Consider the following 71,224-nt stretch of genomic DNA (forward strand, 5'->3'; position numbering starts at 1 on the left):
TCTGCTGCCAAGTCCCCGTTGCAAGCCTTCTGAAAAGCATGATTCGTGTCAGACTTTCTAATAAAACTGAGGCACTTTGGAAACTCTCATTTAAAACCTATCCCCTGCTCTGAGCAAATGCAGTGGTATAGACTTAATGCTTTTTCTACAGACTCACTGATTCATATCTGAGTGGCACTCAAGCATAACTAGTTATACATACAATCACTGATGCATATATATCTCCACACTGCCCTTGCTAATATGTATCCTGTTCTCAAAGACATGACACAAATGCATTTGGGCACCAGAGCTGCTGGCACGATCCATTTGCACTGTACCTTGCAATCACTTTTTATTTTAAACCCATTTTCTTTAAGAAACAGCCTTCACACTAATCCACCAGGGAAATATTTTGAGCCCAGGCTTTCTTCCTCAAAGTAGGACACTTTTTGTAGGAATCAGAAACAAGCTACACGCCCAGTACCTGTAAGCTTGGATATGGTGCAAAGATGAGAAAGACTAAATATAAGAACAGGCAGATGCTACTTCACCTGTCCCATAGAGCCTTATGTCTTTATAGGTAAGCATTCTGGCTTACAGAGTACAGGCATAAGCCTGAGCTAATGTTTAAATTAAAGACAAAGACTATTACAGAGAGAGAAAGGATAAAGAAAAGTGGGTTTGATATTTTGTTTGAGAGTATGACTGTTTTTAATGAAGGTTAATTGTGTTTGAAAAGAGATGCTGGAGTGTTGCTGATATCCAGAGAGACACATAGTCCCCAAGACTGGTTGTAAATGAGTTTTCAGATATTGTCCCAAAAAATTCTTATGCAAAATTTGTTCTTGTCTTAGGCACTAAGAGCTGACCTTACAAGTTTTTTGGTAAGAGAGAGAAATCTTAGCAAAGTTAAGTTTATTAGCCAGTTTGCAGGCCATGCATAGCCTGGTATTGCTATGGACAGCTGCAGAAACAGGAGTGGTGAGACCACACCCACAAAATCCTCTTTGCAGAGAAAGTAATTTCACTTCCACCTTATCATTCCTCTTCTGCAGCACCTGCATTTGAATCACCCCTCCCCAGCTGAGCCCTCATGCCAGCTGATGCATCTGCAGTTACCTGCTGGTGGCACAGAGGAGGACATGGAGCCCAGGGTGCTGGATGCAACGTGTGTGGCACTCAGCAAGTGACACCTGCTCTCCAGGTATAGCCTCCTTCCATGGTCTCTCCTGCCTCATGCTATCCAACATCCATGAAAGAGGACTTGTTATGTGGCCTGTCTTCACCCACTGCATGACCTCATGCTCATCCTGACAACAAAAGTAAGATGTTTGCAGGATAATATACAAGCTAGTGGGAAGGCTTTTGAGTGTCATGGCTGAAAAAGGGAAAAATTATATGTTTAATTCTGGTACCAAGGATTGGGATCTGCAGGGAAAGGTTTGGACTGGATGGAACTCCAAATGCAAGAAGTCAAGTAGACACAATGAATAAAGCACAGACTAGAAAAGGACCTTTTAAAATCTTTTCTTTAAAGCCTGGTGGCATAGTAAGGAATCAGCCTGCAGGCACAGAAAAATGACTGAGAGAGACTCCCTTGTAAGGAGAGAGTAAGGTAGTCATTGTACACTTGTCTCAGTAAAAAGGGCAAACTGGTTTTTGCTGCCCCCAGGAACAAGGACTGGGGCCTTGAGCTGCAGGAGTTCTCTGGTCCTCCTCCTGTCAGAACAGAAGCCATGAAAGTGAGGAATGTTGCTCCTCAGAAGGGTGAGGGACATCCTGACCTTCCCCTATTTTAGGATTGGCTTGATGGATTTGTTTTCAGTATCTTTGATATGAGGATTTAAAGACGATCACATTGTTAGTACTGTTAGATTGCATTATCACTTCTATTTTTATTTGTGTTCTGCCAGTAGAGGCAGGGTCCCATTGGGCTAATTATGCCACGTGCCAAGAACAAAGAGCTGTTGGTGTAAGCTCGCTGCCCACTGCACAGAGCTGATACACTGCACAAAACTTGGAAGCCCATGGAAACAATGCAATGACACCGGTCAGCAGAGCAAACAGCAGCCACAGCATGTGAGCACTTCACTATCGTCAGTGCTGGAGGCACTGGGGCAAACAAGAGCTTAACGGGGTTTGGAGGGGGAACAATGCTCAGCTCTGCTGACGTTTACAAGCTTCACTGGGGCAGTGAAATTGCCCGTTGGAAAAATCTTTCGGTGGATCACCAGGCTTGCTTTCACCGGCCAGAGAGCCACAGTGCATCTCTCTCGCAGGATCAGACAAGCTACCTGTGCCCTTAAACTTTAATAGGGGTGGATGTGGGGGTGTTGTGGGTGTGGGTGGGTGTGCACCTACTTGACAAGCCACACAGGGAGAGGTGGTTAACACGGTAAGAGCAGCGAGGCGGGGCAAAGGGCCCCAGTGCAGAGCTTGGTCACCTGCCTGAGCGGAGCAAGGTGACTTGGCCACAGCGGGAGAGGAGGAGGCAGCGGCCAAGGCCTCACAGGTGGGCAGTGGAAAACGTGTCACTCGCTCTGAGGAGCGAGCACAAAGGGACCCGCAGCGGGCAGTGCCCCCAGCAGGAGGGCGGGCGGAGAAGCACCGCGCAGCACCGCACGGCCGTGGGCGCAGCAGCTCCGCCGGGAGAGGCGCTGGCTCCCCGCAGCCCCTCTGCGGGGGCAGGGCGGGGGCGGCGGCCCGCCCCGGGGCCGGCTCAGTGCAGCGCCGGCTCCGCCCCGCGGGGCCACATCGGCGGTGGGAAGGAGCGCAGCGGTGCCGAGCGGAGCCGAGCCGGGGAGGTAGGTGAGCTGTAGCCGCCCGCCCTGAGGAGTCGGGGAACGGGGCGGCACCGGAGGAGAGGGCGTGTGCCGGGACTCCCTCTACTGTGGCCGGAGACCCCGCTAGCCTCGACTCGGGGGTCTCGGCGTGGAGGATCGGGAGCTGTGCCCGGCGGGGACTTCCCGGGGGTTTTCGGCGGGACTTTCTTTTTGGGCCGGGCGCGGGCCTCCGCTGTGTCCGTGCAGTCCCGCTCGGGGGGCGGCAGCCGGTCGGGCGGCCCCCCCTGCGCTCCGGGCAGCCCCGCTCCCCCTCCCCGGGCGGTGATTCCGCACCAGGGCCGGCGGAGCCTCTCAAGGCGCCGGTCCCCGCTGCTCGCCGCTGTCGGGCGTGTCCCTCCAAACTTGAGTCGGTGGGCGAGCTGTGATCCTCTGGCGCAGCTGGTGTGTGGCCTGAAAGAAACCATCGCCAGGTGCAGCGGCCCCGGTGTCTTGTGGGCCCGGCCGGTTGCTGCTGTGAAGGGATTTCGGCCGAGTCCTTCCGCTGCCTGCTGATGAGACCGGGCGTGCGGGGGCTTCAGTCGGCTCTGTCTTGTTTGATTTCTAGGATGCGGGTTAGGTGCCTCTTTAGCGATTTTACTCTGTTACGACTACAGAAATCTGGTGCTGGCCCAGCTTAATGTGTTCCTTTCCCCCCCCCCCCCCCCCTTCCTTTTAAGATCCCAGTGAGAAGTTCAGTGTAGTTCAGCTTGAGGTTCAGTAGCTGAGTAGATGTTGGCTGTGAATTGCCTTTGCAGTGTGACTGTTAACAAATCTGTTGATACGAGGATAGTGGCATGTTACAACCCAGGCATGCTGTTTCAGCCCCAGAGCATAAAAGCTCTGCTGTGTATGCTTTAGTGTAAAATGGAGCACTTGGTACCAAAAAAAAAAAAAAAAGATGGGGGGGAAATAAAACCAGACAACCAGACCTAACCATTCTGGAATCTAAATGTTGGCTTCAGTAAACTGTAGAGCTGGTTTAGAATGAAGTGTTCCTATGTCTTGGACAAAGTCTAGTCTTGTGTATGAGATGAGAGCTTGAAACTTTCCTAGCTGTGCAAGAGAGGGACAGTGTCCTATTGCAGTGCTCTCAGAGGTAGTGGCTGGTGAGGAGAGCAGCTCTTGGAGATGTTTGAGCTTCTGTTGACAGTAGAGGATCACAGGGATGTAACCCATCCCAATGCTAGTGAGGCCTCTTGATGTGTGACTTCTGCCAACTCCTATGCAAGCAAGGGTGTACAGCTGGAGAGTGCTGTCTCGAAATCTGCCATCAGTGATACTTCCTCTCCACGGAAGACTTTTTTTTTTTGGTTACTTTCTCAGATACCATGGGCTTGAGAAAAATCCTCATCAAAGCCTGAGATGTGAGCTTGCTGCTGTGAAGCTTGCTCGCTGCATGAGAACCATCAAGCAGAAGCCTGTGACTGGAATCCTTTTTGTGGACCACAAGGTCCAAGTGTAGAAACATGGCTGTGAAAATCTAGAGAGGTGTCTAGTGAGAGGAGCAGTCTCAGGAGTGTACTGCTGTATGCTGATGTCAAGATAAGCATATGACAAGCTGTAAAAATGACAAGTTACTCAGATCTTACTGGATACTTCATGAGCACTAAGTGGGAAGAAAGTGTTAAGGAGGCAGAAGGTCACTGGTGGGGTGTGGTCAGTGACCTGTTCTGCAGTGTCACTGCATGGGTGGGGAAAGACCTGCTGGTGTCCCATAGCAGAACCTCATGTAACAGTGGGGTGGCTTTTAACATTCACACTTGTTTCTGGTCCTTTTGCTGGAGCAAGAACTCCCACAGCTACAGTTGTACTTAAAAAAAAAAAAAAGAGAAAAAAATCCATGGGTGCTTGCTCATGTTGGACTGCCATACAGGTGAAAAGAACCTTTGCCAACTGCTCTGCAAGCTGATGTGTGGATTTCGAGTGGCTCAGGGAAATGAGTAGCCTCACTTCTATCATCCTTTCATTTAACATCTTTCGTAGAGGGATCTTGCTTCCAAAACAGCTTCAGTATGTGGAGCCTCTGTGAATCTGAATCCCTCTTGGCCTGGGCTTCTCCATCATTGCTAAGGGCTGTGGGGACTGCTAAGATGACATCCTCAAACCCTGTGCTGCAGGGCAGGCGTGGTTGGTGAAGTCTTGCAGTGTTTGTTCAGCTTCTTACCTGTGTGCGACAGAAATAGAGCAGGATGCAAGCTGAGTGCCTGGAGAAAGCCCTCCCTGTGGGCTGCATGGAAGCTCCTCCCTTAAGAGGATTTAGCTTTAATGATGCAGCTCATCTGGACTCTCTTCATTACTGTTATTGTCTCTATTTTAGTTCTTGGAGGACAGGCAGGTGTTGTGTGACCTACAACTGTAAGCTGGTACAGTCCTCTAACAAGGCCTTCCCACAGCTCCATGAGGGTTTCCTGCCCCTGCTACTCAAACCACTCTGCTTCCAGCTCTGTGAAGTGCGAGCTGGGGGTTTGTATGAAATTCTTCATCTGACTGTAGCCGAGGAAAGGTTTTATCCCTCTCCTGTTACTCCGTGTCCTACTGCTGTAAGTCAGGAGAGGACCATCCAGGACTGCAGGTGTTCATCCAGTAGATGTTTAAATCAGAGAAGTGCAGGCGGGAGTTTTGCAGACCTCTGGTAATCACAGGCCCCGAGACACTTTCCAGCTCAAACCATGGCTGTGGTTCTTGGTGCCTGCTGGCATTGTTACAGCAGGAAGCACACAGCACAGCAAAAGGCGTTGCTACAAGGACCTTGGACACCAAAGGCATAGAGTCTGTCACAGGAATGCCAGGGTGATGTTGGGAGTTGGACCGTGCCCATGCTATCTAAAGTAGTAATTATTGGTCCACTTTAATGGTATCTGAAAGTGGTGTGCTAACCACTTTCTTCCTGGTCTCTTTTCTGTTTCTGTTCACCGGTGAGTGGAGGTGCTAGAGGGGGTCTGTCAGGGCTCAGGCTATGGCTGAGTGGCTTTGAAGGCTGGAGGAGGTAGCAATGTTTTCAGTGGTTCTGTGCAACAAGGATGATCAGAGCGTCAGTTCTTGCACTTCTTCCTCAGTTTCCTGTGTAGAAAAACTTTTTTGCATCAAAACTAACTTCTTACTGCCAGGAATTATGGCTCATGCTAGAGTTCCTTAACTTCACCTCTCTAAAATAGGAACATGACATCTGCATCCCCTTATTCTCCTTCCCTGCCTTCATTTGCCTCTGAATGTGGATCACGGTGTCCTGAGATCTGAAGTCCTTTTGTACAGCAGAGGGGGAGCTGGGCCCAGCAGCCTTGCTTTCACCGTGTGCTTGTCAGCCTTGATGAGTAAAGAAATAAACTGTACTCTTACACTGATGTATCTCTTGGAGGAATGTGAGATTGGAGCTTTCTGCAGGCAAATGATTAATGACAGTGTGTGAAGGGATGGCTGGGTGAGCCACCTTTCCTTTAGGAACTGTGTAATAAGACTCAATCCATTACCTAACCACCTCTGCCTTTTCTTGGCTGCTCTGTGTTTTTAGATGGAATGAAATGGAGGAAAGGCTAAAAATTACAGGCTCTCTTGGCATGGTGAAAGGAATAATACAGGAGGCACAGCCAGTGCCAGCAGTTCCTTGAGGGCTGGTTGGCTGTGGCGGAGCCTGTTTGCTGAAACCTCTCTGGGCTGTCAGGGCTTGGAAACACTGAAACAGTTAACTGCTGACTCGAACCTAGACAGGGTGATAAGTGAAGCACAAGGAACTGTGTACTGGAGATTACTTAAATCATTGCTTGTGAGCACTGACAGATTCAGAGTTAGCTAATTTTCTGGGAGAAAGATGAGGCGTTACCGTGGGCAACTCTGTGAAAGGGACTGCCTTGTAGATGACAGCAGAAAAAGGGAATAAAACAGTAGCCTGTTGGGATGAGGACAAGGATTGGAGACTGTTGGCTCAGTACCCAAGTGTGTGTCCTCTCTAACACCACAGAGCCAGGGAAGCTGGGTGGTTTGTGGCTCATCCAAAGTAAATACAGGGGAGAAAGGGAAGGAGACTAAGTTGAGGGCAAGCTTTCTCCTGTGTGTAGAGGCACGTGCACCAGCTGTCTGGCTGACTGCTCTAGTTCTTTGTCTCCTTGATGAAGCTTCAGAACTGGGACACCACCATTTAAAAGCAAGTCAAACCAAAGACTGGTGCACGTACTTAATTGCTGAAAATTGCTGCTGAGGTAAGTGGCTTGTCTGTTTTTAAGGAGCTCAGGAGCAGAAAAGGGCCAGAAGAAGGGCCTTGCACATAGGCAAAGGACTGGGGGCATTTGTTAAGAATTTTGCTAGGCTGATGATTTAGTTTCTTTGCAGCGCAGACTTGAACAAACAGGTGCATCTCAAAAGCGCTTTACCCTTTATTGCAAAATTGTTGCTGAGCTGTAAGCAGATTGCTGATCTCTTCTAGTATGATGATAATCCCATGGCCATGTGTACTGGACAAATACTGATCTGGGAGAAGCTATATACATTAGGATATCCAGCAGCCTGAAGATTTGAAGTTACGTAATGGAGAGTTCCCTTTGTAGGCAAAACAATTCTGCTTTAGTCAGAGGGAGGTCTCTCATACACAAGCAAAGGAATGGATGAGCTGTCAGAGCTGCAGCATGTACTTTGAGCCAAGCTAACCTTCCCACAACTGGAGATGCGAACTGCCCTTTGTCCCTGCTGCTGCTGCTGCTCTCCATCGATTGCCATGGAGGTGGTTTGGGAAGGGGGCAGAAGAGGAACTAGCTTACAGGGATTGGCATAGAGGGGACTGAACATGCTGTAAAGTAGCTTTACCTGTTGGGAATGAAGGGAGCTGTTTCCCAGAAGTGCCTTGGAGAAAGGGTTACATCACTGGATCAGACCATGTCCTCCACCAGCACCTCGTTTTGGTCACTGCCTCTGTGATCCATGAGGTTTCTGTGCCCTCCCCAAAATAGGTTTGAGGGGGCTACATGGGAACTTGCTGCCCTCAGGAGAGGCTTCATGCAGCACCTTGTCTGTCTAGTTTTAAAAGCAACCTGCTCTAGGACCTTGATTTTCCTTGAGCGGGTGTACCAGACTGGCACAGGTTCGGGTGAGCTGTCTCTAGGGGTTTGGTGCATTGGGGTGCTGTGGGACCACAACTTATGCCCTGTTGGTGCAGGGCTTCTGGAACAGCATGCAAGGCAGGTGTGGAAGTGGCATCTTGGCACTTGACTAGGACTTCAAGGGCTGCTGCTGTCATCCCATACTATAAGAATATGTAAATACTAAACGTCCAGAGCCAGCATCATGTCTCCTGTGATAGATGGCTAGCAGTTTTGTTGGGAATCAGTTGTGAAATCTAAATTAACTAGACTGTCTCTACTGTTGCACAAAATGCTTCAGTGCTCTAGTGAGACCTTTCCAGGGAAGTTTCTGTACCTTCATAGCATTTTGGTTTCTAGGTGTTCTGGGCAGAGAGAAAAAAATATCTGTGTTGGGAATGTCTTATTCCTTTCCTACTTGATTTTTTTTTTCCTGATTTCTCCTTGATCCTGCAAATGGCTTAGTTAACATTACTTGGGATATGTGTGAACAGAAATTTAAAAGAGGTTCTGTATTCAGTGGTGGCAGTATAGAGGAAGTTTTGGACTTTGGTCCCCAGAGCTAATATGCCTGCTTTCAAAAATCACTGTGCAGACTGCTCTGCTCCTCTCCTTTCTGCTTGTAGTCAAAGAATTTGTAGAGTAGTTTTTGCATAAAAGGGTGACAGGCTGGCTTTTGTGGTGATAGGACACTATCTCTAGTACTGTAGTTATAATGATGCATTGGTTCTGGGGCTTCTTTCATGCTGATGGCATGGCACAAAGTATCCTCTTGCCTGCTGTGGAGCCAGTCATGTGTCTGCCATGTGTGTCAACGTGGATTGAAGCTGCTGGTGATGAGTCAATCTTGAGTGGCTTTGCTGGAATGTCCTCAACTTCCCAGAGAGGTTCACTATGTAAACTTGATCTCCTGTCCCCTCACTCCCATTCTTCTGTGTCTTCTGATCATGGAGCTAGGCTCCCTGTTAAGAGAGTGGGACCTGGATTAAGGAGACTGCTCACCTGCAGGTTAGCAAGGCTATTTGCCCCTGCTGTTACCTTGAATTTTTTACCACCCAGATAGAGATGGGAACTATTATGCAGCATCTGTTCTGCATGCTTGAAGAAACTGAAGCTTAAAAAGCAGGCAGGAGTTCTAATTATGCTCATCTCTGCAGTCTTTTCAGAGTGAGAGGAACCCCACTCAGACAAAACCCAGCTGTCTGGATGTACTTTCCCAACAGTCTAAGAAGCTGCTGGACTCTTCTTTGCATTCAGGTCCCTTTCTAATGCAGGCTTACAGATACACTGCACATGGAATAACTAAAGAGCCCTCTCAATTGTGCAGTAAATCTGCCTATTCCCAAAGGAAGCTCTTTTAATTAGAAAAGACTTCTGCTCGGCAGCTGCTGTGTGGAACAGTGCTAGACCACAGCTGTGTGGAGAAGCCCTGGTGAGCCTTGTGAAACAAGGTAAAGCCACAACCCTCTCCTGATTCTTGAGGGGTCTGTTGCACCTCTCTGGGAACACTGCACAGGAGTGGGGGGAGAGGCTGCAGGAACAATGGAGGTTACTGGAGGCTGGAGAAGTGGAGCCCTGTCCTGTGTGACAGGTCAGCTTTGCGAGCGAGCTGCATGGGGTGGCTGCTTCTTGTGCGCAGGGCTCAGCAGCTCCTCTGCACCAGATCCCTCCAAGGATGATGACACTGTGCCAGTTCAACTAAAGTGGGGGTGGTTGTGGCTGCTCCTGAGGGTTAGGCAGTGATGCCTACAGCTGCTGGTACTTCTCCGGCCTGATGTGAGGGGACCTGAAACGTCAGTGTTTCCTCTCGCATGTGCTCTCTGGGGAAGGGTTGTGACTAGCGGCTTCCTGGAACAAAACTGAGGTGACCAAAATGTAGTTGCCGAAACTGCGTGGGAATTTCTTAATGCCAAAATCTGCGTCAAATTGTCTACTGCCTTGGCAGAAGAGGCTATTTCAAGGGAGGGCTATTTTGAGGAATGGCAAGCTGCTTTAATGCCCAAGTCCAAGACCTCAAAGGCTCTTTTATTTGATGCTACAGTCTGGCTGGTGGTCTCAGAGCCTGGATCTTTCTGCATTTGTTCCCAGTCCATCATACTGCAGCTGTGGAGACTGTTGTGGCGGTGGTTTAGACTTGATCCTGTAATAAAACATGAAGTTGCTGGTTTGCCTAGCTTCTGGCAGATGGGAAACCTCTTCCTAGCCCAGCTGTCAGCTACAAGCAAGACCTACCACTGTGTGTACAAGTGGATGGCCAGTGCTGTCCCTTGGGAACCTAAACAGTTGCTCCTTTTTTGCCTGGAAGAGAAACAGCCTTCATGACAGGGTGTTTGCTGTCAGGAATAACAGCCTGTATAAGCAGCATGTGAGCTGGGTCAGGTCAGCAGCTGTGTTACCGTGGTGCTGTCTAATGATTATTCCTGTGCCCAGGATCTCAGTGGAGAGCGCTGGTGACCTGCAGTGGGTGGTTCTCCTGCTGACAGCCTCCCATCAGAGAAGGACCAGGCAATGGGGTTTTACTGGGCTGGGTTTCAAGCTGCTGCACTAGTGAGAGGTGGGCATGTATCCTGAAAGCAGAGGGAGCCTAGTATCACAGCCATAACCTGCCCAGGTAGCATACATGAGACTCCTTGCTGTAATTTTATGTCATTGGTAGGTTTGGCTTGATTTAAAGTTGTAGAGCTGATGTGACATAAAAATGGGTGGGCTGGGGGGGGAAAGAGCACAATGTGGTTGGACAGAAGCAAGTAAGAAAAAAATGTGTCTGCAGACCTGTTTAAAAAGTAGTCTTGTCCTCAATCATGATTTACTGATTAAAGATGAAACAGCCCTGCTTTTTTTTCCCCCTTTGAAATGGGATCATTTATGTCTGCATTGAGGCTCAGCTGATTATCTCTAAATAAGTTATTCTGTATAAAAGTTCTTTATTTTTAAAATAAATACCTCTGAACTGCTCTTTTCTATCTCATTCTTCTAACGTTCCTCCATCAAATAGTCTTCTGAAATATTTGTGCTCTAAGTATAGAAAAGGAGACCCTTTCCTGAAAGTAGAAAAGGCCACCCAGCCTCTCTTGGTTCAGGTTCAGCTGAACCCGTTTTACAGACTGTGCATAGGTCTGCAGACTCAAAGGAGGCCCCTCTTTTTCCCAAAATAGATTCAGCTTTTCGAAGTCTTGCTGTCTATTTTAACTGCCAAATTCCTGGGGAACTTATCCCATATGTCTGTTCCTCTTGGCTTGAAATAACCCTGTCCAGAACCTACCCATTGTATTGCTTTGAAGCTTTGATTGATTATTTTCTTTTTTTGAGATGGTGTTGGTGGAAGAGTGATCTTAACTGCAGGTGGCAGGTCTATGATTGAGCAATGTTCTTGTGTTAACTCTGCTGGGATTACCTGCATGGTAATGTAACAGTCATCAGGGCAGCAAAACACCTGTGTCTATTGAATCCTGCCCTGGCCTCTAGGACCATCTTCGTAGATGGGCCACCAAAAGTTCTTGAGTACCTCTTCCACCTGGCAAAGTGTTTCCTGGAGACCCCCTTTGTTTTCCAGCTTTGTCTACTAAGATTTCTTATTGTGGCATTTCACTTCCTAAAATGCTTAGACTGGGAACAAAGCAGCTTTGCTGCAGCTTCTATAACAGCTCATGCTGTGTTATTCTTGCTCCTCACAGTGCTGCGTTTTACTGCTGTACAATGCAGCTTTCTTTTCCACTTTCTTTCTCCTGTATAAAGAGCTTGGCATGCGGAGACTGTTCTGTGAAGGTGAAAGGAAAAAGTGCTAGACAATGCTGCTGTACATCTTGGAGACTGTACAGCAGCTACTGCTGGGACTGACTCTTCCAGAGCAAAGCGTGGAATAACTTCTGAATTGCATCCTCAGAGGGATCAGGCCAGCAAGGGGTTTGGCCGGGTGCTGCCAGTTACAAGTGCAAAACTGTTTATATTATTCACCTTGATGTTGGAGGGGGAAAATGTGGTTGCAGGTCAGTATTTTTGAATAGCAGGGAATGACTCAAAACATCTGTACTCTGAACTCTTGTACTTTAGGGCTTTTCTTGCCCTTCTGCCCTTTCTAAGTCATTTCTTGAAACAGAGGCTGCTTGAGACAGAATCCCTTCCTCAGAAGCTTTTTATAGTTCTGGTTTTCTCTTTTCATTCATGCCCACTGGTAGGGTCAAGTGGTATCCATGGTGTGAAACTCAGGATGTTGTGAAATCCTCAGACTGTCTGTGACAGTGCTCATCTTGCCAGCAGGCAGGGAGACCATGCTGCTGCGGGGCACAAGATCTCTTGCGACCCTGGGATGGTTTGATGGGAAGTACAGCTTCTCTTAGGGTAGAGGGCAGTGGGTGCAGAGGCTGGGCCCAGCAGTAACCTTTCATGGCTGTGGCACTGCTGCCATGGCATGAGTGGTTCTGCATCACTGAGTCCACTGAGTTTGGAGACGTCAGGCTCAGCTGGCCCTGTCTACTTTAACAAATGGGTTTGCTGAATTCCTTTCCTTGTCCTCCCTGATATGCAAGTGTGGGAGACATCCTGAGATCCTGTATGTGAGAATCTTGCAGGAATCCTGTGCTTCTGGCTCCTGTACTTTACTCCTGTATTGTCAGCCTGAAGTGGGGTCCTTCAGATTGGAGACTTTGCTGAAGAGGGATAATTGTTACAGCTGCTGATCAGTGGTCTTCTGCTCTAGAATCGCATGTAGCAGTGCAAACATACTAGCAGGGGAACAGGAGTGGTTCAGTCACCGGTGGCATACTGGACTGGTAAATGATCTGCAATTAACAAGTGATCTATTTGGCAAAAACAAAAATTCCTGAGATTACAAATAATAAAGGGACTGTTTTTGGTAACAAGCCAAAAGATGCATTCCCTGTGGCCTGAGGCACTTTCGTGTGCCAGTAGGACTTATGGTGACTTTCCAGTCATGATGGGTTTGCAGTAGTCTTTGAGCTCTACTTGATCTGTGGGACTAAATGGTTAAAGCCTCTGCTTCTTGAGATCACTGCCTTGCTATCAGCAAACGATCTGATACAAAGCATGTGATATGAGTAAAGTAGACTAATAGCCTGTCTCTTCTGTTGCTTGAAGAAGCTGACAATCCTAAAGCTTCACAATCATTTGGAATAACAAGGCAGAGATCTGCTCTGTTTGCTTTGTGGTGGGCTCTGGGTTTTTGGATTTTTTTTTTTTCTTCTGCCACTTGAGATCATGTGGATATACTCTAGAGGGAGAAGTCTTGGGAAGAATCCTGGTGACAGAAGATGCTTCCATTCTCCTGTGGGCTGGTCTGTCAGCTGCAAGGGACTTCATTGCTCTGGTGAGCACTCTGATAGCTTGGCAGGGTGTTCGAGCTTCTCCAGAGGCTTAGTCTGAGAAGGACAAGGGAGTGCTCATCACCCTATGCTCTTCTGAATGGTCTCTACTGCTTTGGCTTCTCAAAGTGTCTGGCTTCAGCTATGGAGTGAACTACAGGAGAACTGGGAATGGTGCTGGGTAAGCTCAGCTTTGTTCCCACGCTAGGTGCTGGTGCCTAGGCTCTGCTCAGCCCAATCCACCTGTCTGTGGAGGCATGTGGTTTGAAGGCTCAATGAGCAGAGGGGAGGTGGAGAAGAGAGGTTGTTTGTTTTATTGCTGTGCAAGTTGCCAAGCTGAGGAAAACTTCCTGCCCTTGAAGTAAAACTACTCTCTCTGCTAATTCCCGGAAAGAACCAAAAGAGTAGGAAACCTCATTTCCCAGCTCAGGCAGATGCTGTAACTTCTCAGAAACATGTTTGGCATGGGTGTACTGAATCTAAACACCCACTAGTTATCTGCCCTGGCATCTGAGAAAATGGAAGTAACTGAAAGCCAGTTTGTTTTGAAAGGGAACTTTACAGTAGAAAGTCCTTGACCTTGACTTCTTGCGTTTTATGGGAGGAGGAGGTGGAAAAGATAAAAATCAGTTATACTACCTGGCTCCTTCATAAATCTCACAATCTCCGGTGCTGTCTTGTAAGGTAGAAAAAAGCTTGTATTAAGGTTTTCTTCCTACCTGGATTGTGGTAACCTTTGGGTGCTCTGGCAGGGTGGGAAAGTTGCTGGGTCTTATGAAGGTATCTACAACCCAATCTCCTTGGAGGAGATTTGTTGGCCTCCAAGGCATTGCTTGGATAAGAATGGAAGCATGGGATCCTGTCCTGTGCAAGTACTTGCACTGGGGATTTCCAGGCTGATGACTGGTGGCAATGGCAAACACTTAGAAGCATCCTCTTCGTGCTGCAGAGCCACACTGGGGAGAAGCTTACCTGAGCGCAAGCAAAGTGCTGCTTGTCTGTGCTGGCCACCCCACCTGCAGTTTGGGGTGCAGGTCCTGCTCACGGGCTTTGCCCCTCTGTGGGGAGGTGTGGGGCAGGCGATAGTGGGGGACTGCTTTTGACACACTGGTGCCACTCACAGACACGGGAGCTGGTGGGCGCATCCATTTCAGTTTGCACCCTGACAGTTCCAAGTGCAGAAAACAAAGCTGAGCTGGTCTTGTTGTTGAAGCCATTAAAGAGCCAATATAGTCAAGTGACAGAGTTGCCCAACCAGTTTTGTGAAAGCTGTGCATTTTTACTGCATTGTGTGCTGGCTTTAGTCAGTGTAGTGACCTCTTTCTTAACCTGACCTGCAGCGTTTGTGGCACAACTAACATTCTAATACGTGGCAATAAAAAAGAGAAAGTCCACTAAACTGTACTTTCAACTATTTCTTCTGTCTGTGATTTTTGGTAAGTTGATTAATTTTTGTTTGGTTGGTTTGGGTTGGCTTTTTTTTTTTTTTTTTTTTTTAGGGGGAGAGGAGAACCAAATGACTTCTGGGGCAGTTTGTGGGGTTTTGGGTTGGTTTGTTGGTTTTTTTCCTCCCACTTTTTTGGCAGAGTTGTATCTCTGGTCTTGCTGAATGGAAAGATTTGCTTAAATCGGAGTAATGCTGCATTGCAAATACTGTCATGCTGGGCAAGCATGAGTGTACAGGCTGAAAATAGCAAAGAACTTTCTCAATTTGCCAGTTGTAGGGACTGAAGACGTAATTAAATGTTGGCTTTCAAACTGAAGTGTGAAGACCAGATGTTCTCAAACCTATTAATGCCACTTGCAAATATAGAGATGAAAACGTGCTTCTAAAACCTGTGCTGCTTTTTTGATACTGAACTGTGAGATCGGTTTCTTTTTAACAATATGATAGTGGTTTATAAATATCTAATCACTTCCCCTCGAGCATCAGAAGTACATTTCTAAAAATGCATTTCCTTTTTAGAAAATACGCAACATACTTGCTATGACAAAACATGGTGAAAAAACTCTGCCATTGTAGGTACCCCTATGAGTGCTTTCTAATGTAGGGTCTTACTGGAGGACACTGTTGCCAGTCAAATTATTCACACAACAGTGTACTAGCTACAGATCTTAACAGATGCACCAGGAACAAATCTACCTTTGCAGTGTGAGCTGATGCATTATTTCAGAAACTATTCCTGAGAAATCTTGTGGTATTTCTTGCAGCTAACCATTCCAGTGGTATTTCTTGCAGCTAACTGCAGCTAACTTGCCTACTTGGTTCTAGGCTTTTGCTCTGATCTGCTCCCCTTAGTCCAGGGATAGCAAATGTGGGACTGCATGCAGGCTTGAATCTCTGTCCTGCAGATGTCTTGCAGACAATGTTAGGGTCTTGCTGTACATGCCTGTACTGCGAAGTGCTAGTTCAAAATTTGTGGACAATTAAGTGTGGTACTGCAGTTTGCAGCCTGATATAGCTGTGCTCCTTTCTCTTTGCCTAGCCCTCAGACCACCTGCTCCAGCTTGAAAGCAATTGCTTCTACTTAAGATAAACAGCAACTGTCTCTAGAGCACATGGGATAGGAGTCTATTCCAAGTACCTTCTTTTTTCTGTTTCTGACATTTGTATTATTCAGAAATAGTTTTCTGCCTTGCCCTGATACTTTCCTTCAAAAAGGAACTATACCTGGATCAGTGAGATATACACACACACACACATAAATATATATATGTGTGTGTAAAAATAATCTCTGCAACTGCAAGTTTGGCCTGTTTGAGCAGGTAACCCTAATAAGCAGCCTTCATTTTTAGGATACAGCTTCTCCCTCAATCCTTCCTTTGTAACTTTTGAAGAGATGCTGTTTGGAAAATCTCCACAACAAATATGATCTTGTTTATGTTTTCAGGGTCATTACACAGCTGGTATTATCTCAGTGAAGCTTAAAGAAAAGTTCAGTGAATTCAGACTTGAGTCATTCATTGGCTTTGCGGTTATTTGCTTGCCAGAGACAAGATGTACTTCCCAGGTGTACTGAAAGTCCAAGGCCTCTGAATATTAACGTCAATGAGATGAACTCCTTAGGATATTCTTTGTATGTTAATGTGGCTGTAACTTGCAGTCTCTGCCCTGAGGGCAGTGGTGTACCTGGTTAACAGGAGACTTAGTAACTCTGTCATTGTTCATTAACTGGTACTGTTGTGTGAAGCTGTCCTGTCTCATCACTGGTGATTGGGAGGCCTTGTTGCCAAATGCCTGTTCGGTATGTGCATGGATAGAGAAGGAGCTGAGCTTCTGGGTGCAAGGGCTCAGAATCCTGCAAAGGATAACCTGTTTCCTTCTGTCCTGTGGCTTTCTGAGCTGCCCCTTCCCCACTCTCTTCTGCAGGGTGTGTCTGGCTTGGAGCTGGAAAAAAAGTGATCAAGGGGAAGTGATTAGATCATTTAGTGACCAACTTCTTTATTAAGCTGGCTTCTTGGGTCGCTAGCCAGGTGTGCGTCTAATCTGGTCCTGGATTCTGGATTGGGATAATACTGCAGAAAGCAACTGGCCTTCAAAATGGCCTCAACCTCATGCAAATTACTGTGCAGATAAACATCTTTATGGAATCAGCAACATGCTGATCCTTTCCTAGGGACAAATGCTAGTTGCTTTGGTCAGAGAGAGCCAGTTCTGCAACCTGAGTACATCAGTGGGAGTTCCTCCTTCTCCAGGGTTTCTTGATCAGTCTGTCTGCAAATGAACCCAATGGTTCATTTGTGGTCAATGGTCAATGTTGTGGCGTGAAGAAAAGGGAGAGAGGTGAGATCAGATCAGGGAGAACTTTAAAAATTTTCAGCGTTCAGCCTGGTAATAAAATCTTGAGGGAGACACCTTGTTGCAATATGTAAGGCTTGGTTGTAGGCATGGGAATGTCATGCTTGCCTGTTGTGTTAAGAAGCACTTGCAGTGCATGAGATTGGCTGAGGTTGCTTCAGTGGACCAGCTGGACTTTGACCCAGAGGTCCCACCTGCCACATCAGATGCAAGATGTGAAGAGTCAGGAGCCTTGAGGTATGCTGCAGAACCTTCGTTCACAGTGCTTGCTGCTGCATCTCTGCATGTGCCAAGTTGGATGTTTCTCCTTGAGCAGGCAGGAGGGATAGCAGAACTGAGCCAGTGTGCCAGCCTTACAGGGCATTTGAGGTGTTTGTGGGGGTAAGGGAAATAGCAACTTGAGAAAACCAAATCTGGTGCTGGCTTGACCTCACCCTAGCCTGGTGGATGCTGGCTGTAGCACATCCCATAGGGTCTGCCTTTGTTTTATGTCCCCTGATGTTAAAGCCTGAGGAGTGGTGGTGAGAAGCAACTGGCCAAAGTACATAGAAACAACCTGCAGCTGCTTTGTAACCAATTATTTCCTTTCCTTAAGTGAGAGGATCTGGGGAAGAGAGGGCAGCATCTTCCAGCTATTTAGATGCATTAAAATGTGCCTTCTTGAGTTGGAGTATTGGGGCTAACTGGCAGAGCTCCTTGCTCTTGGGAGCACGTGTGCTGTCCTTGAGGGTTTGTGTGAACTTTGCACTTGCTTATAAATCTACTGAGACGGTGATTTCCACAGCTGTCGTACTCTGTTTTGTTTTGTGGTTCTTCCTCCTTCTCTTTCACTGCACTCGTAAATGAGCCCCTTATTTGTGCTGTACAGTAACTTGGCAGCTGAGGTGTTTCAGGTGCCAGAGCTCATCAGGAAGAAACCTGCAGGGTGAGCATAAGGGTGGTGCTGCAGAGGAGGGCTGAGCTCTTACCGGCAGAGCTTTGTGGCACAGGCGTGTACAGTGCTAGCCTGAGCCACTTCTCAAACTTCAGTGAACACTAAGCATGCAGTGATTGCTGGGTGGAGGCAATACAGGATCTAATTTGAGAGAGCAGAATTGCAATTAAAAATTAACTTAGCCTCTCTGTCCCTTGACTCATGTGGTTATAATGTCTGTGCGTGAAGTTTCCCCCTCCTGCCTCTCTGGCCAGTGGTGGGTCCAGGAGGCAGAGGTGTTCAACTCTCCCCATATCACCTGTCCTTCTCTGCGGTCACCTTTTACAGGAGGGGGGCTGGGAGTATCACAGATTCCTGCAACAAAAATAAGTTAATTTGACCTCTGATGGGACTCCTGCTGTTGCTAACAAAGCAGGCCTCTGTCTGCCTCTCCACAGGCACATGTCCTGGATTTTGTGCTCCTGCTCTACATACAGGTCTTGCTGTCATTGCTGTTGCTGGGAGAACGACAGGCCTGAGAGCTAGAGGTGAGGGAGGGGGCAGGAAGCCAACCCCGGATGCCAGTCTAGTCTGTGCAGACTTGTTCTGTTCCTCCCCTATGGGAAACCCCAGGGTTCTGGATCAATTGATGCCTTCCTGGACGTAGTTCTCCCTTCAGGTCCTGAGGCTTAAGCTAGGCTAAGAAAGACCCAGAATCAACTACACAACAGCTGACCAGGCTGTGTTGGCAACCAAGTATTTATGGCAGTGGTGCCTCAAAGCAGCAAACTGCATAAATAATCCTGCATGTCTTTATGCAGGATGGGGAATGAGAGGCTGGGACAAATGCCATTCTCCAAGCTGATGGTTTCTTCTGACATCCTCTTCAGAGGTGGCATCAATCTGGAGAATGACAGGGAAAATATGGACATTTATAGGCAGGATTGTTGAATAGAGTGGGTGTTGCTGCTTGGGGAGGAAGATTAAAATAGTCAGAGCAGTTGGGGTGGAAAGGAAAAGAAAGAAACACAATTGTGGACAATCAGTGGAATTTTAAAACTGCAAACTTAATGTATTAAACGTTTGCATGTGTTGCTGCAGGACATTAAGGCTCAAAACTTGACCAATTTCAAAAGGCAAATGGGCAGCTTTGTGGCTGTGGTACTTAACCCATGTTTTTGCTGTTGAATGGCCTGTGGATATGCCTTGTTGTGATAACTCCAAGCTCGTCTGCTTCCAAACCTGACCTATCTCAAATTTTGTTGAGCTGCTGCTTCTAGTGTTGCTAGTTTTGTGGCTGTTTGTGTAATTTCATAAGGGAGGGTTTTGGGGAGTTTCATTAATGCAGTGAACAAAAGCAAGTTACTTTCCGAAGAACAGATGAAGAATTGGAAAATCTGTAATGTTTGAATATGTGGGGCCCTAAAGTATTTAAAAGCTCAAAGCAATAATCTAAAAACCTATTTCTCTTCTGGCTTGAAAACTGTACTTTGAAGTACTTTATGGCTAGGAGCTATGAAAGAGATATATTGCCCTGTGGAAAGAAGAGAATAGTGCATAGTCCTGTAATGCACAGTTGGGGTTTGTTGGGTTTTTGAATAAACATTGAAGATGGTATGCCTTTAACAAATAGCTAGGAGTAGAAGAGCCCTGAAAGCAATATTTTACACTTGTTACCTCAGGCATGTCTTCTTCCACAACAGCTCTTCTCAACTTGTTTGACTACTTAATTAGCTTAAATAACTTATCGATGACTTATCAAAGAAGTGTAGGCAGCTTAAATGACTTATCAAAGTGTGTGCAGAGTTGGAAGTAGGTAGCACAGGGCTATTCCTTAGTGCTAGGAAGCAAGTCAGCAACTACAGGGACTTGCCCCTCCAGTTTGAAAATAAGGAGAATTGGACCTGGAACCAGGCATCTTAAGGTAAGAAGTCCAATGCATTGGGCAGGAGGTTATCTAGCTTAGTTCTTGTCTAGGTTGAAGAGTAGAAAACCATTTGCAACCCCCACAATAGACATTCGTTATCAGCTAGGGTCCTGGCTGCCTCAGTGTTCTGATTAGACTCCCAGGCTCCAGTTTGTGATGCTATTAAGAGGAGATGTGTTCACGGTGAAACCAGTAAGCAAGCCAGGTAGATGGGAAATTTTACATCTTAGTTATCCTCTTCAAGTGCAGTCTTAGGTGTTGGTGCCTTTCAGGATTAAGGGCCTGAGAGAACATTTTTCCTGAAGAGGAAAGGAGTAAATCTGCTAACAGAGAGCCTTCACTCACTTTTCCTAGGTTGGTAGCGATGCAGCTGTTGTATAGTGCATCTGTGCTGGAACAGAACCAGCTCACAAGTGATGGCTGCACCCAAGAACACTAGAAATGGTAATGCTGTGTGTTTGATATTTGGTGCACATATGCACCAGAAACTATTACAGGAGCTTTCCATGGCTTATTTGAAGGACCTACTTTTGGGTGCTGCTGGTTTTATGGACTCTGACCTGAGGGGTTAACTGAATGAAAACTGACAAACGTTGCTAACCTGGCTGTGCAGTAAGAGCTCCTTAGGTGCAGTGACTGCTATATAGATGAGATTTTTGAGATCAGTCTGTAGCACAGCTGGATGAGGTTGTATTTCTGTGCTGCTTTCCCACCTCAGTAGCATCTTGCTAGGTGCTGTGCAGCGATGGGCTTAGCATAGTCTCTAGCTATGGCACCCTTGAAGTTAGAGCTGTAGTGTTATCTTCAGCTGCAGAGTTCAAACTTGTGCTCTCTCCTGGTAGTTAAAGGGTGACCATTGCTTGGTGGGAAGGCTAGCCAGTTATAACAAGGCCCACATACCAGTTTAGCTCCAGAGTTAACCTAAATATTTAATAGGATTAAGCAAAAGCCTTTGATTGAAACAAAAGAACATACTGGGCTCCAGTAATCATTGGTACACCCAGGCTGGCAGAGGGAACCCTGCTGACCTTGCTCTCTGTTGGGGCTATTTCTTCCCAGGCTAGACTGGTGACCCCAGCCTACTATTGCTCTTCCTGTGACTGTTGATTCTTAAAGCAGCATGGTCTGTTTGCAAGCAAGCAAGGAGATGTTTGCACCAAGCAAGGAGCTTGGTAGAGCAAATTTTAAGGAACTTAAAAGTCCTCTGTTGCCTATGCAAGAAACATAACTTGAATATCTCCGGTGAGGGAGATGCCACAATGTCTCTGGGCAATCTGTCCCAGTGAGCAGTCACCCACATTGTAGAGTTCTTCCTCACATTCAGGTGAAACTTCCTGTGCATCAATTTCTGTTGTCTCCTATCCTTTTGCTTAGCAACACCCAGAAGAGCCTTGATCCATCTTCTTGAAACCCTCCTCTCAGATACTTATAGACATTGATAAGGTCACCTTTCAGTTGCCTCTTCTTGAGGCTGAACAGGCCCAACTGTCTCAGTCTATCCTCATAAGAGAGACGCTCCGGTCCCTTAATCATCTTTTTTGCCAGTGAATCCAGTGGACTTACTCCAGGAGCTCTGTGTCTCTCTTGTACTCTCTTGATCTCTGAGATGTTCCCCCACCAGTCCTCATGTGTTGCTCAGCTGTGCTGCTTCCCCAGGAGGAGGCTCATTTCAGCAGTGGGATTGGTTTGTGGGACTTTTTTCGAGCTTCCGAGCCCTTCGGTGTCAATTGAAGTAGCTTGCATCACTTTTTACCACCAGGAGTAGTAGCTAGAGTTGGTGTTTTGGCTGATGCTACTGTTGCAAAGTCTGTATAAATAGTGGTGGAATTAGCTGTGTATTTGTTATTAAATCTCTTCTGGAACTGCTGGTAGCCCTCTTGGCAGCAGTGTCTGTAGTGACAGCAGTGTCCTGTTTTGCTGTCCTGAAAAGGCAACTTGGGTATTCTGTGGAAAACATGCTATCTGTGCATATGCTCTGAGACTCCCTCAGATGATCCAGAGCTCCGCACAGGATAAGGGTGTTGCTCTGAAGTTGCCCAGAGGACCTCTCTGTAGTATAACTGATTGTCTGTCTGCTTTCCCCTTAGGTACCATAAGTGAAAGAAGATGGGGTCTGGCTGCCTAAAAGTCACCAAGTACTTCCTCTTCCTCTTCAATCTCCTGTTCCTTGTAAGTATTGTGGGCATCTGTGGAGTAGAAAGGAAGGCCTGGACCAAAATTAGCTGGAAAGTGTTTTTTGATGGATGTTGGCCCAGCGTATTCACTGAATAAAATGGCCACAGTTTTGGAAGGAGGGAGGGAATCCCTGAAGCTCAGGGATGTCAGAGCTGCTGTGTATGTCTCAGGTGTGCTGAGCAGCTCAGCTCCCAGAACCCACCTGCAGTCTCCAGTGCACACAGCTCCCTTCCTGCACTGGGAAGGGAAAGAGGAGTTATAGGTTCTTTCTGGAAGGAGAGTAGTTGTAACTACTTTCTCTGACACATCTGGAGCAGCAGCTGAACTATCCCTGAGCAGCAAAGCTACAAAACCTGCCAAGTAATGGCAGTGCCCTCCTAAATAGGCCAGGCAGGCTTCAAAGAACAACTCTAATTTTGTTTGAGTCCCAATGGCTGGTTTTGATTTTTAACAAGATGAATTAGTCCAAGTTTGAAATGGAGTTGGGAGGTGGGGCAGACTGGGGCAGGCTTGTCTGGGGAAATGAAGCAGCCCACTGGGTGCAGTTATTTTCAAGTGTGAGGCTTAGCAAAAGATGAACTCCTTTTGGAACAGAATGGGTCTGGGAGGGCCACACACATTCTTGCATGTATCCCTTTTTGAAGCTTAGATATTTTGTGTCATGTGGACGGTGTTGGTGATGATCATACTGTTGGTGATGCCTACTTCCATGGAATTGTGTAGTGGGGATGTACAAGGTTTCAGCTTTCCACATTTCAGCAAGGAATAGCCTGTCTGATATTGTTACACTTGTGCAGTGTGTAAGGAGAAGGAAGAGTCAGGCTGGGAGAGAAGGGAGAGAACTGGAGCATGATAAGGTGAGCACAGCTTTCTGGTCTCTGTCCCTGTACACAGCTTCCCTTTTGCTTCCTTCATGGCTGTACTGTGCTGCTAGCACACAGAATGAACTTGAGGCACATCTGGATCTGGTTTCCCTTGCCTACTGTGCTCGCTCTTTGCTCTTTGCATTTTGCTTCCATCCTAAGAGTAGTTAGGTGTGGTCTATCAGCCCAAAGTCAGGGGTGCTCAGAGCATCCATGGGGAAGGTTCTTGGGAGAGAGGGGAGAGGAGAGTTTTTTCAAGTGCTACTGGGACTTCCAGAGTATGATTCAGTCCACTTTAAAAATAGGAAAAATCCAGCTGAGTCCAGGCCTGTCCCCCTATTAGTGCCAGACTCCTCTGAAGGCATTAATATTCAGGCTATCTCCTCTCTTGAAGAGGTGATAAATTCTAAGCAGCATATAACAACCAGTCTACCCTGGTAAGCAGAGCTGTATTTGTTAAGGCAGTGTTTGAGTCTTGCTGAAACCCAATACCTGGGCACTGGCTAGTTTTTCTTTATGCCTAAACCTAAGTCCAAGTTCTAAGCTAATCTCTGTACAGAGAAAGTTCTCTTCAAGAAAGCCAGCCTAGTGTATGAGGAAAGGGGATGACAGCCTGATATGCTACAGTGCCTTACAATAGTGTCACTGTTTTTGCTGTATGCTGTCAATTGTTATTGTGGTATCTCTATTCCACATTGCCTTTCCCTCCTTTCTTTGCTGAGCCATGGTTGCAGGCAGCCTGTGGGGATAGATGTGCTCTCAGGAGGCAGAGTTGAGCTGCTTTGTTGGGCTGACCCACATCTGCGCTGTATTTTCCTAAATTTTGTGAGACTGGTAGGATGGCAGGCTCTGAATCCTTCTGTGGATGCTGAGGAGGCTTGAGCTCTCCTCACTGGGTGGCAAGTGATGGGAAGCAGATGTTCTTTGTCTTGTGCACACCCTGCTCCAAACCTACTCTGCTGTAGCACCCAGCCCCTCTCCCTCTTGTGGAAAGCTGGTCTGGTGCACTGAGCTGGGCCTGGAGAGTAAGAGCTTTAAGACAGGTTGTGTGTGAGAAGGTCTGTGCTGACTGAAGGGAAGCTGCTTTAAATGAGCTCTTTAAGCCTGCCATGCAGCATGGCACTATCTTCACCTCAGGCTACTCTGTCAACGTGAGTTCTCCAAAGCCATTGTGTTCTGGGGTGGAGCTCGATACTTCTCTAGAGTGAAGATTTTGAGTGTGCTTCTGTCTTGACTGATGGCAAGCTTTTTGCACGTGCCAGATGTTGAGGAAGGTGGCATCCATTACTGTCTCACTATCATAGGAAGTAGTTGACCTGAGAAGTTTTTCCTCTATGGTTGTTCAAAGTCTGAATTGGGGAGGGGAGTGTGGTTGTTCTTGAGCTTATACAATGTGGTAGAGCAATACTAATATAGCAGAGAAACTGCTTGTGTTGAGTTGCTGGGACCTCTCAGCCCAGACAGGTCTTGCATATCTTGGGCTGGTTTCCTGAAGCTGCTGAGCTTTGTTGAGGAACATGCTTCTGCAAATATGAACATTAATGCTGGTGATGAAGCCCTGTGTCTGTTTTGGACCTTGAGGTGAGCCTATGTAATTGCACCCTGTGCAGGCCAACCCTAGCTGTCTGAAGTGCGTTCTTCAGCCTTGCTGACAATTGAAGCCTTTAGAGACATGCTGGTGACTCTTTTTGGACGTTAGTCATTGAAATAGCACTACTCTACAGCTTGAGGTCTGTGAGAAAGTCACTTGCTATAGCCAAAGTAGTTCAGGGACTTGGTGGTATTTTGCAGTCTTGGAGCCTTACTTCAGGGAAGGGTTTGATCTGCTTCGATTAAAGGGAAGAAGGTTACTTGGACTGCTTGCCTGCTTGCTAGAAAAGATACCAAAAACACAAGCTTGGAGTATAATCTTAGTTTCTCTCATCAGAACTTAACATTTCTACCTTCTTGGCTAGCAGACACGTGCTGTAGCACATGCTTCTTCTTAAAGGGAAAGCAGCTCTTTGAGACAAGTTCAACACTCTTTGGAAACTATTTGTTTAGAATATATAACTGTCCTACTTGTAACCTCTCTGTAAGTGCAGCAGAAGGCTATTACCTAAAGCAAAGTCTGGAGTTTAAGAGCCGCCTTCTTGTCCCCTGTGCCAGGCTCAGTGTTACCTCACACAATCTGAGTGTAAAGGAAAGCAGTGCTGGGAAAGGATAGTTGGGAACCCCCAGCTGCTTTTTCCAGAAAGATGAGTCAGCTCCATCACAGCTTGGTTTTTCCAAGCCCCTCTTGACTGGCTCTCTGTGGGAAACTGCTGACCCTGCCTTGAGGGAGCTGTGTCCTTCTGGCTTGGGCATGGAAGGACATTTTGCTGAAATTGGGGATGAAACCTCCCCCTACCCCCCCAGGGAGGAGGGGAGACAAGTTTTCCCCACTTCAGGAATTTACAGCAATGAAGCAGAGGACTTAAAATCCATGCAAAGCAGACATGATTTCTTCCATGGAGGGTCTGAAGCCAAGGCAGTGGCAGAAGCAGCCTTGCTATGAGATGCAAACTTGTGAAGATGCTGAGCAGAGATACTGTCCTGCTATGAGGTAAATATGCCTTTGTTAATAGGACAGTGTTTTCTGCCTGGGGCTGTTGCTTCTCTGCCTTCCCCTTGTGGTGTTTTCCACAGCAGCTCCTGGCAAACATACAAGTTGTGGACTGGAGAAAAGATCAGAGTGAAAACAGGCCTTGGATACTTTGAGCACCTTATAGCAAATAACTTCCCAGAAGTTCTGCTCAGAAGCCCTTCTGTGTTTTGTCTGCAACAGCAAAACTTAGGTGACATTTCAGGGTCAGTGAACCAAAAGAGATGTCCCATATGCCTGGTTTGCATCTTTGTTAAGACAAATATTTATTGAGACTATAGTTTAAATGTGAGACTGCCTCAAACTGTCAGTTCAGCAGTTCTGGGTACTACCAAGTTTGAGAGGAATTTTTTGGTGTCACAGCTGTTGCACATTCAAGAGGCCTTTCTAACTTGATCACCAGATTGCGTGTTGCGGGTGCAGCATGTTGGAGCAAGGGGGAATTCTTTTTTTTCTGGGATACAACAGCTACATTTTTTCTGAATCTGAGTCAGTATGCTCCATCCGTCTTCATAGCTGGGAACTTGCTTGATGACTTCCTAATCCTGTCCTGAGAGCTAACTACGTTGCACCCTCTGCCAAGCCAGTAAAGCTTGCAAGCAGCTTATTTCAGACTGTGGCTTTATCTTTGCTCAGAAAAGCTTCTTTGTATGAGGAGCTGAAGCATAGTGTAAACTTTCAAAATGTGGAACCAATGCCTGTACAAGCCTCTCTGCCAGCTTGCTTTAGGTGGTGGTTTGGCATCCCAAGTATCAGAACATTCTCTAATGAAGTACAGAATTGCAATCTCTCTTCAGCCCTGTTAATTTATTTCACTTCATCCTTTCTTGAAATCTTGCTACTGCTGCTTCTTGCAGTTCATGTCCTCTGGAAGCATCTCACTTGCAATTTTTGTCCTTCCCTTGTCTCTTCAAAGTCTATTTTAGATCTTTGCACAAATGGTTTCCAGTCTCTGCAGACTTCCAGGCTTCTCAGTGTAGTTACTTTATTATGGGCGTAGTGGTGCTCTTACCCTACTTTGGGAACTGGGGTCATCTACACTGAAACACCTCACAGTGTAGTATAAAACATGGTGATACTTGGAAGCTAAAACAGAGCATGCTTCCCCTTACCTTCCAAAGTGAGATGGGAAAATTGTGTGTTGCTTGACTTCTCAATTAGGTTCAGCTGAGTCCTCACAGGGATGTATTGCTCTACTAATCCTTGTCCTAGATAAAACTGTGTAGTGAGCAAGGCAGAGGCCGTTTCATAGAGGAGTTTCATAACTCTTGACTCTCTATTGGGGCTAAGATGTGTTGGCTTGAGGGGCTGTGGTATTCTGGCATAAAGTAGGGGCCAAGGCAAATGCCTAAACTTGGCTTTGGAAGGGACAAAGCACTTTTTTCAAAGGAACCTGCTGCTGGTTTTTTTGTATTTGTGGTTTGAAGCCGTAACATTATAAGAGCCTGACAAGGCAAAGATTTCCCTTCTGGAAGGGTTCCAGCTGCCAGATATCTAATCCTTTGTCAGGCTTCCAGCCTGGGTCCATAGAGTCATGGGTTTCTCTATTCAAAAAATCTTTAAAATCATATGCATTTGTCCTTCTTCAGTTCTTCACAGAAGCAATGCACTTACCTTTTGCTTCTGACAACAATGTTCTAGCAGCAGGGCGTCTCTTCCTCAGACTGTTTTGAATGGTCCTCCTATACAACAACATCATGTACTATTCAAATACTGTGTGAAGGACTGCCAAGCAGATCTTGGGGCTCCTGTGCAGTTGGCTGAGGCATTTTTCCTGGAGTCATGCTAATCCTGTTTACTCTGGGAGGAGTACCATGGGGGAGATGGGCGGGAACAGCAAAGGAATGATTGTTTCTAGTCTGGAAATATGGATAATGGTGACTGCCTCCTCTTATTTGTCTAAGCTAATAAGCCAGCTATGTATGTTTTGTTCTTGCTCTTTCAGATCCTGGGGGCTGTCATCCTGGGGTTTGGAATATGGATTCTGGCCGACAAAACCAGTTTCATTGCGGTTCTACGTAAGCCTGTGTTTCTTCATCTTCATTCTTCTTCTGAATTGACTTTGGTCTGGAGCTGTGTTTCACCTTTATGTAGACTAGGAAAGGCAATACTTTTGTGCATGGTCTGTGGCCTGAGCAGTAACACTGGTCTTTAGCAAGATGGGACTCTTATCAGGGACAGGATGAAAGGGAGCAACCCTGGAGACACAGCATTCCTCCTAGTCTTGTGGATCGCAACACCACGGTCAGACTGAGTGAGACCATTGCCACTTCAACCAACAATCAAAATATTTTATCTTAAACATAGGGAATAGTATTTCATCCTATTTTCACTGCATACTCAGTTTCCACAACAGCTTCCTTATTACCGTCAGGTCCAAAGACTCACAATCCCTTAGTGTAGTTTTGCTGTGTGAGTCCTCCATGCTTCCATTACTTGCTTTCTGTATTAATCTACTTCAATTTGACTGTTTTAAATGCCAAAGAAAATAAGTACCTAGTTTTATTGATGCTTCATCTACATTGACAGTAGACACTATATTTGTTCCTAAGCAGTTGAGGATGTAGATTTGAGGATTTGATGGAAGGGCACTTGAGTTTTAACAAAGAGTCTACTTTCTGCAATAATCAGAAAAGTGAGCTGACTTTGCAGAGTCTGGGCTTCATAGGACCATAAGCGGACTTTCACCAAATAAGTAGCTCAGCTCCGTCTTTCACAGGCTCTACTTCCTTTGCACTTTTTCCTAGAGGAGACTTCAAACAACTTTTCTGTTTGGTGGGTCTGGTTACTTGTTGCCACTACCTCCAGAATTGCTGAGTCTGACACCAGCCTCAGATGCTGCAGTAAGGCTGTGTGCACACTGCTTGCAGCCCCAGAGAATGAACACTAGTGGCATTCATAGTCCCTTTTCCAATTAGACTGATTCTGCAAGGAGCTTTATCTCCCAAGTCCTGCTGAGCACTCTAGCCTGGCTTTGGAAGGTGCTGGGTGGAGAGATACCCCCTGCTAATACCGCACATGTGAATACTGCTGCACTGTTTTTGTGCTGTGGCATCTGGCTTGCTACTGCAGTACTAGAAGGTCAAGAAGCACAACAAGGAGTGTTGGCTAATAAACTGGGGACATGAGCAGAAATGAACTAATACATGCAGCCTAAAAGGAGCTTATCGGGGCCTGGCTGTTTGCAGCACCCGTCGCAGTGTGAGTGAGGTGTGCTTAGTACCAGAGGGCCAGCAGCTGTTCCCTCAGGTTGTTGGGTGTAACAGCCACTTGTGGAGGTAGAAGTCCCTGAGCTTGGCTCAGCTTCTTCCCATTTTACTTGGAATCTCTGCTAACAGAGCATTTAAGGATTTTGTTTCCTTCCTGGAGATTTCCAGAATCAGCTCTTTCTCCCTGCCCCCTCACTTCCTTTCCCATGCCTTGCCCCTCTTTGCCTCTGCTTTAGTGACCTAGGCATCAGGGAGGAAGCTCGGCACAGCAGGGCACTCCAGCTGCTGCCAAAGAAGCCTGTTGTACTTGCTTGGCTGCCTGCCCAGTGCAGAGGAAAACATGGAGCGACAGGAAAAGAGCAGGAGTTGAGTGCCTGCAGAGCCTTCTGTTGCAAGACAGGACTACTGCAGATAAGAAGTGCAAGCATGACTCCTGAACGCTGTCAGTTCACCAAAGGCTTCTGAGTTGGAAATAGCTTTTTCTTTCTTGTAATGGAAAGTTGACTTAGTGCTTTCTAGCACTGTGGAGGTGCTGCAGCCTGGGCACTTGAACACTTAGTGTATGATGGCTGAGCAAATTTTGAGAGAGAATAGTATAGACTTGTGAAGGCCACTCCTGTAAGGCTGCTTCTTCAGTAAATGCTTTGCAGTATCACCACCTAATCTGCACAGCAAGAGTCACAGGACTGGTGAGGAAGTAGGATCCTGGCTTCTGGGGCATATGTCCACCCAGGGAGAGTCTGGCCTGGAAATTAATCAAGGATGAAATGACCTGTGTAGCGAATGGATCTGATTCACTTTTTGATAAGTGAACTTTCCTCTGTTCTAGGGAAAAGGCTTTGGAAGCTGGTGACTTGCACCAGGTATCAGAAGTAGGGGAAGATATGTATGAGGTGGGAGAGTATTAGTCTGGATTTGATTACTCTTTTAATGTATTTCAGAAGAAGCTTGCCTCCTGGGACTTCTGTTCAGGAAACTAAATGCTGAGCTCTAAAAATGTATTTTCATTAATCACATCCAGAATTCCCCTACACTTTGCAGCTTTCAGATTTAAGAATGTCTCTTAATGATAAATGAGGTTTCTAGTTACTATTTCTAGACAGTATCTCTTCAACTTTTATGCTGTCATACTTGCTCTCTCCAATCCTATCCTACAAGAAACAGTCCAGTGACCAACTCAAATGTAAACACTTGTTTCTTCTGTTACTCGCAGTACTAAATGGTGAGGGGAGAGGACTGACAGCACCAGCATGGCTGAAGTAATGCGACCTAACTTAGTTGAAAAACTGTTGAGCATTCAAGATCACAGTCAGTCCAGACAAAAGCAGGAGGATAGCTAGAAGGTTTTGTAAAAGTAGCTAATTTGGGCATGATATCTGTTTTGATCCTAGAATAGCATCTGTTTGCAGGGGGTCATGCACAGGTCCTGCAACAGCCTTCAGTAAGTACCTGGCTTCAAGTCATTCAACACTGACTTGTCAAGTAACCTGTCACATCATCTGTGCTCAACACTAACTGTAGCTCTTGTTTCATGTTTCACTCCACAGAGTTAGTGTGTCCCACTGTTGACCGTAACTGGATAAGTAAAAACAGAATGGCTAGAACAAAGAATAAAGTGAAAAGATGATCCAAAAAGGGGTTTTAGAATTTGGATGAAAGCTTCTGGGAAGATGGCAAAGGGAATTCAAGCAAATAGGTAGTAGTTGTAGAGTAGAACATCCTTTATCTTATTCTCACTCAGAGTGCTTTCACGAGGGAGTAAAATTCCAGTAAGCAGCTAACTTTCTCCAAACAAGGTTCATTTGTTTCAAGTGACCTTGAGTCTTCCAGGCTCTGGAGACCTGCAGGCTGGCTTTGAAAGTCTACCTTCAATCAGAGGACACCCAGAAGCAGCCTTCTGTCACCACATTCAGCACACCTCTGTGCAGTCCCTTTGTTGAAGACAAAATACAGTTACCAGGAGATAGGGACACAGCTCTATAAATGGTGATGGCAGATGAAGTTTTTGTCAGTAGCTAATGTTGTTCCCTCTTGTGGCTCCTACAGAGACATCATCTCCCTCCCTGAAGACTGGTGCATACATTCTCATCGGTGTTGGGGCACTCACCATGCTCATGGGGTTCCTGGGCTGTCTTGGAGCAGTCAATGAAATTCGATGTCTCTTGGGTCTGGTGAGAGTATTCATGCTGTTTAATAACTCTCCTGTGAAATATCTGTTGAATTGTAGCTGGATCTCTGGTCTCCTGGGGATAGTACTTTGCTAGGTCAACTTAGATCTATTTCTTAATTTGCACATGTTAAATTCTCCAGCAGTCAACAGACTGCAGCAGAGCACCTCAGAGACTACTGAGATGATAACTGTGAAATGAGAGAGGATGTCACTGACTCTTTTTGCACATAGTGAGTTCAGGACTGCCAACTGCAAGTGTCTCAAGTGACCCTTTACCCTGTCCCCCTTGCCCTGACTTTGCAGTTGGTATCAAGCACAGTGAAAGAGAACGGGAAGAATGACAGTGTCCTGCCGTGCTACAAAGTTCAGCTTCTGTGGAAAGTGTAAGAGTTGAGAGAGACTCAACTAGGAATGTCCTGTATGTCAGGACTTCTCTTCAAATAGTTCATCTGTAGGAAGTTTCCTGGCTGTGATGGATGAGATGGCACTAGCTTCATACACCTCAGCCTGCTACTTGACTTGGGCTTATTCAGAGCACATGTGTATAGGAACTCAAATATCGCACACATTGTGTGTCCTGGTTCTAGGGGCATCTCCTAGTGTAACGGTAGTAGCTGCCATCGTTTAAAAGTAACCTCAGCAGTTTGCTGGTGAATCTTAAATTTAGATCCTCAAGCAAGTAGAATAGCATTTTTTAAAAAGGTAATTGACTTTAAAAACAGTTTTGAAAAACTAGGTTTGTAAAATTGACTCTGTTTTTCTGTTGAGGTTTCGGATAGGCAGAGTCCAACTGATGGAGGCCAGAGTGGTCTGGGAATGGAGCTGGAGGTGGGAAGGGGAGTCCCAGTTGGAATGACATATGCAGACAGTGCTTGTAAGCCCTCTCCCTCCAGAAGTCTTCCTGTTGACCTGCTGGGAGAAGTGCTGAGGTGCACTGGTCTGATGTGGATGGTTGTATGTAAGCCTTTTCCCAGGAAGAACATTGTTGATAGCAGTTTGTCTGCAAGCACAAAGCTCAATGTTGTGATTTCTCTTGTATATGAAACCTTATTAAACTTGTGCTATTATGTACAGACTTTTCTAAAGGTTTCTTTTTGGTTTCCAGTACTTCACCTGCCTGATGATAATCCTCATTACTCAGGTTGCTGCTGGACTGGTCATCTACTTCCAGAAAGAAACGGTAAGTGTTTCTTACTGTGTATCTTTTCCTTGGTCTTGGTTTGGGAAAACAGGAGACATCTAGAAATTCTTTCTTCCAAACTAGGCTATAACAAACAGGCATAACTGGATTCTCCTTTCCTCTACCCACACTCAGCAGCTTTGCTGGGCAGTTTGCTTTTTCTGTATCTGCCTCAGTAGTGCTGCTTTCTCAAGTAATATGAAGCTCTGTTTGGTATGCAGGCTTTATTTTTGGGTAGTGGGAACAGTAAAAAGAAAATCCTGAAAGGCTGTAGACTGCACCTCCTCTTGATCCTGCTGTAGAAAACTATTGGAGCATGTATTAGCAGTGGTTACTACCATGTTGCCATCACTGGTGCCTTGAGGAGTTACCAGCCTAAGCACTTTTAGGACTGGTCTACCTCCTTGTACCATCTTGTTCTGTGCTTCGGTGTTTCTGCATCTGTACGAAACTCTCCTTGCAAGAGCTCTCCTCTTTCCCCAAGAGCAAAGCCAAATATCTGACGGTTCCTGTTCTACAACTGGAGCTTAAAAACAAGTGGTTTAATATTTTGAAGTGGATCTCTTTGTCAGGAATGCAGTTTCACAGTGTATGCTTCTAGAGCTCCAACAGGCTTGGTAGTGTAAAGGGAATAATTCTTGAGCTACTCAAGTGCATTGCAACAACTCATCCTGGCTAAACTGGGAGCCACAGACATGCAGTCACAAGTTATAACTGTGGGGTCACTACTGGCTTCTGGTACCAGTTGTGGATAACCCGTCCTTTGCTGCATAACTATATCTATAGCACTGTATGGCTGTGCTTGCTTCTCCTAAGCCAGCCCTTCAGCTAGGCAGTTACAGAAAACAGATGGTTGAGGAAGTTATGGATGGGACCTGGTGGAGTAGTTTGGGAGCAGAGGGAAGGTGCCTTCCATGAGCCTAACGGATATGAGCTTTGTATAAGTGGCTGTGGTGACTCTGAGCAGCTGTTGCCTGGGTTCCTTGCCAGATGTGGTGTGAATGTAGCTTGCTCTTTGGGCTGACCGAAGCTGAAGGAGAAAATAAAATGTTGGCTAACAGGTGTGTAAAGATGCAGCTTTAAATGAGCTGCTGATTCTCAACAGCTCTGACTAATACAGGGAGGAGCTGTGGGGATGGGCATTCCCCTGTGATGGGGAAATACGACTTTTTAGACCATGAAATTCTGTACCTCTGTTATTTCTCCTCCACTTGTCACTCTGCTCTAAAATAAACTCTAGCTTTTAAGCTGTAGCTCTTCATTTAAACCTCAGTCAGACCTGGGAGAGATTAAAGTGCTGGGGGTTATTCTGCACAGCCCTGGGAGCTGGTGTGACTGACATCATCACTTGTATAGATCTGACAGAACGGTCAGGGAAGCTGGGCTTTGAACAGATGCTCCTGTTCAGTCCTCAGTGAACAAAATCCACAGAAAAGCTTTTTTCTAGAGCCCTTCTATTTCAGGGGTCCTCCAAAGTGCCAGCCTAAAGTGCTAAGAAAAACTGTTTCAGGAAGGTCTTGGCTGAAACCTCCAGCACACTGGTTTGAGGCTGCGCTTCAGTGCATGTCGCTCTGCTTCGCTTGGTGTGCGTCATCCCAGGGCAGCTCAGAGCACAGTGAAGCACACGGAAACTACACAAGATCCAGTCCCTAGATGTCTATTGTGTTCATTGTGTTTATTTCTTTCTGACTTTGGGAACTTGGTTAGATATGAAACAAGGAATAACAGAGTGAGGGAAAGGATTTTGGATCCAGGATGCAGCAAGTTGGTGCTTGCTCCTCCACTTCTTGTAACTCAAGTATTTATTTCTACAGGTTTGCTTGATGTTATTCGAACATCTGCTCCTTTTTGGTGTCAAAATCCCCTCCACCCTGACATGTGACAGTATATTGAAATAAAGTTGGCATAACTAAAAGGCCGAGCCTCTGACAGGAAGGCTGCTGCTTTGCCTCTGCCATGAGCATTGTTAGAGGAATGCCCCTTCAAACTGGAATTGCCCAGTACTACTGGGAGGATGTTGAGGCAACATTCATTTCCCTACGTCTGCTGGTGGCTGAAACTGTGGAGAGGGTTTTTTTAATGGACAATGAAATAGTAACTTCACAAATGTTACAAATGGCATTCTGCTTTGTGAGCCTAATGTCGCTATTCACCTACATCTAGTAGATGACAAGCCCCTAAACGTGAGAGCCTGGGCAAAGTCTCTCTTGGCCTAGTCCACACAGTGCTCTGCAGCTTGTCTCTAAATGCTTGGAGTGAAGGAGAGCAGTGATGTTTTGGGAATAGTCCTGTTGTTTGCAGCAAACAGGCTTGGGTGATTTTGTGCAATGACTTGTCTGGGGCTATGGACTATGCATTAGTTTACGAATCTGAAGTGACTAGCTGTGGAGAGCTCCCTCCAGGTTTTTTGAGCCTATTTTTGTGTGCAGGCTAGATGCTAATAAATGCTGGAGGAAGAGTCTAGCTTGAGTCTGACAGAGGGAACAGGATAGATGACTGACAGTGGAAGAAGCCTGCACAATTCATTCTATGATCAAGACTGGGATTGAAGACCCAGGCTCTTGCCTCTGGCATTCAGCTTTCTCTATCTCCCTCTTCAGTAAGCCCATGCGAAGGGGAGACTGACAGCCTTGCTGCTTTCTGGCAGTGGTCTGTGGCTTTTCCTGAAGCATTGTATGTCTCACAAAGCACTGAGTCCTGACAGGCCTTAAATGGGTGAAGATGGTGGAGATGTTGAAAACCTGTCTAAGGGTTCCATAATCCCTTCTAGCTTGTTGCTCTTTGTTTTACTCTGCCAGGTACCTAAGGGTGAACAGCTGCAGGTGCCTGTTGGGCTGCTCTGCTGGTTAAACTCATGAGCAAGCTGGCTGTGTGTGTGCTCTCCAGAGCTGTGCTATTGTTTGCGTAATATTCTCCCTTTCTCAGATTACTTTTTGAAACATGTAGGAATGCCTGAGTTTTTCTCTAGCTGAAATGCCTCACTTTTTGAAACCAGCACTGTTTGCAAGACCTCTTGCCTGTTCTTGTATAAGAGTAGGGGAATAACAGACATACAGCTTCCCTATGCAGCTGTGATTGGGGTCACCAGGTTCAGGTCTTGTCTTTGCTTGTTGTGGGGTCCTGGGATGGAGAACAGAAGCACTGCCTGGGATTCTTGCAGAAGTGACACTTGGTTCCATCTGACCTAATAGCTAAGGGACTAGATGGGCCCAGGGGAGGAAAACAAATCCAGCTCTCCTTGCCTCCCTCTGCATGTGGAGCAGCAGTGTGCGGGAGGGGTGAGGGTGGGAACTTAGAGGTTCAGTAACTGATAAGGCTTATGGCAGAAGCCAAGGCCAATCTCATTAGTGAGAACCAGGTCAGGTTGCCTCAATTTGAAGGGAAGGAAAAGGGGAAGTGAAGTAATTAAAAGGGGAAGAGCTAGACATCATGAGAAGAAAGATCATGCAGCTCCCATCTGTCTGGCCTGACATAGCTGGTCCTAGTGAACTGAGCTCCAATTTTCCTAGGAAGAAGAGTTGGTGATGTAGAAAAGCTTTTCTTAACAGTAGGAAGTGTTTCCTCTGGCTGAGTGTCCTGGGGTTTGCTGTGGTCATTTACCATGCTTAATAGTAGAAGAAAAGGGAAAAACCATTTCCACTGATTTGAAATATGCTGTGGTACCACAGTCAAACAGGATATATATATAATATATAGGATGGGAACATCCTAGTCCTTAGTCTGATGTAACTCTATCCCATCCCTCAGGCAGTCTAATGACACTTTTTTCCAACTTCTTGTTATCTGGGTCTGTCCTTAGCAGTAAGAGCTGTCATCATGTACGGGCTGGTGAAGAAGAGCTTCAGAATGAGGTGGGAGGAAGAAGGTGAAGGAGTCTGCCAGGTGTAGCTTGCACCTCTTATCGAACTGAAAGGTGTTGTAAATGTCTCTGGATAAGGAATGGGGTTGTAGGGATGATTTGATACACCTGAGCTTTGTGATAAGACTGTTAATGAGCAGTTTAGATAGTTGTAATACTTCCTGTCTTAATACAGAAACAGAAGTTGTAGGAGTCTGAGGAGAGGTAGTTCAAGGCCTTATGAAAAAGGCAAGTTTCCACCAGCTGTTTGTCAGTAAACCCAGCTGCATACAGGAGCAGGAGAGTGACTCATACCTTCCCTGAGCAGTGGAGATGAACTGCAGTGACTGAGATTCTTGACCAGAGTTTTGCTGGCAGTACACAGACTCACATTTTTTGTGAGTCCTTAAGACAATGTTGTCCTTCAGCTTACACTTATCTTGCACATCTCTCTTGTCTGGGGCAGGTAGTTCAGTCTGTGTCTTAGCAGGATAACTATACCCGGTTCTGTTTCCTTACGGCTCATCAGGCTTGAAGCCCTTCCCTGTGCCTGGGCAAGGACTTGCTGGGAAGTACTGGTGCTTTGGCTGCTGCAGCGGCAAAGCTGCTGTCCTTAATTTATTGCAGTTAGCTTTTTAGAGTGACTGAAGCTTCATATATGTATTCTAAGTCCCACAGAAAAGGCTACAAGGAATTGACTAATGTAACTCTCCTGCCTCTTTTTTTCTTGACAGCTGAAAGAAGAGTTGTCCCACGTAGTTAAAGATCTGATTGAAAAGTACAACCCTTTGAATGAAGATAAGAAGAACTTGCGAGAAGTATGGGACTATGTGCAAATACAGGTGAGTCATGGGGGACACCAAGAGTTAGATGACTTGTCAGTTCAGACAATGGCCTTTAAAGCTAGGCTGAGGACAGGGAAACAGATATTGCATGTTGATCTGGCTGATCTGCAAAGTTGCCTGTGAGGTTTGGTGCCTGCAGACTAGAAAATGGTCTTGCTTGCTACTACTAGGTCAGACCCTGGACCATTTCTACATATTGGCTGTTAAAACTAGTATCGGCTGCATGACCTAATGTATCCAGCCTGTCCTTGTTTGCTGGGCCTCCTGAATACTAACATGCGAAAACCACTTTGCATATGACTTTTGTAGCAAGTTTGCATATGATATTTGTAGCAAGCTTATTGCCAGGCAAGTCAGCAGCACCATCTGCCTTACTACTTGGTGCATGTTGCTTGCTTATTGTGATGGTTCTTCTGCAAGTGTCAGCATTCTTGGGAGCCATCCAACTGCCCATGGTTTCTGTTTTAGCATCAGGGTCAGCACTTGAGCAGCTAGAGAGTATTCAAGCACACTGGAGTCATGACAGCTGTTTACTGCCAAACCACAAGCCTTGAGAGCTGGCTGGCTGTTGTGGTTAAATACATGCCCAGCATGGGACTGATGTGTAGTAAGTAAAAGTAATAGCATTTGTCCTCTGTCTGTTCTTTGGTCTGCAAAATGTTGACCTGCAGTATTTCTCCTCCTTGGAGAATGATTTATTTATGTTTTATCACTGTGGTTGCAACTCCTTGCTAGTGAACACAAGAGAAGCCTGAATCTGCTGTGGAGAGAGGCTCATGTTGAGCCCTTTTTGTATGTAAGAAGACAAGAGGGTTTTGTAGAGGTGGAGAAGTAGAGTGTTGGGAGTCTTTGCACACTGAAGTTAGCATTTGAAAGGGGGTGGATATTCTGTAGACCAGTCTTGGAGTTAAAGTCCAAACCTCTTGTGAGGCAGAGGTAGTTCCTTCTGGAGGCTGCAACCCTTGTTGGGAATGCAAATACTTGTCCTGGTGTGGATGTTCAGCTGTTTGTATCTCTGCTTCATGTCTGTTATAGCAGAAACACTACTTTTCCTTTCTGGGCAGAGGGAGATTTTCCCTAACCTTCTACCTTGAGATTTATAGCCTTTCTGCTGTGTGCCACCATGCAGGCACAGGGATCCATGCTTATGATAGGATCTTAGTACTTGCTGGACTTCCCGATGTGCTTTCCCCTCCAGCAACTACAGTTTTATCACGTGGCTGTATAGAAATGTAAATGTTTCTTTGGATGGAGAATATTCCTCATCCCATTTTCCAGCCAGTCCCCACTGCAGCTAGGCAGGCGCTAGCTCACGGTGACGTGCTGGGGCTCGGCAGCCTGGTGACGCCATCGTGCGGTGGCTGCTGCTGTCCCCGGGGCCACGGCTGAGATCAGTGGTACCTTGCGACTGGGAACAAGAAAATGAGAAGTTCCTGTTTCGTGCCTGATAAAAAAATGTGTGCTACTCAAAGAAAAATCAAGTATTAGCATTTAAACCTATGGAAGTGGCATCACTAGTGGAAGACTAGGTAGTAAGGCTTTTGACATGTCTGTGAATACACGTGATGAATTTTCAACATATGAATCTCTTGCCTGACTTGCCTCTCCCTCACCAAATCAACCTGCCGATGATAAGGTGGAGGGACTGAAAAAAATCTCTCAAATGTGTCACACGGGACAACTGCCCTCCTCCAGCTGACCCACCAGCAACACTTCCATTTGCATTTTTACCTTTATTTAGCATTGTCACCTGGAAATAAAATGAGGTCTGCTAGTATTTAGTCTGCTAGAAGTCAACCTTTAACTCTTGTTTTGCTAGGAGAGTGATTCTTTAGTAGGAAATAATGTCCCTGTCTTCTGGACAGCCCTATGCATAAGTGAACAGGGTGGTGTTCTAATGCAGCTAATTCATGCAAATGGTATGGCCTGACTGTTGTTGTTACATGGAGAGTTCCTGTGTACTTCTGCCTGTTTATTTTCAGTTATGTTGCCAGTGCAAAGTGTAAGACTGTGATGATCTCTCTCTGGTTATTAGATTTCCTGCTGTGGCTGGATTGGAGCAAAAGACTGGGAAGATAATGAGATTATTATCAACAAAAGCATGACTGAGTATCCCTGCTCCTGCTCCAATAGAACAGAAGACTTAGAGGAAGGAAGAGGTTTCTGTCGTCTGGATGATCCTGTCAATGGCACTGCAACCTATACTGACTGGCCTGTTCATGGGCAGGTGAGTGGATATGCCTGGGCCCTGTGAAGCTTCCACTGAAGTTACCGTATCTTTGTTCCTCTGGGAACTACTTTCACGTCATTAGTGCTTGAAGTACCTGTGGAATTTGGGGGAAGGGGGAACAGAGATCCCACCCTTTTTGGCTAAAGCTACCATGAAACTTGGTATAGCATGTAATAGAGATAATTCCTGCATGCAAAGGCAATGTGTTATGGATTTTTAGTCTTGAGATATTTAGATTCATGCTTCTTTTCCTTGTGACCGTATTTTTTCTGTAGGGATGTATGGATGGTGTAGAGCAGTGGTTGAAGGACAACCTTGGTGTCATTCTTGGGGTTTGCACTGGTGTTGCTGTTATAGAGGTAAGTCACTTCCTGATGTGAACCTGTACTCTCTTACCATGGAGATTCTTTAAAAGGCAAAGCTGTTTTCTTGAGTAATTGACACCTGGTTTAATGGTGGTGCAGTTTTAGCTCTTGGTTATGTCTGCCTGGGCCTTTGAACTGCTGTTTTCATTGATTGGATTAAAAATGGAACAAAGCCCTGTCTACTTGTAGTTCCTTCTGATGTGTCTGACTCTTGACAATTCACTGTATGCATAACCAGGAAGACTGAGACAAGCAGCATCCTGCTAGTGAAATCCCACTTGTTGCCTTAAAAAGCCCATAACATAGATTCCGGAGGAAGGCACATCTTTCTGCAGTCCATTTTGCCATTCCAGTTACTGCATTTGCTTTGTGTTGTGGACCAATTCTATTCACCTGTGTGGTGCCATTGAAAGACATTCACTGTATTCTGCTCCCTTGTATCACCTGTTCTTGTCCCCCTATTATCTGTCTGGTTGCTGATTTTGTTCCCATTCTTCATATTTATTCCAGCTGCTGGGGATGATTCTGTCCATTTCGCTTTGCAAGAACATACACAGCGAAGACTACACCAAAGTGCCCAAGTCTTGAGTTGGCTGACTCCAGAGCTACGGCACCACAGAGAAAGGAGCAAACAGAACATTCCTGCCTCATACCCAGACTGTCCAACCGTTGACCATTATTCCTGTGACATCCCATTTCTGATACCACTCTGCTAAGAACTGTTAGACCTGCAACACAGCCTGATCTTCTGGCAATAGGGCCATTGGGCCACCTGCATCCTGCCTCTGGATTATTTCTACTTCAAGAAGCAGAACTTGAACTGTCTCATATCACGTGAGACACTGATTAACCTGAGGGGACAATTCTTTTGCTGCCTGCTCCATGATAAACAATACTACTCATATCATCATTCTACAACCCACTGGGCCTAACATACAGTAACTTCTCTCTCTCTCGCTCTTCTCCTGCACATCTTTTCACCTCCCCCCAGAAGTCCCATCTCTTAGTCCCATGAGCCAGGAATTCTGTTGAGATTCCAGTGCTTTGGTAGCTTCACTTGCTTCACTGACTTGTGGTGGTAACTAATCATGCTTTATAGGCTTTCTCCTCCCTTGCAGTTAACCTTATTCGGCTCCTACTGTGCGTCTTCCAGACTAGGCTCTCATCTGAAATAGAGTGCTACCGTCATACTTGCTTCTTCTACTTCTGGAGTCAGCTATGCCTTGCCTTCAGTGGAGTTCTTCCCTTTGAGCGTGATGAGAAGCCACTGGGAGAGAGCCAAGCCTACCCATTAATTCCTAGTGTGACCTGGCTGATTGTGGTGGCAGTGCTCAGCTACCTCTGGAATGGATCCTTGGAGTTTGGGTTTGATGCTTAGATGTTTCTCCCATTTGCCTCTTTACCTTTTCCTCTCCTCTTAGCTCCCCTTCGCTGGCTCCTGTCAGTTGAAGGTACTTCAGAGACTGCTACATAGTGTGGACTCAGCCCCAGGCTGTCTCTGCTGGTTGCATTCTTGGGTTGCCAACTCTATAGAGGTTACGATTAATTTTGATTCTTCCCCTGCCCCTATATGAACCTAAAATTTGTTAGCTGTGGTTTTTAGATATGAATATGGAGGGATCTGACTGGATTGCTGATGCTGTATATTGGAAAGACCACTGCTACCAGTGCCCAGTGTAAGTTCTGTAGTTTGGATGCAAGAATAAGTTGCTTTTATTTCAGTTGTCCATTTTTCTAACTCCACTGTGGTCTGGAGCAATGGCTACATCCTGAGTTCTGTCTCAAGTGCCAGCACTGCAGCAGATAAGTAGCAGGTTCTGCAGTCATGCAAGGTGGGTGGATTCTGTGTTAAATGGCTGGGCTGTTCACTCTATTCAGCCAGTGGCCAGCAGCAAGGAGTGGTGTAGACCGAAAGAAGGTAGGAGATGTGTGTGAAACACTGCCCCATCTTCCTACATAAGAGAGCTGGGTGCAAATCTTCAGTCTTAGAGGTGTCTTGCGCACAATAGGTTTCCTGCTGTTGTACATGATACAATCACCCTGATAGCAGGAAGCTGTATGAGAGTGAAGTGGGTGGTCCTTGCCTGAGACCTATTACGAGGTACCTGGTGAGAGAGCCTTTGCCTTACAGAGGTGGTCCCTGGACCATCTCCTGTCGGGGGGGGGTTGGTAGTCATAACCCTAGTAGCAGTTCCGGAGGTGGTTTCACTACCTACTCAGTTTTCTTCAGGGGAGAAAGGCTTGTGCAGGGGATCAGGGCCCCAGCAGTGGGTCCCTGCTCTGTCCTCTCTGGACACAGTAGTGACTGGGGAGAGAGTAGCTATGACTGGGCAACTGATTTTTATAGAGGTCAGATAAGGCTTTGCAATTCTGAGATATCAGCCCCTTCCTGCACAGATCCTTTGAGCTGATCTTTGCTATACCAGAAGGCACCTTTAGCAGTAAAGCTTGCTAGCTTTTGTAACACTCTATTCTCTAATATGTTCTTATTTGTAAGATTCTTGTTCAGTTACAGATGCCAATACCAAACAGCAAGTAAAAAAATACCAAGCCCATTCTGGATTTCCTTTTTTGTTTTTGTCTGTTTTTAGCAAAATCTTCCTACTGGAAGAAATGCATGTACAGATATAAAAGTCTAGAGGGTGAATATTTCTGTAATAAAGACTTTGCTAAAAAAATATATATCTCTGTCTGTGACTTGTGCATTGCAGCGTTTTCCCCTTGCTTCCTCTCCATCCCCTCTGCTTTACATGCAAATCACTGACCTCTTGTTTGTTCAAGGTAGCAAAGGGGGCTGTCAAAAAGCTGGTCTCAGACCCATGTGTGAGATCAATGTGGACTGTGAAGATACTGCCAGCAGAGGGAGGTGACAATTTTCTGGGCTGTACTCTGCCTTGTTTTATGAAGTATGTTTGAGTTGGGGTGATCTGATTAATTGGTAGTTCCTTTAGATTACCTACTATGTCCTAAGCTAAGTGATCTCTCTATTTGAAGATGTCACTTCAAATCTGTACAGTCTGCACAGTATGAACTCATAAGCCTTGGGGACTAATTCTGACAAAATGGAAGCTTGCTGCTATGCCCACAGTGCATACAGCTCTTGCTAGCTTACCTTTATAATTTTTTCGTACTCACCGTCAGCAGGCTTCTGCCACCAGGCTGCTATTTTAAAAAAAGATTCCTCAGCCCCTGCCCTACCGCTGTGAGGAGGAAGAAAGAAATTTTTGTAGGTTATGTCACCCCACACTGGGCTTGAGTGAAAAGCTCTTGAGAAGTAGATAGGGCAAATGTATAAATCTTGCTTTTCTCAGCTTGGCAGTTGAGAAGTGGATATGAGCTGGATCTCAAAATTCCTTCAGATCCTGTGCCATGTTAGTGTTTCTGGCCATTTAAAATGGCTTAGAGGAACCTGTGGTAGTGTGCTAATGAAGTCTACAGCTGTTGCTTTAGCAAATAATGGACATGACCTAAGTCTTCATACATATTTGAAGAAACAGAATGAAGTTTGCAGAGAAGAAGGTACTGGGGTGCTATCAGCAAACACTGGTGCCAACTGGATCTAAAGTCAAGACTTCAGTAACCCTGACCAGATGAGTGCAGAGCAAGAGGTGCTTAAATGGATCCTGGACCCACAGAAGGGTGCAATGATCTGTCTTATTGTGAGTACAACTTGTTCCTTTCGGCTTTCCAGGGCTGTGCTTGAGGAGAGCTTGGTTCTTGGTAATACAGAGTCCCCCCTCTTTCTGGTTGGTTTCCCAGAGCACTCTGCTTTAATCAGGTGGCAATGCTTTCCCTGGGCCCCACCATTTAGAGGGATACATTTCATGCCAGCCCCGACCAGATGACTCCTAGGTGTAGAAGGGCACTGCTGGTTTCTATTCAGCCTGATGTGGAGCTGGAAGGAGAGAGGAGGGAAAGTGAGGACTGGTCCGTTGCGCGTCCGCAGCTTGGGTTCAAAACTACCCGAGCTCTGTGGAAACCACTTGCCTTTGACCACTGGAGGGAGGTGTTCCACCAAGAAAACTAAGTTCAGGCAGGTCCCTGGGGAATGAGAGGATGACACTGATGGCTTCCTTCTGCTCCTGGCAGCAGGGTAGCTAAAATAATTTGTAATTACAGATTTATTCTCCTCATAGAAGATTTGTGCTACGTGCTTGGCATTTTTAGGCATAGTTTTCCCTTCCATTCTTTGGGGCACACTGTTGAATATTTTGTTGCTTGTCTTTCACTACTGTGAGAGTTATGTTTCCTTCTTGTGTTTCTGCTGTATGTAGCTCTGGAAGTTAAGCATGAGTAGCTTCTCCCACTGCTTCTTTCCTTGTCCCCATTTTTTCCTTTTTGCTCCATCCTCAGTTCCTTTGTGCAATCAGTCTGTGGGGAAGGAGAAGGCATTTAATGCTTATAAACTTGATCTAAAAAAGATTCCAGGAAGAAAGTCCTCAGATCTTCAGAGAGGGAAAAAATCTGCTGCTGCTCCTTGGGCCAGGCTCCCAGCTCTTCTCTAGAGGTAAAGGTTTGCTGCTGGAACTAGGAATCAGACTAGCACTCAGACTTCTTGGGAGCTGCAGTGTTTGTCTAGCAAAGCCCACAGGCCAGCCTCTGCAGAAGCTCAGCACATGGAAGCATTTTGTGTGTAGCCAATAAGCTGCTATATGGCTGTCCCAGGCCAATAATTAATATTGCAAGAGTAGAGTTGTGACTGCCATGTGGCCTGAAGCAGAGCTCCTAGTAATGAACTGGTGACATTCCTCATTCTTTGTGATCATGAAGCACGCAGAAGCTGCTATAATTCTTTCCGTGAGGTGTTTTTTCTTCTGGAAAGGGAAAAGAAATGGGATTAGTTAGAGTGGCTATGGGCAAGTCTATAGGTCACAATGCATCTTGTTTTCTTTTATGGTTTCTGCATAGCTCATGCTTAAATGTAACATGTGGCAACTGTTCTTTTCCCTCTGATTGTCCCATGTGTGTTGATGTGGCTGGTCTCTGCCAGCTTTGCTCTGGAATTAGGCTGAATTTGCTAGACTTCAGAAATGTCTGATTTCTGGCTGCTGAAGGACAGGATGCAAGTGGTGGTGTTAGACTCCATGGCTTGGTTGGGGAAGGCAAGGAACAGGCAGCCACAGGGGCTCACTGCTGAAAAGCCTGAGGACCCTGGGATTCCTACAAATGCTGCCACTCGATGCCATAAATGGAGAACATACCCTCAATTATTCATGATCTGGCTCTATTCCATTAGCTGAGACTCTGCTCTAGCTGTGACCTTTTATTACAAATAAATCTTAATTAGCAGACAGGATTTCTGAAAGATATATTAAACCAGGTTGACACTAAAAACTTGTCAATGTAAAAATCTACTAGCATGGAAGTCTTCAAACACTTGCAAGATGGCAAAAGGCCCTTAGCAAAAAATATGCAAATAGTGAACCAAAGCTATTAGTAAAATGTTGCTAATAAAGCTACTAAGTGTGCTTTAGCCATCATAAACAATTTCTAGCAAGTGTGGCTGGCAGAGCACATGCAATTTTTTGCCTTGCAGCAAGAATCCCTTCTGCCAAACATGGGAAATTACCTTCTCCTGGGTAGATTGTATAACTCCAGCCATACATTCTTACTTCTCCCAGATATGAATTTTTGGGGTTCTCCCTGCTAAGATCCTAATATTACAATTGGCTGAGGTGTGTGTGCTGTTTGGCTTTTGTAGGGTGAGATTAGGGGGATATTGGTTTAAGAGGAGGATGAAGCTCCAAGTAGTATGTGGATGCTCTAAGGTATGGAATGTGAAAGGTAAAATCCTGCTTTAGGCCCCTAGGATGGTATTTGCACACACTTGAATTAAATTTCTCTCTGGTATCTTCTTTCGTATAACTCTCTTACTGACAAATGGCATCATGAAGTGACTCCTCTGTCCACAACAATCCAGAGTTACGCAGAAAGTATGGAAACCTACTTCTGTAACTAAAACAGGCCTTATCTTTAGGAAACCAGAGAGCATTTTCTTCCCCTCCTATGGGCTCCAGATGTTAGTAACTCCCATTCCTTCACAATGTGTCTTCAAGCAATGGCAGCAGCTCAGGGATTATCTTGATATCACTCTTTGTTCTGTGAGTGTTCACCAGCTTAGGAACTATTGGTTTTATACCACAGTGATGTCATCGTGCTGCTGCTCCAGACCTACAGCAGATCTAGACCTCCTGCAGGGCCCAAGATCCTTACTATGTCACCACTTTGTCCACTGTGTGTCTCTTGTCAGCATTACCTGCTGTTCATAACCTTAAGTCTTCTCCATGTTGTTTCTTCATGTCCAAGCAATTTTCCTGGAAGTTCTCAGTCTGCAGTTCTTCCTGAATCTGACTGCCAGCATCAGGTAACCAACTCTAATAAAACAGCAGTTGTGACAGTGCAGGAGGTCAGAGGACTGTGCATCAGACTAACTTTTCCCTTTTTTTTTTTTTTTTCCCCTCCGTAGAGTTACAGACTGGACATATGGAAGCTCTTCAGAGACAGCAAGAATCCCAGAGCATGTGATCATCTGAATGGCTTACCCAGCATGCTTCCTGGGTATTTTCTACATAGCTCTTCTGGAAACTATTTAGGGTTTACCAGGGTGGAAATGTGAGGTCCTGTCAAGACCATGTTATAGTACAGACATGTGCTTTGTGCACTGAACTTGCACAATGATGTCACAATAGTATATCTCAGGCAGAGATGTCTGCAGACAGCCTGGAACTATAACCCAGTACAGTGCAGATCTTTGGCAGAGATTGTTTCATGATGCTCTTAAGTATTTGAAAAGAAGTTGTTCTTTTAATACGACGTAGTAATTAGCTCTAGTTAGCACTGGTTGGGAATTCTTTTGCCAAAACAATTTTTCCCTAGAGGGTGTAGGTTCCTATAAACCAAAGTGTGTTTTATTTATGGTTTTTTTTTTTCCTTCTGCTTAAACAGACTGAAAATAATTGGATAACTTCTGATGGAGGGATTTCTTCTGCTTTCTTGGTGGTTGCTACATAGTAAACATGTAAAAGACTTGGAATTGAACAAAATAGAATTATAAAACTGTATTCTAAATCTGTCACCTAAAACCTGGGTATATGGGGCTTCTGAGGTGGGACAGAATGGGAAGATGGCTACATTTTTTTCTGCTAAGATCGAGTCCAACCACAAACTGAGCACTTGCAAGCCTACCAATAAACCATGTTCCGAAGTGCCACATCTACATGTCTTTTAAATACCTCCCAGAATGGTGACTCAGCCACTTTCCTGGGTGACTTGTTCCAACAGTTGATAACCCTTTCATTGAAGAAATTAATATCGAATCTAACACCTCTCCTCCCCCTGCCCAGTGGCACTTGAGGCTGTTTCCTCTCATCCTGTCACTTTTTATTTTGGAAAAGAGACTGACACCTGAGAATTTTGTATTTTGGAGCAATTCCTATAGACCCATGTGAGCAATTCCTCAGAGCTTGTTTTTAGGTGGAAATGCACCAGTACCAGGTCTGTATGAGCCTGTGGAGGTGAGGTGGTGTGGAGGTGAGGTGGTGTGGAAGGTGGGCTGGGGCAGTATGGGAGCTTCTGGAAAGTGAGGTGCATCCACAGGAGGGAACAACCTGGGGAGGAGTCTAGGGAGGAGGATGAGCCCTTGGCACATGATCTAGGGGTGAAGGAGGTATCTGGGACAGGCAGAGGTGTTGTGGTGTTTGCCCTGACAAGAGGGAACCATGGTAGAGGGCAGGGCCCTGCAATGAGCAGGGTGAGAAGGTAGTAGAGAGTATGGTGGTAGAGATCCATTCCTAGATGTTTAGCTGCAGCTATTTGCTCTAGAAAATCTGAATGACTGTTTAGAAAGGGGTTTGGCTTTAATTTATGTTCTTATTGAAGGCCTAGTTTGTGCCCCAGGCAATGGCAACACCACCACCTCAGGGCTGCTGCCCATTGTAAGCCAAGCAGGAGTCATCTGGCAGTGGTGTCAATCCATCCAGGAGTCTCTTGGATTCTTGAGGCAAGGAGAGATGAGACAAGGCCTCACTTCCCTGTTCTGCAAGGTGACATAAATGGGGGGGGCAGGTCATGCCTGTGAGAGATGTGCCTGGAGAAGCCTGAGGAATGGGGCCCCACAGAGCAGCACCCACAAGCCAGTCTGAGGAGCCAGTGTGGCTGGGTAGGTTGGTTTGCTAAAGAAATGCCAAGCTGCGGTCTGACCATGAAAGGCGCGGGGATGAGCTGCAGCCAGCCCCGGAGGGGACATAGAAAGCACATTTCTCTGGAAGAGTTGTTCTCAGGGGGCTGGGAGTATGAGACAGGTAGGGTAGTGGGCAGTATTTCAGCTCTTGAGGTTTGCCACATTAGTTCTCACCGGCATTGTGAGATGGAAAGACACAACTTCTGTGCCTGAGCATGAGCACTCCATTGTAGGGCTGCTGTTGTGGAAGTAGGCAGCAGGGAATGCAGAAACCACAGCACCTTTGTCCTTAAGTAACTCTACTGCCTTTTATATTAATTTCAGGATCAGTTTGAAACCAGTTGTTTATAAAACAATCTACAAGGTTGCCAGAGTTGCCTTTTGAGTATTTCCAAGTATTGGCAGTCTGTCTGTTGGTTTATACACTTTCACCACAGATGTTATGAAAACAGTCTCCTGCCTCCCAATCTAAACACCCAGATTAAATGTTCTTTCTCACGCTTACTGGCTCTTCCTGAAGTCCCCAGCAACTTCTGCTTTGGCTAGTGGGTCCCAAAACTTGATGAGAAAGTTTGGCTGCAGAATGCTGTGGGGTGCAGGCTCTTAGTTGCAAGGAATCCCCACACACTGGTGAGCTGTGAGCAGAAGTGAGGGAAGATGTCCTGCCAGGGACCAAGGCTTCAAAACAGAGGTGTGTCTGGGATTTGGGAACCCTCTCTTGTTTTCTCTTAGATTTCCCACAGTATCTCAGTGGTCTGTAGTGAGGAACTTGCACTTTGTTAGAGTAGTGAAGAAGCTGGTTACACCCACTTTTATATGATGAGAAGATGCAGAGAGCACATCACTGTTCAGATGGCTATCATAAAATAAAATTAACAATTTCATGCCTGGCTATAGTGGCAGCTAATTAGTTCAAGTCTCACTCATCTGAGCTAGGCAACAGCAGGATTGTATTGTCTTCCTATTAGGCAATAGTCTTGCCTGACATGAAATGAGAGATGTGGTGATTCTCATAGTTGCATGCAGCCATTTATTTTTTACCACAGCTAGATTGTCTCACTCTTTAATAGCCAGCAAAATGGTAATGAGATCATCTTCCCTTCTCTTGAATTCCTCATGAACTGTGCTGAGGACACCTATGCTCTAGTAGCAAAGGGGAGGGTAAAGAGGAGGAAGCAGTTTCTCTGTCTCTAACCTGAAATGAGCTTGGTGGGAAAGGGTAGTCTGCTAGCTGCTGTCTTCATGGTGAAATCTCTGGAGTAACTACTTCCCACTTGATCTTTTATTCTCCCAAACTAAGAGAACTTCTGTCACGTGCTCTGGTTAACACCAGCAGGACCTTCTAAGAGCTTTGCTGACTGTTGTTTGCAGGGAGAGGACTACAGTTGAGCATGTAATTGGTTTATATTATGCAGAGATATTTCCCATAAGGATAAAAGCCAAGGACCAGAAGGTTGAGGGTATGGCACGTTTCAGGATCCTGGAAGACTTGTAGTGCTTACAACTGCTGTTGTCAGATTCCATCAGTAAAGCAAAGCCTGCCTCACTGGCAATGAAAGGTTATGATTAGGATCCATGCAAGGACAAATAAAAGCGTATTAGAACTGTAAAACTCACCTGTTTATAGCAGAGTAATTGGTGACAGAAGCAGAGAATGTCTTGATAATCTGGTTAAGGGGTAAGGGGGAGTATATTTCATAGAAACATCATAGAATATTTGGTGGTCCACCATCCCCAACCCCCCTCCATGAGCAGGGACATCTTCAACCAGATCAGGTTGCTCAGAGCCCCATCTAACCTGGCCTTGAATGTTTCCAATAATGGGACATCTATCACCTCTCTGGACAACCCGTTCCAGTGTTTCAACACTAAAATTGTAAAAAAGTTTTCCCCTTATATCTGATATGAATCTACCCTCCTTCAGTTTAAAGTCATTACTCCTGTTCTATTGCAACAGGCCCTGGTAGAAGGTACGTACCTGTCTTTCTTATGAGCCCCCATATTTGTGCTGTTGAGTCCCAGCCTGCCCACATAGCACTGCTGCTGTGTGACTGCCTGACATGCTGTGTACGGTAAGGAATGTAAAGTGTGAATGCAACTCTAACAGCCTTTTTTTTTTTCTTTTTGTTGAGTCAGTTGCAAGGACAGTGAGGGCTGGGACAAGAAAAGCTGAAGCTGGAATTTGCCCATTCCTTGGGAATGGTTGAAGTCTAGCGTTGATAGGATTCTTTGGCTTCAGTAACATCTTGTTCATGGGAATAAAATGAGACCTCAATTAAGAACGAGGGATGAAGAGCTATGCAAGAAGATTGTAGTTTAGGAAAACTTCTGGCACTAGAAATTCTTATCATTTATGTTAGCTGTGGGATGGAATTGATTTAAGAACACCTCTTACTGCTGTATTCTAAAAAACCTGTGACACTGGAAAAAGAAACAATGACTTGTTTGGGGTGAAATGAGTTGAGAAGCTATTGACTGGCTTAGGTTTAGGCAGTTGGGTAAAAGGTCCTAGAACAGCCTTTGTGATCTCAGCACCCATCGTACAGCGATGCTTCAGGACTGCCCAGAAGACTAGCAACTGTGGTCAGCCTGCTACTAGCACTTTGTTACTTAGTTAGGGGAGACGGAAGTTCAGTCTGATTCCTTCCCAGGCCTAAGCTTTGACACAGCATGGTGTCAGTGAAGTAACTCCAAGCTATAGGATCCTACTGAACATAATTCTTTCCACTATCTGTGGAAGTCTTTTAGTATGTAAAAACAACTCGCGTTCTCCTCATTTTTCTTGCATACTCTTACACTACATCATAATTGGTGAGACCTTGTGTCTTCTAAATAACACCCTTGAACGCTGCTGTTTCCTTGTTCTTCTGCAAGCCTTGAGAGCATAAAAAGAACTGGTTATGGTCTATACCTCTATTCCAAAAGCAAAGCCCAACTCCAGCTGTACATTCAGTTTCAAAAGAGTTTGATATTGCAAGCTTAGCCACAAATAACACATAAGCCAAGAAGCCCTAGCTGCCTGTTTGTGCAAATTTCTGAGATTCATGAACCAAAGGAACTTCTAGTTATTTCCGATCCATAGTCCTAACTTTAACTAAAGGCTGCTGGGGCACTGCATCCCTGAAAGTAATCATGGCTTGGAGGAACTTTTTGGCATGCAGTCACAGCATGCTCTTGGAAACCTACATATAGGAATCAGGCTGAAACTCTTTGATACTTCTATTTTGGAAAAAGAATTATAAATCCAGTCTGAACCCTGGAGTTCACTTAGTGCTGCATAGGCCTCCCTGCAAATTCAGCTGGAGGCACCGGGTGTTTGCCACGACAGCCTCATTATATCTGCAAGCCTTCTGGTATTGCAGTAAAAACTGTTTATTACAACCTCCTAATGCTAGTCTAAACTGTGGTCTGCTAAAGCCCAGAGATCTCAAAGTAGAGGCAATTCCTAGGATGTTACTGATGGCTACCCATTGGGATGTGCCTGCGAATACAATTTAGTGTTGAGTAACCTAACTGTAGCTTTCAGAGAGAGCACAGATTTGTAAAGATGCTTTGAAGTTCAGCACAGGTGACAGAACTGCTTGATGTCTTTCCACCGGAGACAAGGACAGGATTTGGGCTGGGATTAAGATTTGTTGTTCTATTCTGGCTTTCCTTGCCTACAGGGCAAGAATAAAGGCTGCTTCCAAGAAGGGCCATGGATGTTTACGTACCAGTTTGAGGGTGAGGTGAGGCTAGGGTTGGGCAGTGCTCAGGAGAGCTAGGGACTAAAAGGGATTTGGAGGATCTATTCAGGTTTTGTAGTATTAAGAAAAAGGCTGGTGAGGTTTTGGCAAATGCATGAGGCATAATGTGGGAAGTAGTTACTGGACTGGATTTAAAACTAAGATCAGGAAGGAATGCTCTGAGGGAGGTTGTTTTGGTTTAAGGGAAAGAGGAGAAGGAGAAGGGAGTTTTCCTTGTGCTTGCCAAGGTAAGAAGCAAACTTCTTCTGAAGCTCCTGCCAGCCCCTATTACCCATGAGTGTTTCTCGTCATCACCTGCTAATACCAGAGAGTTTATGAACTTCTTCAATGGCTCATTTCAAACTAAAGTGTTCATGTTCCTTCTAGAGCCTGCTGATTACCAGCTCCATCCCAAACGTACTGGCATGGACGAGATTCCTGGAACTTCAAACTTTAGCCGTGAGCTCTCTGCATACTACATTAAATGCTGCCACCAGCTTCAGTTAGAGAATGCAGAGTTAGAGAATGAGAGGCACTTTTGCCTCTCAGCAAAAGAAGATGGTTTAATTGGGACTTTCAAAGATGTGGACTTAATTAGGCAATTTTGCTCGTCTCGCCCAGGGATAGGAGGGATCATTGCAAACAGCCAATAGAAAGTTTTATTAGAACTATATACCTCTCCTTGTGCTTTTCCATGCAGGTTGGAGCTCTTCAGACTACTTTCAACTGATGTCAGGATTTTTTATCATTTACAAGTGCTGCTCCCATCACCCTTTCAGCAGCCTTGTGCCACATACTGTTCTACTTGGCTGTTTCCCCATAGGGACTGTGCATTCCTCATCTGTGCTCCATACTGGAGAGTAGCAAACCACTGTTTGGGGCAGATACCTCACCTAAAGGTAAGGTGATTCCCAAACACTTCTCATCCCAGAAAAACTCAAAGGTTATATACTCTTCTAAAGAGATAAACAGGTTTGCTTTCTTTTGACATTTCTTCTTTCTGGCAAAAATCTGCAATCACTTTTTTTGTGTAAAAGAAACAATGGGGTGGTTTTTTTGTTGTTTTTGAAATGCCTACAGATTTTTTTGTGCAAATTAATAAAACCTGGAATTAAAAGAATGAAGGAGATGTGCACTGCAGGTTTTTTTCTGTTTTTCAGCAAATGAAAAGTCTTCAAAAGAAATCTGATGCACATTGCTCTTTGTCTCTAGAAAAACCAATTTCTGGTCTAGCCCCTGTGTGTATGTAAAACGCCTTACCCTTTCCCCTCTCTAATGTTAAGATTTATAGGCTTCCTTCCCAGCTGTTAGTCGTTCCTCCAATGAAGAAAAGTAAAACCAGCAATAAATAGATTCACAGTACTAAGGCTATAAATTTCTAAATCTAGTTGCCAAAACTAATTCATCATTTTAACATAGGCACCAACTCCGATAAGATATGGACCTGCAGCATTCAGCCCATTCCATAAATTTTTATTTAGTTACTGCACTTACTCCACTGGGAAAAAGTTCTACTTGCGCTAGAAATTGGTGGGTCATTTCCCAGCTAACAATTCCATAGTGATATCAGAGGTGTTACCTACCATGCCCCCATGTGACACAGCTGTGGCTGTTTAGGAGCACTGTTCTATTTCTCTGTATTTAGTTCAAGTCTCAGTACTGGGTATATAAAATTGAAATGTGTTTCTCCTTTCTGCTCCTTTTTCATTTATAGCTTTATAAAAGTCCACAGGCTATATCCCAGGTCCCAGTAAATATTTAGTTGTCTTTTAAATCTAGTACACAAACATTTGTGATAAATAAAACAACATATTTATATAAACTATCTCATTCTCTTAAGAGGTGCTCCCTAAATTAACTTATGTTACCAGAGTAATGTGTTAGAACTTATATTTGTATGGCTGATTTTCTGTAACACTTTTTCAGGAATTTTAAAGAAAGTATGAGTCTCTATCAAACTCACAAAATTATTTGCACAAAATGTCTCTATTAAACATACATATAAGGTAAATCTTTCAAGAATTTTATTAGTATGAACATTCTGTGTCCCACGGTAACCCTCTTGCTGTATTTAATTTCTTTTTTCTGCTAAAACATTTTGCTTCCTTAGTTCTGATCTGACATGACCTGAGTGGTATTCACTCTTCAATAGCCATTTATCCTCGTATACTTTGGATTTAGCTAAGTGAAGAGGCATTTTCTTTTTGCTTAGGGAGCTTCTGTGAAGATTGGGAAACTAATTCAGTGGTAATAGGATGAGAGGAGGAGGTAGAGGCAAGAAAGGAAGAAGCCATAAAATTCAAAGAACCTTCTTTCAAAAGCCAAGAGCTCCCCAAAGTAAGCTTCATCTCTTACTTTGGGCACACACCTGAGGTGCCTAAATTGATAGCCTACTCACAGTTGAAAACCTAATCTGAACTAGGAGGTGAGCCCTTTAGTAGCTGCTGAAGAAAGTCTCAGACTACAGTTTAGAGGCACTACCACAGGACCATTTGTACCTCTCTACCCCCTTGCCTGTGGAATCTAAGCATGGGCAGCTCCATTACGCTTAGTACACGTGGCTACCCTGCCCTTTGATTAATCTCAATTTTGGCTGATTTTTTCAAGTTTCAAATCTTGAGTAAGATCTGGAATGTCTCTTGGGCTACACTCATTGCAAACATATGTTGGGGTGAAGACCACATCTGTGGTGGTGATGGGGGAGAAAAAAACAGTATGTGGAAACTTCTGTCTCCCCTCCACCCTCTTTCTCACCAATCCATCTCCATAGTTTAACATTTGTGATCTGAAGAATGTGTTCCACAGGCCGTATTTCTGGCTCACTCTACAAGTTATTCCATTTAACAGACCTTGCCAAAAATGGTTGATGATAGCATGAGGGAGAAGTCTAATGGCTTTCGGCTACAGTATTCACATTAAACCCCTGCTCTAGAGCTGGGGTATTCAGTGAAACGACTGCTGAACTGGAATGTTCTCATGTCGGTCAGTAGAAACTGTTCCTACTGAGTTGTCACATCCTTCCCAGGGTGGCAACACATGCCATAAAACTGTTGACAACCTGCAGATCTTCCCTATTTACAGGATTATCTGGCAAATGTTTTTGCTTTACTGACTATACTTGAGATGTGCTCTTTCCACTTCACTGAAACTAGTGGATCCCAGGCTACTAGTTTGGGGATTTTTTTGTTTGTTTGTTTCATTTAGCACTGTAGGTGGCCTGAATCTAGGAACCTCAAGTAAAATGTCACTCAGGTTGTCTGTGATTCCTGACATCAGGCAGGAAAGGCTATTTCCAGGACTATCAAGAAATAATTGTTAGGAGACTGCAGAATTTTTTGCTGAAAGCAGGCTGTTGGCAATGTTGGTTTAAATTGGAGAAATCTGTTAGAAGGTCATGAGAATTCATTGCTGGGAGTCAGAAAGATAGGGGTGGGGACAACATCACATAAGCACTGCTAATGTCTCAGCTCCCTAACTCCTGAAAATGTAGGCAGTCATAGTGGAACTCCAAGGGGCAGTTTCAGTGACGATACATGAGGTAGGAGTGGTGGGTGGCTCTGCTGTGCCACTGCTGTCTGCACTACAGTGAGCTCAGAGTCAGCATTTGATGGGGAAAGAGGGGTGAATGTTACACCCCACTTTTGTAGGTTCTATAAACATAACTAGTTCATGAGTGCTTCATAAACACATGGTTAGTTCCCACCTAAATCAACAACTAATCCTATTTGTTCAGCTCCTTCCCCATAGCTTTCTGAGCATATGAGTTCTGGAAAGTGCATTTTTCCTGACAACCCCAAAACCAAGGAGAGCATTTCTGCTCCTATGGTAGGGTCTAGGTCTAATCTTCTAGCTGCTGGCCCATGAAAGGGCAGAAAACTCAAGCTTTCCTTCTGAGATCCTTAGCAGACTCAATTCTGATTAGTTGTGGCTGGACAAGAATGCCAGGCTTCATTAGAAATTTCATCCTTTTGAAATTCCCCAGGAGCCAGGCAAGGATAAAAAGAGCATCTACCAAACAGGGACAATAATCAACATGTAGGCTGCTGGCAGCAACATGCGGAGTGAGGTACATCCTGGTGCTGCTCCCTAATATTCCCCATTAACAGCCCACAGGCATCCTGGGGAAGGAAATACAGCAGACCAAAGGCCAGGGAACAGACAAAACAGGAAAGGTACAAGTATTCCAGACCTCTTAGAAATTAATCTGATTTATTAAAATGCATCCCACCTTCAGTCAGAAGCTTTATCAGGTGCCCTCCTGACCCTTTGTCCCTCTGCCTCTCTGCTTTAAGCCTGTTTGCCCTGTATGTTACCTAGTTGTGAGTTCTGCCTCAGCATTTGTAAACATCCCATTTTATCAAAATTGCTTGTTCTTCGACTAGATGTTTTTCTCATGGCCCTTCAATTGAGCCAGCTGAATTTTGCTTGGTCTCCTGCAACTATTTCTTTTTCTGCTTGCAGTGAGTTAGGGAATGGAGGAGTTTGCCTTCTTTTTGTAATTTCTGTAACTCCTTCCAAACAGCTGGAATTTATTTTAATAAAGTTCATTTCAATGGAGCCTGGAGCCATAATACATGAGGCTGTGATCTCAGACGAGCTCATAAATTAAGTAGGGTCAGCTCTGGTCAATGCGTGCATAGGAGACCTCCAAGGACACCCTGTGTGCTGTTCAGCCTGTGCCAAGGATATAGCAACTGCCAGACTGTGTCTGCCCAGTGGGCTGTCTCTTTTGGTATGCTATCTCCAGCCACTGCCAAATGCTTTAGAGGGAGATATGTGATCCCTGTATTGGGAAAGTTATTCTTAACTGATTTTAAGTTCCTTCTAGACCTTTGTGGCATGAAACTGCAAGTGTGCTGTCTCACATGTGCAAGGGTAGTTGGGGGCACCGGGCCCTGGCTGCTTACACAACGCCTGGACATCTCTTTCACAGTAGTACCAAAGGCTCTCCTGTAGGGTGCTCTGCTGTCAGCCCTGTTTCAAACTTTGCTGTCTGTCCTGAAGGATGAATGCAGTGCAGAGGTATCTTGACTTCAAAAGGAAAGTAGACAGCTTGAACACGCCCTTTGCAATTTTTCCTCTGAAGCTAGATAGTAAATATGGGGTTTTAAAAGATATACAGTCTTGTCATAAAGACTCCAAAAGAGGGTGACCTCCACTATTATGCTTTTGTAGTTCTGACTGCCCAGAAATTGCATCTTATTTAGATAAGAAAGAATTTTTCTTGTTGACTTTCCAAGTATTGGTTCACATTATGTCTTTGACAGAAAGACTGAAACGTCTGTCTGCTTGCCTCCTCCTCCTTATAAACCCTTTTCTATGTCTAAATCCCTATATTCAGCAATTATGTCACCTTTAAAACTTCTCTTCTGTAAGCTGAATTAATTGAATAGAATAAACCTTACATTCGAAGTCTTATTTTCCAGTTCCTGCGGTTCCTACTACAGACAGTCCCGCTCAGTGATAAAGCCTGGATGCTCTGATATCCAGAAGTGTGTTTTTAATTCTGATTACAATAAAATCCACTGGTTAGCAGTAAAATAATCCTTTAGGCTATGTTACAGTAGTTTTTTTCATCAGTGAACCTACTAATTTAACCTTTTCTCTCCCAAGTCAAGGAAACTCCTGAAAATACTAAACACTTTTTCCTAGCAAATGTTAGCTGCTTTCCTAATACCTTGACCTTGACTTAGTGTTTAAAGTCAACTATGGGACATGGTCTCTGTTTTCTGGAATAACACTATGTGGAAAGAGAGGCCCCCAAAGAGCAGGAAGGCCTTCAGGTCAGGAACTTCCAAAAGCTGTCCTGTGACCTTCCCACTGTAGAGGGATGTACCAAGCTCAGGAGAACCCTCTTCCCTTCTTTTATAGTCTCTGGTGGTGAGTGAGATAGGACTATTTGTTTTCCTTCTCTTGTTTTCCTAATCCCTTTTCCTCTTGCCACAGTACACCACTTCACCAGCAGTGGAAACAGAGTTTGTACAGAGCTATTATTCACCAAAAGATTAAATTTGTTAACATTTCCCACTTCTCTTTCTTGATGCCTTTTCTTTTGCATAAAAGAATCTGAATAGATTTTCAAGATTATTCAGATTGTTGCTTCAGAAGCAACTAGAGTCAGACACTGTTAGAACAGGAATTAGGTGGACTTCTTCCACTGAGAAAACTGCTAACATTTCTCATTTCTGAACAGGGGCTCTTTTTGTGACTCCCTTTGGGTTTTTTTCTCAGCCTATGGTGAAAAATCTGCTATGTGGCTGGAGTGCTGAGTGTTTCAGTTTTTATTGGTTTGACTGTGAAACACATTAACAACAGCTTCTTCATAACAGGTAGATGCTAATCTCCAAGTCTCACTTGACTTGGAGTTTGTTGTGTATCTGAATCTGAGTCTGTAAAGGGACTGAGACAAAGCACAGCATTCATTGGTGTTGCTGATTAGCTTCCTCATCTTCTCAGTATCTGTCTGTGCCATCACCTGAGTAATATCACTTGCATGGTGTCATAGGAGTGGCAAATATTCTGTGTCTGGATACCAGTACTGATGCCCTCTTCTGAAGTTTTGTCTGGGCAATGACAAGGACTCAATCAGATGGTTTTGCTTGTAGCTGACTGGATTTACTCTGTAAGGGCTGCGTTTTATTTCTTCGTGCAGCAAAGAAGATACTCTTCAGCATACAGCCTGTGTTTCAGTTATAATTTTTCCCAAGTTCAGTTTCCAGGGCATACTCACATGCCTGTATATCCATTATCTCTTTTATTTTGTGCCGTTGGTATCAAAAGCCTGTCCCTTAGATTTCCAAGGCAGCCTTATCTGATTTCAGGAATGCTATAGGAGCCTTAGTAGCTGTTAGGTGCCATGGATGACTGGGCTGAAGTGGCAGAGACTGTTATGCTGCTTAAATGGTTGATGCAGGAGAAAGGTATACTGAGTTGAGTCAAACCAAATGGGTAGAGGGAGGAAATTCAATCAGAGGTTCTAAACATGCTTTGAGAAGGAAACTTAAAGCATTTTTTTATTTCTCTTTTGCAGAAACAAATAGAATTCTGTAATGACTTCTTATGTGTTGTGTGAATGGGCATGGATGTGGGTGTCTCTGTTTCTGAATGTGTCTCCATAATATGCTACAGATGTTTTTCTGTTTGCTTGCTTGTTCTGGACATTTTGTTCAGTTCTTCTGCTGTAGATTGTTTTCCAAACCATGATAAAATATCTCATCCTCAGGCACTGGGCACTGCTTGATGGAGACATAGCATCCATTTCAGATTTACCACCTTTTGAGATTAGGAAGAGCTGAAAAAGCAAGAACAAATGTAGGATCAATGCTGATACATGCATGATAGCTTTGGGGTAATACAGAAGAGCCATTGGCATAAACTAGGTCTGGAGACCTTCGCTATGCCATAGCCAGAGTGTACCAACAGACTCTGCAACCTTCCCCTGCTCCCTGGGAAGGGCTTTGGCTGCCTGTGCCCATGACCAGGTCTGCTATGCACAGCTGTAACCTGGTGTGAGTCACTGTGACACAAGAAGTGTGAGATCTGTGTGAAGCCTAGTCAGGGGTCTCCCCCTTGGAGAGACCTGGGAGAGTGCTTGGAAGCCACTTTTAAACTCATGCCCTTTGTCCTTACTGAAGCTCTATTGCACATATGTCTGTATCTGACCGTGTACCTACCCCCTGGTCCCTGACCCAGTGAATGAAATTCATAGCCTGACTTCAAAGCTGCCTTGCCTTTGTGGACTTGTCTGCCAACTGCTGGACTGAGTCCAGCCGTGATTAGAGTCATTGGACCTTCTCTGTTTCCTTGCTCCTGCACTGTGGGCCTGCACTTTTGTGGGTGGGAGCACTGCCCTGCCTGTCCTGCTGTCACCCTCAGCCCTTGCAGAGCAGCCCTCTTGTGCTGCTCTGACACCCTGCATCTGGCAAAGCTACGAGTGAGATATGCAGGGCATCCGGAGCTTGTGCTAATAAGACCTTTACAACATCACATAGCACAATGCATTTTTGGAATGCATCTGAGAGGTTAAATGCTTGATTTGCGATACTAATCACCTCCATTCTATTAAGCCAAGCTCTTTTGATGGTGTTCAAGCTTCCAGGGAAAGGAAAAGCCTATATAAGAGATGTGGGGAGACATTTAAAAGACAAGATAGGCTTTTAATACATAATATCACAACTTCAAAGTCCACTAGCTAGCAGCAGTAGCACATGATTCATTCCAAAATAGTTCTATACAATAATGTATTTTGAGAGGTCATATGTGCCTTTCGTAGGATTGTTTAAAAATATTGGGTTTATGGAAAGTTAGTTAACAGCAGTCCCAGCCTCAATGGATTAATGAATGATAGAATGCACTTATACCTATCCAAACTGTACCATAGGTACCATGTCTCACAATGCTCTGGACATGTATCACAGGGTTCTCCATCACACAGAGTATTTTAAAATAAGACCTCTTTATAGTTTTTATTTCCAAATGGCACTGACAACACTTCAGAGATCTTACAGTTTGTGTGAGAGAAGCCTTCTAGCAAGAAATAACAATTACTCTCGTCATCTTCTATGTGTCCTGGGCTGAGCTTATTTTACCACAGCCTTTAGGAAAGTATTTTGCAGCTGCTCCTTTTTTTGTCTGACCAAAGAGACTGAAAACAGAGGTTAAAATAAAAGCCTTTTACAGGCCACTGACAGTGATAGAGGGAGGCCATGTGAGGAGGGGTTTTCTGGCTGTGATTTCCTTTCTTGCTTCCAAAGCCCTTGCCACATTCTGCATTCCACCTAATACCCCAGATTCAGATGCTAGCACCACTGGGGCAATCTGTGGATTCTTTTCCAATCAGCAAGTGGAGTAGCTTGCCAGCTGGGGGTTACTGACTCCTCATTGCCCAGAGGTTCTCTTGACTGCAGAGAGTTCCCACCACACTGACTGAATGGAGTTTGTGTAGAGTAGCAGGTCCTGACTTCTAAGATGAAGCAGGTAAGGGAGGAAGACTACACCAGCTGGACTGATCTCTGATTTTCCAACACATAAGTATCCTAAACTGTGGGAAAAACTCATCCACACTTCTTGAAGTCTCCACAATCTCTTCTTTGTGTCCTCTTCCAGGGCAGAACTGACAGGAACTAAATGAGACAACAATCAGCTTGTATACCTAATTAGTGCAATTTCCCCTGAGTGGCCTGCTGCTTTTAGTCCTAGATTTAATCTGCCCTGCATGATATACATATCATAGATATTAGGAATAAGAATATCTCCTGTTTCTGTACACTATCTCTTCCATTCCTCTTTGGTCATTAGGGTTGTTCTCTACAGTCAAAACTGGACTGAGGATAAGTACTGATGGGATCTCAAAGCACAGCCTAATATATCTTGCCAAAATAAATATTTGGAGACAGGCACAAGATTTCTTCTGTGTCTGTAGGCCCCTTCATGCAGCAGAATCTAGATGAGTGTTCTGCATGACTGCAATTATAAGGTCCCTGCTTGTATCCACAAGGAGGGTCTAAACACCAAGAACATGAGCTTGGAAGAAGCTTTAAGTTCCATATAGAAGCAGCAAAACTAGCAACTCAAAAAGCAGTAAGAAGTACATGATCGAAGTAGAAAGTTTAGTATGTTGATCCTGCTCCTATAAATTAGCTCTTTTGGCTAGTGCTCAGGAGAGCTTAGTTCATACAGTCAAACTGCATTTGGACATGAGGAGGTAGCACAGCACATCCTGACCCAATCATAACTGTAGTCTATTATGGTCTACATATCCAACTACTACTATCAGCAATGGCTAATCCTATAATATGGTGTAATTCTCTCCACTTCTTTTCTTATCTAGTTCCTTTGTTCCTAGCCACATTTCAAAAACATGGTTTCTTAAACTCTGATCCCAGTTCTCAATTATTGCCATTCCTGTTTCAGGGAGTAAGTAACCTGCGTTTTCATAAGGAGTTGTTGAATACTCTGAGGGAAGCTTAATAAGAACTTAAGAAGCTTAATCAGAACTTTAGTCAGAAACCAGTAAAATATGAGTGATAGTTTTGCTTCCCCTGAGGATGAGGAAGAGTTAACAATTTGAAGACAGTAAAACTAATTCTAAATGGGGCTGCAGCCCTTTCAAATTGTTTCTTGATAGGTATTTGAATGGGAGGACTCAAAGACGCTTCTAAGTAGCAATTTGGAAGGTAAGTATTAACCAGTGGTTAATACTTTATTACAGTGCTAGAGGGCACTGTACCGTTGAAGGTACTGTTTATGGATCAAATATAATAGCTATGAGCTAGACAGTTTAATAGCTTGAGATTCCTTTGCACATTTTGTAAGAGAGACATGTTAATCCTTACAGTGTTGTAACTCATAATAATTGCACTCTCCCTGTCTCAGACACACTGTGTTTAATTCTTTGTTGTCCTGACCCTGTGGACTCCTTTCTTCTGAAGACGTGTGAGAAAATGTAAACTGCTGCCGTTCTGGATAGAAAAACATTCTGCTTGCAGTTTGCACTAGTACAAATGCCTCTATGTGGTTGATGCTGCATAAAGTCTGTCATGTCTGGAAGACCATTAGCATTTGCTTGTGTAAGTACAACTGTGAGCTGCAGTGCTCCATATAAAAGGTCTTCTATCCAGTTAGATCAGCTTTACCGTTGATAGATAAGGATGAATGTACTTCTAACTGCTGTCAGTTCAGATAAACAGAACTTAAAGACCTTTTTACAGAGTGCCACCAGTTGTCTTATAACACTATCACAGAGCTGGTGTCCATCACTGTGAGTTTAAACAGTTCTCACCTTGTGCACTTCAGTGTTGCATGTTTCTCTTGGGAAAATTGCTTCATCTCTGCTGCTGGACTTTTAAATTGAAAATAAATAGTGAGACTATCTGAAAAATTCATACCTTTTCTACGAAGTTATTTTAGAATGTTTTGTTCACACTTTTTTCACTAAAATGTTGGTTCATAAACAAAACATTCATAAATTTGTCTAAAATATTAAGATAGTTTTGGTTTTGAATCAGAATTCAATTTCAAAGTGAAACATGATTATTCACTTTTTAAAGTTTCTTGGTTTTTTTTTATTCTCGCTTGTATTTTTTCTTACTAGAAAGAGAAAAAAAGGAAGCTGGGGATTTTACCTTCTTTTTTAGAAATATTTTTAATCATCAAATTTCCTACAAGTATTTATTTTCTTCTTAAAGTTTTGAAAACCCATGTTTTCACTTAGAAATTACTTTTAAAGTAACTTGACTAGTTCTCTTTCTGAACTTCAATCAGTGTTATCATGTAAGTTCTTCCTGTATATACAAAACATAAGGAAAAGTAAGTTATTGCTGTTTCTGGCCATCACCTACAATGTCTGTCCCAAATCATGATATCATGACAGCAAGCAAGTCTAGAATTATAAACAGTCTTTGTTTTCATGTGGCCCCAATTAGAAATCCACACAGTTAACAGATCCATGAAATCTACTGTCCTGAAGATCTGCTGCAATGGGTGAAAGTGTCTTGGGAAAGTGCTTTCTGGCAGCAAGTATGTTGTGGGTTTGGACTTGCATCACTACCCAAATGCACTGAAGGGACAGCATGCAACTGAAGGTCAGGGAAACTCAAAACTTTGAAGGTAGGCGCCAACAGAGTAGGTGCTGCTATAAAAATAACATTTTTTATTGCAATTTTCTCTTTTTGCAATTTTCTTTTTTTGCAATTTTCTTCTTTTTTTTTTTTTTCCCTCCAAGTTGTGGAAATTAACTCTGAAGAAAGATCACACTGGACACCTGAGCTCTCTTCAGTGTCTTTTCTTACCCTGCAGAATATGACTTCTTTCTCCACCTTGCATGGCTATGCCTGCAAATCCCATCTTGCATATTCCCAGGTGCCTGTTTCCAATACAATTTCTGCTTGGCAGTGAACTGTTATTTTTCCTGCTTCCCCTACCATCCCCCAGCTCATATTCTAAGCAGCTGTGAGGTGGGCTCATCCTTCTTGCAAAAAATCTAGCTTTTGGCCTATCATAGGAAGAGAATTATCTACCCACACTGCTCTGCATCCCATGCTCCTTTCTTCTTCCTTCTCTTTCCATTTTCATCTCAGCTTCCCTTTTAATTTCCTTGCTGCTACCTTATAGACTATGATTCTCCCTCATTTTAATCTCCCCTCCTGCTATCTTAATGGATTGAAGACATCAGAATCATGAAGGAATTTTTTCCAAGTCCTAAGAATTGTTTTGAGAAATGGCTGGTAATTTTTTACATATGGGGGTTTTCTAGGGAGATATTTTACAAGTATGCTGGGTTTGATTAAAATGGACACTTCAGCAAAGCGAGAAAGACACCAGTATTTTCTGACAGTCACCTGGAAGGTAGAAAATCCAAACTTGAGGTTGGATTTACAACATTTGAGGAAGTTTCTTCGAGGTTGTATGCACCTCCCTCTCCAAAATGTAAGAAATTTCAAAGATTTCCACATACTAGAAAATGGTTTCCTTAGTAGCTGTTGCACATCTGTGATTAGTTTATAAGGGTTTAATTTTGATCTTATCTCCTTATCCTACAGTATGCTGAAGTATTTGAGTTGGGTTTTTTTATTTTGTTTCATGACACTGTCAGTGGCTATAATCCTTATGCACAAAATCTTTCTTGTAGGAGTTCTCATCACTCTGTTTTGCAGTGGATGGCAGAGTCTTGGGTGCTACAAAACTACTGGATTAAGACAACAAAGATTGCTGCACGTAAGAAAGTCTCAGGTAACAGTGACTCCTCAGTAAGGGATATGTTTTCCTGCTTTTCTGGCTTACTCAATCCCTTTACAGCACAGTTGCATGCTCCTGGCTGCCATTTCAGGCGTATGCTTTACCCTTTTCTCAACATGTAAAATAATCATCGGATGCTGGCCAGCACACAGGGAAGCAGGGTAATGGCTGAGAGTGGGAAACAGCCAATTAAAGGATCAAAGTCAGGGAAATTAAGCCTTGAGAGGAAAGGGTACAAATAGGGTGGGGTTGGGAAGAGTAGGGTAATAGCAGCCCTCAGGGGAGACACAGGAGTAGGAAATGGAACCAGAATCAAAGCAGCTGAGGGCAAAATGCAACCGCTATCCTTTGCTGGGATTGTCTAAGAAGGAGAGAAGCAGCACAGGAAGACAGAAATGGAAAAAACTTTGTAATATATACATTGATTTTGAAAGTTGTTTAGCTACTGCACTCTCAGGGGGGCCTGCCTGTTAGCTGGGCTGTGCAAACCGACCCTTCCGTGGGATTCAGCAGCTGCATCAGCTGCCAGCGAGCTCCCACTTTGCTTCTCAGCAGCTTGCTTGCATTGCCACTCGCTCTCCTTCCTTGCTGCCAGTGCCTGGTCCCTCCTTCCCATAGTTCTTTCCTATCATCTCACCTCTACTTTTGAAGTAATGCTTACTAATATCCTTACTAATATTCCCCTGTTTTTAGCATGCTAGATCCTTGGTTTTAATGCCTTGAGTATATGTAGTTTGTGACTCCACTTAAATAAGTGGGCTTTTCTGAGCCTTTTTTTAAAAAAAGTTGCCCAAGAGACACTTTTGTTGTAAAAGGTTTTTCACGGAAAATTAGATGTTTACAAAACAGTGATAATACTGAATTATTTGTTTGGGTTGATTTCCACCCCTGAATGATTTTAAATGGCAATATGCAAAGCAAAGTAATTTTTCTTGTATGTCACACTGTTTCATTAAGGCACTAACAGAAGACACTTGATCTAGAAATTAAGATAAGTTGCTTCAATCAGTACTAAGTAGCAGGTGCCCTTAGTGATTAAATGTAATAGAGTATTTCCATTATTCTACTAAGCTTTATGTCAGCAGTTGACATAGTTCCTCTCATATCCCGAAATACCATGAAAACATGTTCAGAACAACATTTCAGGGTCTTGGAATGAATGCTTTCTGAAAGCGTGGACTATAAGGATTTTCACTTCATAGAAAATTTATAAAATTTGTGTTTGGTCCATAGCAGATTAAACCCCAGGAATTGAAATATTTTCTTTTCCTGTGAAGGATGAAGGATTAGGTTTGATAATACAATGTGTTTCTGACACAGTGAAGGTACTATTCTGCTTCTTTATTTACTATGTTATTTGTGAAGAGCACAGGAGTACCTTTCTCCTGAGTAGTGTGCTCTTCCCCTGCCGTTTGGTGATTCTCACATATATTGAGGTTTTTGGGGATAAAACCCAATACCCTAAACCTATTAGACAGCAAGATAATTTATTATAGAATTATAGAACCATAGAATTGTTTAGGTTGGAAAAGACCTTTAAGATAATCAAGTCCAATCATTAATCCAGCACTGCCAAGTCCACCACTAAACCATGTCCCTAAGTGCCACATCTTTTAAATACCTCCAGGGATGGAGAGTGAACCACTTCCCTGGACAGCCTGTTCCAATGCTTGATAACCCATCAGGGAGGAAATTTTTCCTATTATCCAGTGTAATCCTTGTCTGGCCCAACTTGAGGCCATTTCCTCTTGTTCTGCCACTTGTTACCTGGCAGAAGAGACTGACCCCCACCTCACCACAACCTTCTTTTGGGTAGTTGTAGAGAGCTATAAAGTCCCCTCTCAGCCTTCTTTTCTCCAGGATAAACAACTCCAGCTTCCTCAGCTGCTCCTAATAAGACTTGTGCTCCAGATCCTTCACCAGCTCCATTGTCCTTCTCTGGACTAACTCCAGCACCTCAATGTCTTTCTTGGAGTGAGGGGCCTAAAACTGAACACAGAATTTGAGGTGTGGCCTCACCACTGCCAAGTACAGGTGTTTAACCACTGCCCTGGCCCTGCTGGCCACACTATTGCTGATACAGGCCAAGATGCCATTGGTCTTCTTGGCCACCTGGGCACACACTGGCTCATGTTCAGCCAGCTGTAGACCAGCACCCCCAATTCCTTTTCCACCAGGCAGCTTTCCAGCCACTCTTCCCCCAGCCTGTAGCGATGCCTGGGGCTGTTGTGACACAAATGCAGGACCCGGCACTTCGTCTTGTTGAGCCTCATACAATTGGCCTCGGCTCATGGATCCAGCTTGTCCAGATCCCTCCACAGAGCCTTCCTACCCTCCAGCTGAGCAACACTCCCACACAACCCGGTGTCATTTGTGAACTGATTGAGTGTGCACTTGATCCCCTTGTCCAGATCATCCATAAAGATAAACAGGACTGGCCCCAACACTGAGCCCTGGGGAATACCACTTGTGACCAGCCTCTGGGCCTGGCCATCCAGCTAGATTTTTATCCAGTGAACAATACACCCATCCAAGCCATGCACAGCCAGTTTCCCGAGGAGAATGCTATGGGAAATGGTGTCAAAGGCTTTACTGGAGTCCAGGTAGACACCTTTCACAGCCTTTCCCTCTCCACTGAGCAGGTCACCTTAGAAGACCAGGACCTGCCTTAGAGCAGCAGATACAGAAAGAGAAAAACAATGAAAAAAACACTTGAATGATGATTAGGTCAGCACCCTGGGCTTTTCGCTGCCATTTAAATTTAAATATGCATTGCAACATGAGGTATATAGGCCAAATGAGTCTACAGAGTGCCTTGGTGATGTGCAGTCTGAGACATTCATAGCAATGCATCTTTGCAAATTACTACAGTCTGGCTTCTTGTGGTCAGCTACTGCGAGTGACTAGCCTGTATCACACACTCCTGTGTAATGCATTGTCTGGGACTAAATAAAACTATAGACTGATAAAACTGTAAACAATACCTTGAGGTGGGTTATTGAGGCAACATCAAGGGGCCTCATACTTGGTGCATTGAGCTCCCTCAGCCCTCTCATTCACATCACATCTACATTAGGTTTGACAATATCTTTCAGGGTGTATGTTGCATTACAGAACCTGACAACTGTAGAATTCCAAGTCTGACAATCTTGTAAGTTAATAATGGACTTTTTTCTCAAAGTAACCAGGAGGGAGGCATAGACAGTGACTTATCTACTTAATTGAAATCTGAGGAGTTAAGTTCTGGTTTTATTTCTGTCAGCACAATCCCATGGAAATCAATCATATGGAACCAAGTGTGCAATTTAATTCTAAATTGTTTGTTATATAGATGTCTGTTTCCACATGGGGTTGGATCCCCAGCAACTGTCTCAAACTGAGACAATTTAATTTCTTTCTCAGCTGAACTTCCATTGATTTAAAAAACCCACATATTTTTCCTGACAACTGATGCAAGACGGGTGAGGTGGCAATTGTGCGGGAAACAGAGGTGGGACATGTACACTCTCCCACAGCCTAGCCCCTTGCAAAGTGGGAGAGAAGTGGGGAAAGCTTATGATAAGAGACGGAACTCTTTTTGATTCATCTGCTATCAAAATAGTAATGTGATTCTAGTAATTTAGATAAATATCTGAGGGCCTGGTTCTACTCTGTCTTACATCAACTGTTTATTGTACTAATGTGTAATATATATGTGTTGCCAATTCTGAGATAACAGCTGTAGTTCAGTGTCCATTCTGGCTGCATTATTGTTTAGAGAGACATGCTATTTTCCCAGAAATGTTACTGAAAGAAAGAAACCCACAGGCAAGGAAAAATGGGGTTTTTTTTAAAAGCTTTCTCATATCTCCAGCTAAGCCCATGCTGACTGAAATCAGATATACTGCTGGGATTCTGACTGCTGTTCCACATATTCAAAACAAAAAGGCAAATTCAACAGTCATCTGATGGCAGGAATAAGCCCAGTTCCTTCTATACCGGCTGGCCCCATCTGAGGAGTCTGGCCCACATGCTGTCAGGCAATGCCTGACTTGCCTGCAGTACTGCTGCATCAAATATTAGCATTCATGTTCAGCACTGATTTTTAATTTCTTCAGTTTGTGGTGGAAAATAACTCCATAAGAAAGCCAAAGATTTACCTGGCCTTCCTGAATCTGATGAAAGCCTCATGGATGCACGATCCTCTCAAGCCACAAAGCAGGGAAAGGAATATAAGCCAGGGTTTCCAGATTTCCCAGGAGGTGATTTTCCTGGTGGACTATTAGGAGGAAGATAGAACTATAGAAAGTCTAGTCTCAAAACAAAGCGTGCTTCTGGCCTCAGGCCAGAATGTAAGATGATAAAGAACACGTTTTTTTAAAGTCATAGACCAATGGAGGTCAAAAGGGACCTCTAGAGGCCACCCAGTCCAGTCCCTCCAATCAACATGGGGTCAACTTTGATTAGGTTAATTGGAGCTTTGTTTCCACCCATGTTTTGAATCTGACTGAGAATAGAGATTCCTCCATTTCTTGGGGAACCTATTTCAGCGTTTAACTCTCCCATTTTGACTTTTTTTCTCCCGATTCCTAGCTGAAATTTCTTGTGTTGTGACTTGTGTCCGTTGCCTGTCAGACTGTCACTGTGTACCACTGAGGCAAGTCTAGCTCAGTTGCCTCTCTGTATTCCCATTATATAATTGAATACAGCACTAATATCTTCTCATAACCTTCTTCTGTTATGGTGAAGAAAGCCAGCTATCTCAGTCTTTCTCTCCTCTTAATTACCATGGCCTCTGTTGGACTTGCTGCATTATGTTAGTGTCTCTCTTGTGCTGGGGTCCCAAAACTGACACAGCACTCCAAGTGTAGTCTCGTCAGTGCCAAACAGAGGCAAATATTCCCCCCTGAGCATTTGGCTCCACTCTTCTTAATACAGCTTAGTACGTGCCTCAATGCCTTTGTGGCAAAGGTACATCATTGGCTCATGTTAGATTTGTCTTCCATTAGAATCCCCAGGCCCTTTCTGCAATGTTGCTTTCTACCCAGCTGGCGCCACTGGGTTAAAGAATTCCTTGGCTGTGGTCAGGACATATATCATCAATATAGATAATTAAACTGCTCCTTTTGCATGGGATTATCCTGTACTAGCTGCAAGACTTTGAATTTGTCTTTTTGAAACTCCATCAAGTTTCTCTCAACTAATTTTTCTGTCTTGCCAATGTCACTTTAAATAACAGCCCTGTCCTCTAGCATCCAAATTTCATACCATCCACAAACTTGCTGAGGTGTACTCTATCCCAAAGTCCAGTTTATTAACACAGACAACACTAGACATCAAAAAGTATTGTTCCCAGTATTGATCCCCAGGGACCACCAGTCACAACCTTTTGAGCCTGGATGTTCCTCCTGTTTTTCACTTACTTCTTAGTCTACCTATTCAAACCAAATCTGACCAGTTTGACTATGAGGATACTATGGAGACTGTGTCAAAGATATTTCTGTACTCAAGGTAAAACAATATTTACCACTGTCCTCTCATCCACAAGTAGAGCTTACAATTTGCTAAAAAAGTGGTCTCTTCATCCAGTCCTCAGGGAGAGGCAGTGCTGAGTGTGTTCTCAGTGTTCCCTGGCTTCTGCTTTCTCTCCAGAGGTCTTCCATGTATGAGATCAGTTCCAGCACATAACTTCATTCTTCCAGTCCCCAAAGCTATACATGAGTTTCCCATGCATAACTCAGCTTCCACATGCTTTCCTTCTTTTATTAACAGAAAGAAAAGTCGCCAAGTACATGGGAATGTGTGTCCCAAACCACAGACACATGTAGGAAGTCTGCTTTTGGCCCCACTTGATAGTATTTTGTTTCCATTCAGTCTCTGCACACGATGTGAAGATGACAATGTCCTTCAGTGAGCAAAGCATAATTACTCTCTGTCAACCTGATAATTACAGTTTATTTTGCACACACTACTAGAGATATTTATCCCTCTATCTGTCTATCTACCTATCTATCTATCTATCTCCTAGCATCCCAGTAAGTCTCTCTCCCGTTTGTCTCCAATGTACTAATAAGTGTGATCTTTAGAAAACACTTTCAATTGTCATTATTACTAAGGTGCCTGGAGGTGCTGATGAAGTTCATGATACTGCTATAGCAGGTTGTATCCAAACATGCTTTACCCAAACATTTTTTAGCTAAATAAGAGAAAGAAATACAAAATCAGAGTAGTGAAGCAATTTGCATAATATTGTTTAAATCAGGAGCAGAACCAAGATCCACAGATTTTAAATCTATTTGATCCCCTGCTAGAGCACAGTTTCTGTAAATATATTGTGGTCATCGTCCACATCCTGGGATTACTCGTCCAGGTGATAGAATGCCTTTCATATTCCTTTTATCCTGTGTTAGTGACCCAAAGTTACCCAGGTCTTCCCAACACCTTCTAAACCTAAGGTCACATAATTCGCCTCAGAGGAACACAGGATTTGTGTAAATAAATCTTAATCCCTGCTCTTCCAGGCACTTATAGAACCCAGGTTCCATGCATCCAAGGTTTATCTCTGAGTCCCTAGACTTCTGGGTTAAGACTCAGTGCCATGAATCTCCATGATATACATACCATAATTGTCCACTGGTCTCAGGAGAAGCTGATGCTGAAAATGTATGGAGTGTCCAGCCTTTGGCAGACCAAATCTTCCTTCATTACCTGCAGAAGAATGACTTCTCTTGTTGGTCTTGCAAGTATATTTTTCTTCCCTTCCAAACTTTAGATCACTATATTCTACCAAAATTTCCATCAAGAAAAATTTAAAATATTCCTGGCACAGTGTGATTAATCACCGGAGCTTTTGCTAAGGTGTGCCATCCAGACATCTTTCTATTTTCCTTGCAGAATCACCCTGGATGGGGTGGTAAATACAGCCTTCATTCAGCCACTGAATTAGTGCCCATGAAACACTGAGTAAGGGGAACTGGACTGCTGGTGCTGTATCTCTACTCCACATTATGGGTTTGGCTTCTGTAGGACCTGGAGGTGGACACTGGCTGGAGAAAAAATGACCCCAGAACATGTCTCTGCTGCTGCCACAACCTTAAGGGGCAGGAAAACAAAAGCAAACAGGAGCTCGAGCTGGCCTTGAAATGCTGAGTGGGGCTTTCAGAAGGAAAAGAGAGGATGAGGTGCTTGGATTGTTGAAACAGCTGCAATGAATCAGCAGCTCTCTTCTCCCTGCCCTCCTCTTGCTGCACAGCAGCCCCTGCTATGCCAAGGAAAACAAAG

At 44.6% G+C, this 71,224-nt stretch overlaps 1 protein-coding gene across 1 annotated transcript; it reads left to right on the top strand.

Moving 5' to 3' along the window:
* Nucleotides 1-2,749: 2,749 nt before the first annotated feature.
* CD82 (CD82 molecule) lies at nucleotides 2,750-42,005 on the top strand. Its single transcript, XM_064657813.1, has 9 exons — nucleotides 2,750-2,786; nucleotides 21,915-21,996; nucleotides 27,434-27,506; nucleotides 30,744-30,868; nucleotides 31,973-32,047; nucleotides 36,620-36,727; nucleotides 38,766-38,957; nucleotides 39,236-39,319; nucleotides 39,836-42,005. The coding sequence occupies exons 2-9, from the start codon at nucleotides 21,934-21,936 to the stop codon at nucleotides 39,911-39,913; spliced, it is 798 nt and encodes a 265-aa protein (XP_064513883.1). The 5' UTR covers nucleotides 2,750-2,786; nucleotides 21,915-21,933; the 3' UTR covers nucleotides 39,914-42,005.
* Nucleotides 42,006-71,224: the final 29,219 nt, after the last annotated feature.

This window comes from Pseudopipra pipra, chromosome 6 (assembly GCF_036250125.1).
Source record: "Pseudopipra pipra isolate bDixPip1 chromosome 6, bDixPip1.hap1, whole genome shotgun sequence".
Lineage (NCBI taxonomy): Eukaryota > Metazoa > Chordata > Aves > Passeriformes > Pipridae > Pseudopipra > Pseudopipra pipra.

What these genes read in the sequence shown, in the direction of transcription:
- CD82 (XM_064657813.1), top strand. Translation starts at nt 21,934, where the DNA reads ATGGGGTCTGGCTGCCTAAAAGTCACCAAGTACTTCCTCTTCCTCTTC. An exon ending in TCTACTTCCAGAAAGAAACG is followed by an intron (nt 32,048 to 36,619) that starts GTAAGTGTTTCT and finishes TTTTCTTGACAG; the next exon opens with CTGAAAGAAGAGTTGTCCCA. An exon ending in GGGACTATGTGCAAATACAG is followed by an intron (nt 36,728 to 38,765) that starts GTGAGTCATGGG and finishes TCTGGTTATTAG; the next exon opens with ATTTCCTGCTGTGGCTGGAT.